At 51.6% G+C, this 70,154-nt stretch overlaps 3 protein-coding genes across 4 annotated transcripts in view; all 3 read right to left on the reverse strand.

The window, feature by feature from the left end:
- The window catches only part of FEV (FEV transcription factor, ETS family member), a 3,450-nt gene extending 2,144 nt beyond the window's left edge, over positions 1-1,306 (reverse strand). Inside the window, exons 1-2 of the mRNA XM_065880953.1 lie at positions 1,255-1,306; positions 439-513 (exon numbers count right to left, since the gene is read on the reverse strand). Of these exons, the coding sequence (XP_065737025.1) occupies positions 439-513; positions 1,255-1,306 (127 nt within the window). The remainder of the gene's footprint in view (positions 1-438; positions 514-1,254) is intronic.
- Positions 1,307-5,997: 4,691 nt separating this feature from the next.
- Positions 5,998-9,260, reverse strand: CRYBA2 (crystallin beta A2). Of its 2 annotated transcripts, none has more exons than XM_065881012.1 (5): positions 9,220-9,260; positions 8,881-9,045; positions 7,978-8,119; positions 6,688-6,830; positions 5,998-6,208 (listed from the first exon to the last, which is right to left on the reverse strand). In XM_065881012.1, exons 2-5 carry the CDS (start codon positions 9,039-9,041, stop codon positions 6,061-6,063), a joined length of 594 nt encoding a protein of 197 aa, XP_065737084.1. In that variant the 5' UTR covers positions 9,042-9,045; positions 9,220-9,260; the 3' UTR covers positions 5,998-6,060. The 2 variants fall into 2 exon arrangements, with proteins under 2 accessions (XP_065737084.1, XP_065737085.1); XM_065881013.1 differs by having other exon boundaries at positions 9,230-9,239.
- A 9,622-nt stretch (positions 9,261-18,882) lies between these two features.
- Positions 18,883-58,848, reverse strand: CFAP65 (cilia and flagella associated protein 65; the record flags this gene model as incomplete). Its single annotated transcript, XM_065880176.1, is given in 34 exon segments — positions 18,883-19,015; positions 19,130-19,267; positions 19,954-20,343; positions 20,883-21,011; positions 21,465-21,667; positions 21,905-21,949; positions 24,028-24,135; positions 24,328-24,441; positions 24,667-24,810; positions 25,974-26,132; positions 26,241-26,432; positions 28,792-28,902; positions 29,050-29,116; positions 29,407-29,583; positions 34,029-34,157; positions 34,468-34,681; positions 35,746-35,874; positions 36,331-36,481; positions 36,665-36,823; positions 37,709-37,933; positions 38,505-38,750; positions 40,184-40,321; positions 42,502-42,861; positions 43,091-43,291; positions 43,719-43,984; positions 44,336-44,558; positions 45,055-45,200; positions 45,480-45,679; positions 45,868-46,034; positions 46,515-46,617; positions 56,091-56,275; positions 58,166-58,282; positions 58,626-58,739; positions 58,741-58,848. Coding segments are annotated over 34 exon segments (5,691 nt in total), but the record flags the coding sequence as incomplete, so codon positions are not given.
- Between the last annotated feature and the right edge of the window lie 11,306 nt (positions 58,849-70,154).

Genomic DNA, 70,154 nt, shown 5'->3' on the forward strand with positions numbered 1-70,154 from the left:
GGTGCTGGCCCTGGTGCTAATGGTGAGTCGGCCTGGAGTGGCCAGGGAATAATTCTCCGGGTCACCTTGCTGGGCGGTGCCGATGCCTTGGGCTCCCGCTGCCAGTAGGGAAATGACACCAAGCACCTCAGCCCCAGCCCCACAGCAGGAAAAACATTCCCAGCTGAAAAGGGGGTGGGGGCAGGATCTTCGTCTGCCCTGGCCATCGAGTTCAACCCTGGGTCTCAGAAGGTGCAGGAGCCAAAGGCCAAATGAACGTTCCCCCCACCCCGAGCCTCCCCACAATCATGCCCCGACCCTCTGCTTCCCAAAACCCAGCATTGCATATCTCTCCCACCCTCTGTTCCGGTGGCAGTGGCGCCTGTCTGTATGCGGTGGGTACCCCGGACCCGATCCACTGTCTTCGCCTCCGCCCGTCCACCTCGCCGGCCAGCTCACCTTTTTGTACCGCGGGGCTCAGCGGCCCCCACCCCGGGCTCTTTCCTTCCTTGAAGAGACCGTCTCCGACGGGATCTGTGGCAGCAGGAGAAAACAATCAGGCGGATCGAGGCGGAGGTTGCCGACTTGCCCGAAAGGGCCCCAGGCCAAGGCTCAAGGGGGAACAGGGGGTGCCTTGGCTCCCCGGCGCGAGGCTGGGGTCCCGATCCGTCCGGCTCCTCCTCCCGGAGCCTGGCCCGGGCGCGCGCCGCGCGGAGCCCCTCCATAACGCCCAAGTCAGGAAACGCGTCCAGGAAAAAGGAAATCCGCTTTCTGAACGGGCCGGCGGGAGCCTTATAAAGCCGAGCGGGGTTTGCGCCAGCGAGCCGGAGCGCGCAGAGCCCACCGGAGAGGAGAGGGCGCCTGGAAAGCTGGGCTGGTGGGAACGCTCGGAGCACGGAGGTGAGGGGCCACGAGGGTGCACGGGAGACTCCCGGCTGACCACAACCTCCCAACACTGCACGCGCGCTGAGTCCCCTGCCACACTGTAGACCTCTGCTCCCCCTGCCAGGCTCTTTCAGCCGCTGAGCTGGCGCTCTTGGCTTCCCAGGCTCCCAATCTGCTCACTTCAGGTCCTTTAAATCTCACACTAAAACCCCAAAGCGCTCCATCTGCCTTTAAGGTCTCCCAGCGCCCTAGACTGCTCAGTTCTCCCAGAGATCCGATTCTCTGGACCGCGCCCCCTTCCCTTGGACCGCAGTATCCCCTTTCCAAGCCCCAACCCAGACTTCCCGCCCCGGGTCCTGGTGCCTCCAGCCCCCGGCTGGTCCCTGGTACCTGGCAGGTACATGTTGATCAGCAGGGGCTGGGAGGCGCCGCTCTGTCTCATCGCCGCCAGGGCCTGGGCGGTGGGAGGTGGGGGTGGGGGGTGGGAGAGGGGGGATCGCGTCAGGCTTTGCGCTCCGGGGCACCGATCCCCGCCCGAGGCGACAGCGGGTGACAGGGAGAAGGCGCTGGGTCCAGCAAGGCCTGGCGGGAGGGGGCTGCCCGGGTGTGGCGGGGGATGGAGGGGTCCTGGAGCGATGCTCCCTGCTACCAGGCTGCTCGGAACCCTCCGGGCCCCCGCGCGGGCAGGGGCCGCAATTTCCGTTTTAATTAAAGAGCTGCAGCCTCGGCCCCCCGGACCCCGCCCCCGCCCCTCTTATCGCCCCATCGCAATAAAGTCTCCGACTTGCCGCGCGGCAGCCAAGCGCACCCGGCAGCCCCCCGCACCTCGCAACCCGGGAGACGCGCGGGGGATGGGCCTGGGCCTCGCGCTCTGGCAGGGGTCAGGAGCCCATTTCTTTTCCGCCTCCCTGACTCTGAGCAAACAGGATTGGGGCGGGGTACCCGGCCCCACCTCGGACCCCCGGGGCCACAACGGGGTGGGGGGCTCCCTCCTTCTCACCCATTCCCCCCCCCACCTCACCGCTCCACTCTCCTCCCCTCTCCCCACCCCACCCCCACCCGGGTTCCCGTCTCCAGGCTGCGTTATCTGCATCTTCACTTTTAAATTTCCGCTTCCCTCCCTCTCTCCTGTCGCTGCGCTCCGGGTCGGCAGCCGTTGCTCCCTTTATCTACCCCGCTTCCTCCATCCCCGCTACTCCTCCCTCCTCTCCTCTCCCACTCTCTGCTCTTCCCTGGAGACCCGATCTCCTTCCCTGTCTCCCTCTTGTTTTCCCCGGTTTCCTGCCTTTCCGGGGCTCCCAGGCCTCTGGGCCAGCGCTGGGGCGTCTCCCCCACAACTTTTAGTGGCTTGTCCTTCCTCCCCCTTTCTAGGTCTCTCCTTCTTCCATCTAGTCCCTCCTCCTCCCATCTCCCTTCTGTCTCCTCTCTACCTCTCCATCCCATCTCTCTCTTTCCCTTCCTTTTCTCATTCGTTTGTTCTCATCAATTTATGGCAAATGGGTGACTCGTGATCCCCCTTCCATCCCCCTCAACCATTTCTCTTCTATCTTTCCCCATCCCTTGTCATCCCAGCTTACCATCTACCCTCACAACTATTCCCATCCTGATTATCCCAGAACTAGGCTCTAGTTGGCACCTTGCTCTAGCAGGAGTAGAGGAGTTAAAACAGGTGCGCCGTACAAGGTCCCCCAACCCAGGGGGAGTGGAAGTAAATACACTCCGAGAAAGGGGCAAAGGTGGGTATTAGCAAAGCTGATGTGGTTCCCAGGTGGCCTGGAGTCTCTGGGTACCCGTGGGGCTTCCCGGCTCTGGAGGGGCACACTAAGGAGGGATGCTGGCTGAAGATGAGTCTCTGAGACAGGAGCCCACCTGCAGCCATGCAACACCCGGTGACTCTGGTCAGAATTGATAATCTCAAGGCCTTTCTCTCCCACTGCTTGACTTCAGGAGGTGAGGAGGCCTGGGACTTCAGGGCACTTGGATGGAAGTGGGCAGGTTTTCTGCAGGATCCCTGGTCCTGGGTTGCCTGACTGAGGATGGCTGGGAAGTCCAGCTGCGGGGAGGGGTTTCTGTGGGGCCTCTTGCATTCTTCACCTTGCTGTTAACTCCTGGGGTGTTCCTCCTTGCTGGCGGAGGGTACAAAAATCAGAAGGAACCAAGGAGGAGTTGAGTGGGAGGTGAGTCTAGGGGAAAATGGTGGGGGGAATCCCAGGACCCTAGAGGATCCTAAAGGGACAGGGGTGGAGGCTTCAGGATGTGCAGGTGGAATCTGGTGGGGGAAAGATGAGAGGTTGGGATGCTCCCTAGGAACAAAACTCAGGGCTTTGAGGGAGCAGAGGGTCTTGAGGGTCCGGCCGAGGTCTCATGCTCTCTCCTTCATGCTTTCTTGTCACTTCCCCAGATAGAAAATGAGGAACAGGAGGCCAGAGTTGCAAGAATGGGGAGGCAGCAAGTTTCACCACTAATGCTCTGAGTGGAAGGCAGAGGCAGAAGGGAGAGGCGCTTAGAGTGGGCATCTATCCGGACATCCCAGCTCCGAGCTGTTGAAGGATCAACAGCTCAGGCTCTGCCCCCACCCCCACCTCACTGAGGACTCAGGGACTGAGGGGTAGGTGGGCTCTGCGAAGAGTTTGTGAGGGAGTGAGGGGCATACCCCTACTGTACCTGGGTCTTGGCTGCACCAATGGAAAGGATATGACCTCCTCTGTGCCCTTTGGCCTTTGGCTGAGTGCAGCCAGTGAGCAAATCCAGGCAGCTTCCCTGCCATCATCCTCCCACCTGGCTGGGTGTGAGCCCCACCGTGTTCTGCAGATCATCAGCCTGCCCAGAATAGAGGGACGGTAGGAAGGTGAAAACACTCAGGCCCAGCCTGGCCTCTGTGCACCCCCTCCTTATTTGCTAATGTTGGGAGCAGAGTTGGACCCGTGGGTCTAAGAAAACCTAGAAGGTCCATGCTGGCAAAGGCTGCAACAAATATTAGCTCCCCCAACTCCTTCATTGTACAGGTGGGGACACCTGTAGAGACAGGGCATACCCTGGCAGGGTCACACTGCCAGTTCCTGAAAGCATCTTGCTGGGTGGTTCTAGTAACCATGGACATTCCTGGAGGGAGGGCAGCTCAGCCGATGGTAGATACCAGATCTCCCTATGCCCACTGCCTGCCCCCAATACAGGCAGTGCAGAGATGGGCTGCTGGGCTCTGAGGCCAGTTTGTCTGGGTCTGGGCTCAACTCCAGATCCCCCATTTCCTAGTTGCGTGGCTTTTGGAGAAGTTACATAACCTCTGTACCTTAGTCTCTTCATCTGTAAACTGGGGATCATAGTACCAACCATACAGAATTATTAGGCTTATATAACACACGCTGAGTGCTCAGACAAAGCTGCATATATTTAGCTGTTGTTACTATTACCATGCCCCCAAGGGGACAGTTAGGAGCCTGTGACCACACAGGGACCCCAGGCTCCTCTGGAGCCCACAAAGGTTTGGGGCTCTGCTGAGGCCTGAGGCTTTTGGCCACAGCTCAGGTCAACCTCCGGTTAACAGCCTGGATTTGGGGTCTGGAGTTCCAGGTCCTGGCTTTGTCACCAATTACGTGGATGACCTCATCAAGGCTTCTCCCTCTCAGAGGAGCTGCAGTTTCTTCATTGGTGAAATGGATGAAGAATGGAAGCTATTAGGAGGATCAAATGTGACAGGGGCGATGGACTTCAGAACCCATCTAGGTATGAAGCAGAATTCATACCCCACCTAGAACTCTGTCCTTGGTCCCCTAACCCAACCCTGAGATCCATGGGGAGAGGCAGGGAAGGGAGGTCCTATGGTAAGTGCCCTAGTTCTTTTCTGAACCACAAGCATTTTCAGGCAGTTCTCCTTGAATCCTCACAACAACCCTGTGAGAGAGACAAGGCAGGACTCAATAGCCCCAGTGTATAGGTGAGGGAATTGAGGCTGGGGGATGCTATGTGACTGGGTCTCGGGTGTTCTGACCTCTGGCCCGGGACTCTTCCCAAGGGAGCAGATACCTGACTGTACACAGCTGGTCCCTGGGAAATGCCCAGGTCCAAATCTGACTTTTCTCCAACATCGCTTTGACTCCCCTGGGCTGGGGCAATGATCTGGCCCACTCCTCCCCATGGATTGGTCCACCAGGGGCTTGAAAACTCAAGCATCCCTGAGAGACAGGATGAAGGGCCTCCCAAGGACCTTGAAGGCCCTGCGTACATGGGTGAGATTATCATAAACTGAGCCAGAGAGGGAGCCGGAAAGAAGCCACGTTGGTGCCACGGACTCTGATGGCTGCTGCCACATTCAACCCCACCATGGCTGTGGGCTTCTACCACCTGCCCCAGGACCCAGGCTCACTGTGGTCAGTGGCTCAGGGGTGGCCTCTCCAGCTCACTGGTCCTCTGAAGAGTGGGGAGGAAGAGGAAGAATGAAGAGGGAGTTTTTGAGACAGCTGAGAGGCAAGGTACGCAAATGCTTTGTACAATAAATGCTGGGGCTCAATACCACGAGAGATTGTTATTCAAAGGGTCTAGGGCTTGGCTCAGAGAGAGCACATCTCCTCTAGGAGGCAGTGGGACCTCCCAGCAATTACCCCTCTCACACCCTTGCTCCTCTATAAGGCAGAGATTCTACAAAGCTGGGAAATGGGTGCAAGCTTCCCTTAGGCTGGATAGGGAGCCAGGGTGAAGAGTCTCGAAAAGGTAGGGGTGGGGGTCAGAAAGGAGCCCAGCAGGGCTGCTGCACAGAGCTAAGGAGGTCCTGCCCCGAATGCTGGTGCCTGGCCCAGGGGGTGTATGAAGGTTGGAATTCAGCTATGAGCCCTGCCGTGGAGCTATGTGCGCCCAAACCAGAGGATGGCAAAGGAACTATCTGGGCTAGCGGTACCCCTGGTCCAAGCTGAGAGGCCTTTGCCAAGGAGAGGTGTGGGGCTGGTTGCATTTAACAGGATCCCCAGGATTCTTACCAGCATTTTCATCTTAGACCCATCAGCCACATACATCCTAAGCCAGTGTATGCTCCATAGTCAAGGGTCCTGGAGCCAGACGGGAGGGGAGGGTTGGCAGAGAAGGACCCTCAGAAGGATAAGGATGGAGATTGCAAAGCAAGACACCAAAAAGGAGGCAAGAGGGGCAGGCAGGTTCAGGAGCCTTTATTGAGGGTCCTCATGGGAGGCGCCGGGGCTGTGGAGCCTAGTGCTGGACTCTCCGAATGGACTGCAGCTGCCCAGTGTGGGCCTGCGTGCCGAATTCACTGTAGTTACGGAACTCCCCGCTGTGGCGGTCCTGCTCCAATACATACTGGTAGCCCCGGTAGCCTGGGTACTGGTAGGCCACCCACCTAGGCCAGTGAAGGCACAGGGGTGGTAAGTAGGCTCTGCCCCCACCCCCACATGTCCTCCACGGCTGGTCCTCCTTTCTCAGCTCCGAATCCCCAGCTCCAAAACTATGGCTTCTGTTTTCCCTACATGGATCTCTCCCTGCCCTGTCCACTGCTCCAGGTCTTCCTAACACCTTCTTCATCTTGTCTCCTATTCCCACCCTCCATCGCCCCCTCACCCATGTTTTCAATCCCTTCCTCTACCCCACGTTGCCCCCCTGACTCATTCTCCTATTACCTGCCCCATCCCTCCCAGTCTGTCTCCATCATCTCACTTCCCCTTGCCTCTCAGTCTCCCATGACCTCACTCCCCCTGTCCCCTAGCCCCCAGTGTCTCTCTTTACTGTGTCTCTTAGCACCCCCATCACTTTTCCCCACCCTCCTCCCTGGTCCCCACCCTCCTCCCTGCTCTTCTTCCCTGTTCCAGTCCCAGGACTCACGCTCCAGAGCTGACTTTGAGGGAACCCACATCCTTGCTGGCCCAGCCCATGGAAGGCAGGGATGGGTAGTCATCATTGAGTTCAAACTTGCAGCCCTGGAAGTTTTCCCCCTCAAAAAGTGTCACACGGCTGTCACTGTGGTTCTGAGGCACAAGAAAGTAGGGGTGGACAGGTCAGGCCCTCCAAAGAGGATACATTCTCAGCCCAACTCCCCCAACACTCTGCCCAGCATAAGCTGTAATGACACAGGGTCAATAAACACACCCAGAGTTCACTCCATCAGCTCCATATCAGTCTGGGAAGCTGGGATGCTCAGAGGTCCCCAGCCTGGTCCCTTCTATGGCTTTGGATTGAGGTGGTGAGACTGAGGGGGGTGTTCCCAGAGACACTTCCACATCAGGGGTAGAGAGCATCTTTTGACATATACATGTTTTGCAGGAGGAAAATCAGAGGTCCTGAGGGAAATCTGGTCCACTAAGCAAGACAGTTTCCCTAAGGAAGCATTGACTATCAATCCCCTGCCCAGCACCCTGGGCATAGCCTCTCATAGGGTAGGACCCAGAGAAGGGTGGAGAGAAAAGTCGGAACGTACAGGCCGGGGCATCAGTGTTTGTTGAGTCTGGGCTCCCATTGTCCCAGGGCCTTCCCCCTGCAGGGCTCCTTGGCCTCCTGGGATGGAGAAACTGGGCTGAGTCAGCACCTGCTTTCTGTCCTCCACCACACAGCCCCAGGTCTCACCAGTAGGGTAGATAAATCGGCAGAAATGGGAAGTGAGATCCTCCCCTCCAATGTATTTGATTCATTACCAACCCCTTCCCCCCAAACACGCACACAGAGACTAACCCCTTCTCAGCCTTGATCCCTGATTGAGTTCTATTCTCATGTTAACCTTTGTGACCAGGGTCAAATCACTTTGCCCTCTGAGCCCCATTTCCACACCTATGTATGAGGTTAAGAGCAGTCACCCCACCTCACAGTGCCGTGTGACAACAGAAGCGCTCGCTGACATGTGCGGACCTGTGGACGACTGGGTGTGAGGAACGGGGCTCAAGACTGGCACGGTCTCGGGGCTGTCCGTGGTGCTGATTTCCGATGCTTGGCTTAGGCCCACGTTCCAAAATTTCTGAGACCTCTCTGGTTCTGGGAAGTAATGCCACTCCTACCCATCTAGGAGTTGTGTTTACACCCCCCCCGTACAGTGAGTGGACAGTCTTTCCAGGTACTGTGGTGGGGCCGGGGCCTGGAGCTAGGAGCTAGGATGCAGAGGAGGAGGGGGAGGGCTGTGCTCACCGCGCAGAGCACTGGCCGGAAGGACAGCAGCTGGTCGCTGTGGTGGCCGCCACTGCCGCTCCAGGCACTCCAGCGAGGATAGTCGCCTTTCTCCAGAATGAACTGCTGTCCCTGGAAGTCGGGGTACTCGAAGGCCACCCAACTGGGGAAAGATAATGTAAGCTGCAAGGCATCTGCCTCATGCCTCATGCATTCCTCCCCCTCCCCCTTGCTTTTACAGAACCGATCTTTGTCTCCACCCAAGGCCTTTCCCTTAACACACCCATCACAAGGCAACCCAGCCCCTCTAGAGGCTAAAGACCCTAAACCGGCTGCTATCTGGGGTTTGAGGGGTCCAGGCTTCCAGCTCAGGGCCCCCAGGCTGCAAGGAATTTTCCAGTCCTCGAAGATCACCCGACCAAGCACTCCTACCGCAAGGATTTTGGCCCCTGCAAAGGTAGGTGTAGGAACCCCCCTAACCTGCGGTAGCAAACTGCAATAGCTCAGGGGCCTCAGCTTTCTTGAGGGCCCCAGTCTCTAGGAGACCGGGGTGGGGCGAGCGGAAGGGATTTGGCTTCTTTTGCTAAACGAAGCTTAGGGCCATCTAACTTTGGAAGGGACAGAATTACACTGGGAACCCCTTCAGGGTTCAGGCTGGCCCCACGGAGTCCCGCAAAGGGTCGCTTCTCGCCTTTATCCCTTTAGCTCACACGAGGATACAATCTGTCTCATGATTTGTTTTGGGGCAGGTGGGGAGTTTTGAGGACGCCTAGATATGTTCCACGTTGCTGGGTCTCTCTCAGCCAGGGCTTACATACAGTCTGGGGAATGGAGGACTGGGAGCCGAGGACCCCGTCTCGCAGCTTGCGCCAGGGGAGCCTGGTGCCCCCCAACCCAGCCCAACCGCGCCGGGGCATCACTCACGCGCCATTTTCCACCTTGACCGAGCGCACCCGGCGCAGGCCTACGCGCTCGCCGATGTTGGTGCAGTCGCTCAGCAGCCGGCTGCGGCGGCCCTGGAAGTCCTCCTCATCCCAAAGCGTGAGGCTGGCGGGCGCTGGGCCCTGCGCAGGGGCGCTGCTCATGCCGCTGCAGACAGGGACGGGACCAAGCGCTCAGCGTCTCGAGAGCCCACTCCCCGCCCAGGCCCGCCCAGGCCCGCCCAACCCCGATGGGAGGTGAAGGACCGCGGGCTGGACCCTGGCCGCTAGCGGCTTTTCCCCATCTCTTCCTCCCCGGCCCGAAGAGACCGCGCCCCAGCACCAGTATTCACCGGGTGGGTGAGCGCGGTACTGACGGAAGCGGAGAGGCTGCGCGCGAGCTGGGCGGGCGTGCGGGGCTTTATACTAGGCCTCGCCCCGTCTCCGCACCCTCTCCCGCTGCGGTGGGGGGGAGCTGAGTCAGCGGGCAAGCTGCGGTCAGCTCTGGTGTCCCCGTGGCAGCCGCGGCCTCTCCCGCAACCGCTGACCTGGCCGCAGCCCTCGGGGATTACAATAGAAAGTGCTGAGACACATGTCCGGCGCTCGCCACAGCCGAGGCTGACTCCGCTTTTTCTTTTTGGGGGGCCTGAGCCAGGCCGAGACCTTCAGGGATAGAGGTACCAGGCCACCCGGTGGCCACCCCGCTAAAACCGCGCTTTCCTGGCTCGAGATGTGGAAGTTCTTCCCAGCGTCTAAACTCCTTTTCTTTAGAGGTCGAGGCCTCTCTTTGGGGCGACGCGAGGGAGGAAGTAGACAAGGCTCCCCATAAGAGACTTTCCTCACGACCCTCAGCCCTCTTTTCCCTGGAGGGTGGGCCATCGCGGCCCGTTTCTTCTCAAGATCGAGTCCCCGGACCCGGTGCTGAGCTCCCGAAGTTTTCTTGCGCGGAGGTGCTGAGAAGAGGCGATGACCAGGACTCGCCGCAAGGCGGCGCTAAGTGCAGGAAACGTAAAACGCCCAAGGGAAGGCACGGATTTGCAAAGCGTTCAGGGAGTGGCTCGCTACCGAACCTCTCAACCTCAGCGCAGCCGGAACCGTGGCGCTTCCAGCCACCCGACAGAGCTCCCAGTTTTGGGGCCTCCGGCCACGACGTCAGCCTGAGATCTAGCAGCTGATTATTGAGCGCCTAGTTCGGGCCAGACCCTCTACTCAGAGCTTTTACGTGCGTGATCTCAGCTAATTGTAGCACCGACCAGTTGAGGCAGGCGGTGTTATTGCCTTGCATTTCACAGATGATCCTGCGGCCCAGAAGGGTACCGGAAGGCAGTTGGGGAGGTGTCACAGCTGAGAAGCGGCCCAGTTGAGGTGTGAACCTGGGTTTCTGTTTTGACTATAAGGCTTACTTAGGCTCTTACCCCCAATCCCACTGCCTTGTAAGGTCGGGGGAGGGGGGAAGGTTGGGTGTGGGGAGGGAGAAATTTAGGGGGAAAGGCTTGGGGCCCCAGGGAAGTTCTAGGGAGAAATTTCCTCACAACTTGCAACAGAATTTCCTAACCTTCATGGCTGTCAAGGAGACACAAAGGCTCCTGGCAGAATTGTGAGTGTTCCTTAATGGAGGGCGTATTCCAGCAGAAGCGGAGGGGTGAGTAAGAAGGAAACTAATATTTTGTTGTTCCCATGAACCAAGTGCTTCTCTTTTAGACTCAACAGTCCAAAGTGGTAAGTTTCGGTGAACAGATGTGGAAATTGAGGCTTGGGAGGTACAGGGCCTTTTCCAAGTCCACATGGCTAGCTAGTGTCAGAGCAAGATTAAAATTTAGACCTTTTGACTCCAAAGCCAGTGCTCTTGCCACCCAACCTCCTGTGACTAAAAGGGCTCACAGGCCAGATGCAGCTGCCCCAAATCCGGAAGTCTAGTTAAGCTGGCTTCTATGCTTTCTCCCAACTGCCAAGCTCACTCCAGCCTCAGAGCCTTTGCATTTGTTGCTCCTGTTACCTGGAGCGTCTTAGTCTCAAGATCTTGGCATGCTGGCTCCTTTCTTTACCACCTGGATGATGCTGTTCCTTACTGTCCATCACATCACCCTATTTTCTTTATAGCATTTATTACTCTGTAAAGTTGTCTTTTTCATCTTTTGTGTATGGCTGTACTGAGTGTTTCCTTTTGTACTAGACTGTAAGCTCCATTTAAAGGGGCAGGGGCTGTGTCAGTCTCGTTTTCAGTTGTTATCCTCCAACCTAGCACAGTGCTGGACACATAGTAGGTGCTCAATAAAACTTCTCGAATGAGTGAGTGAACAGGGTGGTCAGGTTGGGCCAAATGTCCATGGGGGAAGGGGTGTAGAGGAAATTCTCCAGTGAGAGTGGGGGGTGACGGTTTGCCCATCCCACAGACCTCCCCACCCCTGAACAGGCACTGGGGGAAATTAGAGTCTCCATTGAGTCTCACTTTTCACTGGTGAGTAATTGCTGTCAAGGATCACAACATGTGTGAAAGTGAATGCCAAAAGTACAAGGCCCTATAACATATAGAGTAAAGCCCAGTTTGGAGGTTTTAAGTCAGAGCAGGGACAGCCACAACCAGGTTTGACTGCAGATGTGGTCAGAACCATGCGCAGTCCCCTGACTCCCTATGCTAGAGGGGGTTTGGACAAATAGGGTATAATTTTCCCCAAACCCCAAAAGGGGAAATACAAGCTATAGAGGGAGGCAAGAAACAGTCCTGGGCTGTTCGTGACCCGGCAGTTTGTCTCGGTTTCACAAGTTAGAGCTATCGCAGCGGTGAGAAGTGAGGGACCGAATCTCTTCCCTTCCTTCTCTCTTCCTCCCCCATCTCTATCCAGCAATTCTGAATTATGCCACCAGGGGGGGCGCGCGGGCCGCTCTGGGTGGAACGCCGGAGCTGTGGGGACGGGGGGCGGGGAAAGGAAGCGGGAGTTGATCTGAGGCTGAGGTCGGGAGGGGCGCCCGTGGCGAGTGTGTCAGGCTGTGCGTCTGCGCTGGTCAGTGACGCGGTCACCCCAGTCTAGTCCCGAGGGTGCGAGGGTGGCTGTCAGAGGGTGGACGCTGTGTTTTCGGGAGCTAGTGCTGGGAGGGCAGTTTCCGTGTTGGTGGGACCACCGTATTCCACAGGAGGAGTGTGTGTGTGTGTGTGTGTGTGTGTGTGTGTCATCGCTCCTCTCCTAGTCCTATATTCTGATCTTGGCTCTGCACTAAGTAGCTGTGTGGCACTAGCTAGCTTCTCCCCTCCTCTGACTCAGTTCCCTCATCGGGAAAATGGTGTGTAGGTCCCACTGCCAATACAGGAGAGTCCATGGCTTTCAGTTCTACCTGTCTTCACCAGCTCTCTCAGAAATGGGCACACCCACCGACACTGCCAATAGCCAGTTACCCAGATCTCTAGACTCTCTCAGGCTCCCCACATCCCTCCAGACCCCTCCCTGGCTCTGGGCCTCATAATCATCAAGAAAGGGAAGAATGAGCCACTGGGGGGAACGGGCTGTCAGGCAGCCCTTACAGGTGTGCTAGAATGGGGCTCCGGGATCCCTGTCCCTTTTCTCTACTATGGACCCCCTTCTGGCCTCCTTTCTCTACCAGGCTGGTCCACCTCCAGCCCCCCTTCCGTCCCCCAGCAGCTGGTCCTGTTTGTTTTCCCAGATCAGTTGTGCTCAGAGCTTCCTGAAGGATGGATGCACAGGTGGCTTTGTTTGCCGGCTCAGCACCCTCACCCCTTCCTTCTCCACATCCACAGCCTCAGCCTCCGGGCATGGGGAAGGGGGAGGAGTTAGACAAAAAAACAAGTGTCCCCAGGTCTACACATCCAAGAGACCTCACTCAAGATCTCGTAGGGAATCTCATTACCCGAAGAGAACTCCCCACCCCCACCCTGTCCAGTGCTTCATCTCATATAGGGACCTTTGGTCGCACTTAAGAATCCTCAGGACCCACCCCCCCATGATTCTGCCAAAGCACCCATCCCATAAGGTACACTAAGATCCCACAGAGAAGCCCTCAGACTCAGTCCTGTGTTCTCAGTGAGGCCCTGTATCCCACTCAGATCTCCATCCCATATGGGGAAATGTAGATCTGACAAAGAAACCCTTAAACCCAATCCTGGACTCTCATCCAGGTCTCCATCGCAGGTAGAATCCCCAGAGAAGTGACGTCTCGCTTGTATAGGACCCCATCCCTCGAGCAGCCCAACTTCACAGTACTGATGGGCAGCTTAAAGGGTCCTGGTGGCCAAAGTCTTCTCAAGTCGGCCTGCTCCCACCCCTTTCCCTCATTTCACTGGGAAATCAGCCAGGGCTTTGGTGACTGAAGGTGCAAATCCTGTGAATGTGGTGCCTTCCCCCACCCTGTACCATCACCAGCCCCTCCTTTGCAGCCCTGCTCCTCCACTCCCCACCCCCACCCCAGCTCCTGGGAGCCAGGAACAGCAGTGAGTACCTTCCCTGGGGCTGTGAGGTCTGGTCTCCTGGGAGACAGAGATAACGCGGGTGAGAGACTAGCTCAGCTCAGGCTGGGTCCGACAGCTGGGCCTGAAAGAGGTGGGTCCTGACGGGGTGAGAGCCCCACCCACACAGACTCATTGTCGTGTCCCTCTATCAACAGAGCCCCTCTTCTCTGCCCCTCAGTGGGGATGGAGAACTGGCCCCCATCCAGGGAGATGGGAGGCAGCTATCACCACCACCCACTCACCCAGGCACAAAGCCACAGGGCTTGCACAGGGCGGCAGGGAGAGGGCACACACGTGCGCAGGTTCACATGGGCGGAAGCTACATGCATCACATGTGAACAGTCTCCTTCTAGGATTCAGTAGACACCTCAGTGGTCAAACTCATTTATGGGCAGACATTTGTTCACTCACTTATTCCTTAAATATTTAATAAAATGTACTATGTGCCAGGCACCGTGGTGGGTGCCTTGTGTACTTTCATGTGCACACAACCCACTCCACAGTTGCCTAGAGGAGATCATCTCAGTCACCCACTCAAGATCACACAGACACTGAAGGGTTAAGAGTGAGGGCTCTGGAGTCACACTGCTGCCTGGGTTCAAATCCAAGTTCCACTGCTTATAAATTGGATGAACTTGTCCTCCACTACTCAGATTTTCCCCCTGAAAAATGGGAATGATAGTTTTTAAAACTGTTGTAAAGATTTAAATGCCTGTAAAACCCAGAACTAGCCTGCAGTAGGCATCAAATAAATGTTCGCTGTTACAACTGTGGTTATAACTGGCTTTGCTGCCTAGTTCTCCGTATCCCCCTGGGGCTGGGCTGGGTTGTAGGGAGGAGTCGGGTAGCAGGCATAGCGGCATCTCCTGTCCCGAGAAGCCAGCCTAGCACTCAGGATGGGGAGCCTTCCTGCTTCACTCCATTAGAGCCGCTCTACTGATGAGCTCAGTTGGAGAGGGTCGGGGGGTATCCCAATTTCCTTTGTTTTTGTTCAAATCTCTGCTGTCTGGGTGGAACCGGTGACCTGACTTCCGGTCCTGGTGCTTTTCCTGGCTCCATATGTGGCCTTGGGCAGGTCATTCCCCATCTTGGGGCCACAGTTTTGTACCTGAAAACTAAGCTAATTGCTGATCCTGGAAGGGCCTCCCAGCCCTGACTCCTGTGATCCTGTGATGCTTCGGGAAGGGAAGGCTCCCTTCCCTCCCCACCGAGCCTCTGCCTGCACCCCGACTCCCCACTCCCCACTTTTCTCACACACACCTGGCCTAGCCCGAATGAGGGGGTGAGTTGCCACTGTCGTCATGGGGACTAATCTCCGAGAAGGTCAGTGAGGCTCTGCTTCTGCCTCGGCTGGGTTGGGGATTAGCGCCTGTGTGCAAGCCCTCCCGTCCCCCCAGTGCCTCCACTCCCAGGTCTCCACACTGTTACATAGACCCTGGGCAGCCTCCACACCCAGAAGTTTCACTGCTGGGCCAGAATCAGCAGGTGGGTAGTGGGGCCAGGGCAGCTGCCACAGCTGTCTGTCCAGCTGTGGCCAAGAGAGAAAGCGGGAGAGATCGAGTCAGATCCATGCCCCTCACTACTCACATGGCCTGAGCTGTGTCCCTCTTCACCTTCTGCCCTTTAATGGGGGGAGATTGGTCTCCCAAGATAGGGGTATCACCTCTACTTCCAGCCCTGGCTCACGTTTGCCGGTCACATAGAAGCCACCTCTTTCTCCTTTGTTGTGGGTAATTTCCCCATCCCGACGTGGGGTGGGATGGAGGCTGTTTGCACATAGCCTCCTCCTTCCCCCTCACATGCTGTCTCTTCCATCCCTGGTTACCCTGACCTCTGACCCAGCAACTTCAAATCCCATCTCTCTGGAGTGTACATCCCTTGTTATCTCACACTGCCTCTGTATCTCTGGTCTCTCTCTAGCTCTCACTTTCACAATCTGGGGTCGGGGGGGAAGCGGTGTCTGCAGCCTCTCTGGACCCTGAAATCTTCCACACCCTCTGGGCTGCATCGTCTGTCTGTCCCTCTGTGCTTCTGCTTGGATTCTCCACTCTCTTGCTCATCCTTCTCCACTCTCCATTTCTCGTGGGCAGGTCCCTGGTCCCCCTATGGCCAGCCACACTCCAACTGCTCTTTCCCTTTTTCCGCTTCCTCCATTACCTGTCCCCTCCCCCGCTCAGGGTGCTGACAGGGATGACAGGAAGCAGGCTCCGGCTTCGAGCAGGAAGGGGGAGGGGTGGGGGCCCGCCTCGAACACCAGCTGCTCAGCACCCCCTTCCCCAAGCCTTGCACCTGCAGGGCTGCCTGGCGCCTGGAGACTCCGCCCCTGGCCAGGCAGGGGAGGATGGACCTGGAGGAGAGGCCAGATCCTCGGCCACGTCCAGGAAATGCGGGTCTACGGGATGGGGGGGGTGGAGGTCTGGGGAAATTGCCGCCCCCCGCAGCGGGGGAAGAGGCAGTGGCTCTCTGTCACAAGGGCAGACCCCAGCCCACTGGTGGCCTCATTCTTCTCACCCCCCCCCAGGACTGCTGTGTGTGTGTGTGTGTGTTGGGGGACGGTCATTCCAAGGGGAGACCTTTTGTTGTGCAGCCCCAGAATCTGGAGTCCTAGCCAGAGGGGGAGTGCTCTAGCCACCTTCCATGTTTGGGGGAGGGGAGAGGAAGCCCTCAGAGACACAGGGAAGATGTGCCAGCACCAGGGCCAGGCGAATCAATCAGTGCCAGGCTGGGAGGCCAGGAGAGGGGCTGCACACACCCAGCCTGGGACCCATGGACTTCCCCTCGCCCTCACGGCCCAGGCTGTTGCACGGAGATTCAGCCTGCAGTCCACCCTCTCCCCGGACCTGCCTGGGATCTGTCAGAGCCATCTCACCCCTCCCCCTCCCTTTCTCTGTGCCAAGGACTCAGCAGATCCTGTGGAGTCTGCGGGTAGTTGGGTGAGGGGTGAGAGTGGAGTGGGGGGAAAGTGGAGGGGGAAAGCCAGCACCCCCAGGAACATTCAAATTGGAGTCAGAAGGGACCAGTGACTCCTGACCCTCATTCCCATCTCCCTGGGGACTGCCTTGGCCTGGGTGTGTGGGGTACAGTCCCTCCCCATAAAGCTTCCTCACCCTTAGGGGAAACTGGGCTCCTTACTGCTGTCCAAGGAGCCTTCCTTCCACCCCTGACCTACAACCGGCCCTTCCCTCCGGGGCTGGCTCAGCATCACCGTCAGTTTTGGGAGGTGGAATGGAGTACACCTGGAATCACAGGGCAGAGGCTCGACTGGGAGCTCAGACTGACCCCAGGCCTCGGTTCTAGGCTCTCCAAGCAGGAGGCCAGGGGTCTACGGCAATCTTCATCCTCCTCCCCCGTGTCAGATCTTAACACTTTGAGTCACTGAAAAGGCGGGTGGTCTGTCCTAGGTTTGGGTTGTGGCTAATGACCCATGGACTCCCACCTAATCTGAGGGCCACTCAGACCTACCCCACCCCCAGCTGACTGAAACAAGAGGCCTCGGGATTATGAAGTTTGGGAAAGGCAGTGAGCTGCAGTGCCTGGGAACCCCATCAGGCAAGGGCTACCGGACCCCGTGTTTGTCCTTTTCGATCAGTCTGTCTGTCTTGAACATGGGAAGACTGAAGGATGGGTCAAGGAGATGGCAGGGAGTGAACCCTCAGGATGTCAGCACCAAAGATATGTGGAGGAGCTGGACTTGATCCACTGTGATTCTAGCTCCCCCCACCCAGATTTTCCACACCTCATAGCTGTTGTTCCAACCCCTTGAGAGCCTCAAACTTTCCAGGTCAGGGGCCTCAAAAGTATTGCTAAAAGCCCAGAAACTAGGGTATGGGGACTGGTGGGACCCACGCGGGAGGCCAGACCAACCCCCCTCATTGCGCAAATGGGGGATGGGGGTTGGAGGAAAGCCCGAGGAGAGGCCATGAAATGACTTGCCCAAGGCCACAGAAGTCGCTGGGACAGAGCCGGACTAGAAGGCGGGTTTTCACCTCCGGAAGGGCTCCTGACCAGGCCCACAGCCCCCCATGCCACCTCCGCCGGCCCGTATTATCCGGAATCGAGCCGGGCAGCCCAGGAATTGCGGACAGGACCAGGCAGTGCGGGCGGGGCCGGATGGGAGCCGGATCTCCCCGGGGAGCGGCGCACAGCCTCTCCGACCCTTATGGCGGCGGCGGCGGCGACAGGTGCTTGCGTGGCGATCGGGCCGGGCCCCCGGGCGGGTGCTGAGAGGCCGCCCCTGCCTCACGCGAGCCGAACGAACAAAACGCTCAGGTCCGGTTTGTGCGAGGGGCTCGTCGCGGGGCGGGAGCGGAGGGCCCGGGGCCAGGCTGTGGCCCTCGGTGGTCTCCTGGTCCTGGTCTTCGGCGAGCGCAGTGCGGCACAGCACTCCGCTAGCTGCCGCCCTCCCCTGCGCGCGTCTGCGGCTGACACGTCGGCGGCCGCAGTGGCCACTACAGGTGCGCACCTGGCCCGCCCCTCCCTTCCTGGCCACCCTCCACCCGGCCGGGCCCTGCCTGGCTTGGTCCCCAGCGCACGCCCCGGAGCTTGTGCCGGAGCCCCGGCTCAGCGCGCTTTATACGGCCTACTCAGTCCCCGCCCCTAGACACACACACACACACACACACACACACACACACACGCACACACACACGCACACACACACTCACACCTGTCCGGGCGCCCGTTTGCTCGAGGCAAATATTGACTCAGAGGAGGCGGAGCGCCCCTCTCCCCGCCCTCGCCTAGGCTTTGGGGCCGGAGCTCCTCCGAGGCCTTGGCGGTGGCGGTGGAGGGGGGGGTGTCGGGGACCTGGGCGCCTCTGGAACAACACCAGATGTCACTTTTCCACCCACCTGCCTCGGGGAGGGGGGGGTGGAGCCGAGGACAGAAGCTGCCAGGCGGAGGTTAGGGGGAACCGGAGGTGGGTATCCTAGGGAAAGTGGGACATCCCCTGGTCTGGGGATTCAGATTCACGATGAGAGTCGTTTAGTAGGGTCTGTGGCCCGCTGTCTAGCGATGATCTCCATCCGCACCCCAGCTTCTAGTTCTTGGCCCTCCGCGAAGTGCCTCGATTTCCCAACCTCAGCAGAGTCCCAGGAGTCCGGCAGATGCCGAGAAAAAGCTAGAGGTGGAAGGGCCGAGCCTCAGAGCAAGCGCGGCGGGGAAAGGGTAGGGGTGGCAATCTTGCTCCGCGGCCACCTGCTGCGCAGACCAGGCCTGGCGCTCGGCTCCTGTCCACCCGGCTCTGCTGGGTCAAAGGCCAGCCAGGCCCCGCCCGAAGCGCCCCCCACTGGCCAGACCAGGTCCAGCGCCTGGCAGCGAGCAGCGAGAACTCTTGCCCAGCTGCCGAGCGGAGTGGAGAGGCGCAACCTCCCAGCCCCTAAGTCTCCAATGAGTCGAGGCGGTCCCCCTTGGCCGCTTCCACCATCTGTCCCTCTGAGACCGCGCGCGCGAGTTCTTGTCGCGTCGGGGAAATAAAGTTAAGGCAGATATAGAAATAAAGCTATAGATGCTTTACTGGGGGGTGATGGAGAGGGGGGCGGGAGGAACCTAGAGCTGCAAGTCGGAGGGGGTGGGCGCTGGCGTCTGCAAACAGTTGGTGGGGGGCGGCTCAGTCGAGCCGGGCATCTCCGCTTGCTGCGGCCCCGGGGACGCCGCCGGCAGCGAGTCGGGAGTCAGAATCCTGCATGACAGAAAGCTCCAGGTAGGGGGGGTCGGGGAGAGCCTTCCCGCCGAGCCTGCCCGTCCCTGCAGCCCCTCACGCCCCTCCAGCGGCCGCTGGCCCGGGCCCCCCCACCTGGGAACGCTGAGCGGCGGCAGGGCGATGACGCGTGGCCGCGAAGTGAGCACCACCTCCCCGCGGCTCGCCTCCACCAGGATGTTCTGGATCATGTTCTCCAGCAGCGCCTCCTGCAGGCTAACGAAAGCCGGGAGCCTACGGGGCGGGAGGCGGGGGCGCCGGGGTCAGCGCCGCCACCGACCGCGCTCTGGTCCTCCGCTGGCCTCCTCTGGGCTGTATCGTTTGCCGCGTGCTCTACGTGGATTCTCATTTTAACTCCCCGCCCTCCCAACACTATGAGGCATCCTTGTTCCAGTTTTACAGACGTTCAAACTACGGCTTAAACAGACCAAGTTGCCAAACGTCACGCTGCTGGTACACGTGGTGGTATTCGAACCCAGGGAATCGGAGTCCCCATCCCAGGGCCAGGGTTGGGGAAAGGCATCGAGCGGTGAGACGGTGCAGAAGGGACTCCTGGGGAATCCCACCACGGACAGAAAACCCCAGAGCAGCCCCAGGGAAAGGCGGTGCAAGAAGAGGTGGTACTTTTCTCCTGGCTCTAAAAACTCATTTAAGAGACTTTGACGGCTATAATCACCCTCCTGGAAGTGGAGTGATGGTAAACGTTAATAGTCTGCTCTTGGAGAAGAAAATTAAAGCTTGGATCGCCATTTCGTAAATACGCCCACTGAGGCCTTAAGCGTCCAACAGTGATGTCAATGAACACTGAGTTGGAAAGAGAAGCTCACACAGGTAGAGCCCCAGCACACCATTGCCTCCTAGGATCCTTCTGCACTTGACCCCGCCCCCCCCCCAACCCTCACCGTGGTCTGGCTGCTTACCGGCTGATGGCCTCCTTCTCATCCTGCTCTTGCTTCTCCTTCAGTGAGACCTTCAGCTGTTGCTGCCACTGCCATTTCAGGGACTCCTGGGACGTGGGCTGCAGCGTGGGCTTCGGCTCTGTCCAGGGCAACTTCTCTTCCTCCTCCTCCAGGTCCTCCTCTCCCGCCTCTTCCTTCTTCCTCAGCCTCCGTTTGTCTTCCGCCTCCTCTTTGTCTTCGCTGACCTCAGAGCTGCTGGAGGACTGAGACGTGGCTGGAGCTAAGTGCAGGCTGCCGTTCTGGGCTGTGAACCTTGCCGACTGCTCATTCCAGAACTGGCAGAAGTAAGGCATTTGCTCCACCAGGTTTCGGTCCACAGCCTCATGGAAGATCTTGTCCTCCAGCAGACCCCTGGGTGGCAGGGAGGAGGAGAAGGTCCTCACTGAGAGGCCTTGCGGCCCCCTGTGGGGGGCTCTGGCTTCAGGGGTTCCCCAAGGGGTGGTTCTTGGCTACTGTGTCCACAAACAGGTGCTAGGTGTGGGGAGGGGAGCCCCTGATCAGTTGCTCCCTCCCATTCCTTCTTTAGATAAAGGCATCTCTGGGCCCCGTGGATTCTTAAAGGTGAACATTTTATGGTAGAGGAAGAGCCAGGATGTCAGAGTTACACAGATGAGGCCCGGAGCCCTGGAGAGACAGTGAACTGGCTCCAGACCACATCTACCAGCCATGACAAGGCAGAACTCGGGACCCAGCCCTGAGGATCCCTCCAGCCAGCTCCATTAGAGCGGTACCGTCCTCAAGGGCCTGGGACCACCAGTGGAAAGATCTTGTGAGGAAGTTCTATCTTTCAGGAAAGGAAGGGCTGGGATTTCAGGGGCTTTGGGTGGACCCAGAATTGACGAATGAACTAGGGAGATGGAGGTGTGAGCGTTTAGGGGGTGGGTGGTCACCTGATTATGGTGGTGAGACAGTCAGTCAGGAGCTGCTTCTCCTGCTTGGAGACAGGGGCCCACTTGTCCGTGGATACTTCCTCACCAGCCTCCAGCTCCTCCCTGGGGTACTTCCTCTTTGGCAGCTCCCTGGGGCAGGCCGTGGCATTCTGAGTGGCCTGGGCAAGCCACCACGCTGGGGTCGGGGGCATGAGCAGTGATGGCGGCTGCCCAGTGATGAGGGCACAGGTGAGTTTGGGGCTCCCCCAGCCTTAATCCAACATAGTGCTACTGCATTTGGGGAACCAAGCCCGACTCTCAGAGTTGGCACAGGACCTGGAGGGGCTCCAAGTTGGAAAGGGAAGGAAGGAGGGGAGGCAGGGAGGCCTAAGTGGGTTCCCCAGGGGCTCTGGCTCTTTGCCCCCTCCTCATAAGGACCTAACAGTAACGGGGGCATTCTGGGCCCAGCAGTGCCCCAGAAGTCCCAGGGATACTGCACGTGCTTCAAGCCCTCAGCAAGGGTTAGGTCTGGGCAGTCCTGTTCTAGAGCGGGAGGGTGGCAGAGAGCAGAGCAAGCAGACCCCTCCCTCCCTGAGAGTTCACCGGTGCAAGAAGTGGCGGGGAAAGTCAGAGAAGAAGTTGGCCAGGAAGTAGTCGGTGGCATGGGCACGGGCAGTGAGGCCTAAGCTGAGCATCCCTGGCGAGGGCGGCTGGGGGCATGGCCAGCGCGTCTCCTCCTTTGCGATCTTAAGGCTCCAGCTGGTTGGGCAGTTGAGACACCACTGGTTCTTGATGGGGGGCAGCGTCTTTGGGAAAGGGGAGGCATGGATGACAGGGGCTTAGGGACTGCACTCCCATCACTGATGGGTCCCTAGCCCCCCAACCAGGTCTTTTGTGACACCCCTGGCATTTCATCCGCACCCATTGGCACTTTCATCCCTCCCTTCCAGGAGACTAGACCAGAGGTTGGACGTCTCTCTGGAGAGGAAGCAAGGATCCTCTCAAGTTATCCCAAGGAGACAGGCCTGGGCTTATGTCCTCACCCTGTACTTGCTCACAGGTTCACAAGCTGTACAACACGCCCTTCTCTGTGGAAGCAAAGAGACCCCGTGCTTAGGACGCAAGAGGCCTAGAGGGACTCCCCTCTTCCTCCCCTTCCTGCTGACCCACGGAGGGCCTGAAATCAATGTCAGCACCTGCTGCCCCCTTGGTTCTGCCCAACTCCCAGCCACACCCTCTTCCAGAACCTTCCCTAGGGAAGTGCTGCCTGCAGACTTGGAAAATCTGGTTACCTAACTAAAGGAAAGAAATGGAGATGCCACCAAACAATGCAGGCTGCCCCAAGGGTACTTGTCTGGTGCCCTGGAGCTTTGTGGTTTGGCTTGATAAGGAAACAGCCTTCCTTATTAAGCCTTAATTCAGAAATCCCTTCTCCCATAGCCCTCAAGACATGATTTGCCTTCACAGTTGGGCCAGAGGTTCAGAGGGGAGTAGTGTCTCCCTGGGGGTTCAGTGTGGAGTACACAGGGGTGATCGAGGTACAAGAATGCAACCGTGGGGACTTCCCTGCTGGCGCAGTGGTTAAGAATACGCCTGCCAATGCAAGGGTCATGGGTTTGAGCTCTGGTCGGGGAAGATGCCACGTGCTGGAGAGCAACTAAGCCCGTGCGCCACATCTACTGAGCCTGCGCGCCACAGCTACTGAGGCCCGCGTGCCTAGAGCCCGTGCTCCGCAACAAGAGAAGCCACTGCAATAAGAAGCAACACAACGAAGAGTAGACCCTGCTCACTGCAACTAGAGAAAGCCCGCATGTAGCAATGAAGACCCAACGCAGACAAAAAAAAAGAATGCAACCGTGGGGAGGAGGATCCAAGGTGGATACTTTGTATCAATTATTATCAGTCTCCCCTGCATAAATAGTAATAGCCCATGTTTAGCGAGTGCTTACTGGGCGCCAGGCACTGTTGTAGGCACTTTACATGCATTAACTCATTTAATCCTCGCAGCAGTGCCACAAAGCAGATAACAATTTATTCACATTTTAAAATATTTTGGGGCTTCCTTGGTGGTACAGTGGTTAAGAATCCGTCTGCCAATGAAGGGGACACGGGTTTGAGCCCTGGTCTGGGAAGATCCCACATGCCACATAGCAACTAAGCCCGTGTGCCACAGCTACTGAGCTTGCGCTCTAGAGCCTGTGAACCACAACTACTGAGCCCGCGTGCCACAACTACTGAAGTCCTCGCGCCTACAGCCGGTGCTCCGCAACAAGAGAAGCCACCGCAATGAGAAGCCCATGCACCGCAATGAAGAGTAGCCCCCGCTCGCCGCAACTAGAGAAAGCCCGCATGCAGCAATGAAAACCCAATGCAGCCAAAAATAAATAAATAAAATAAATTTTAAAAAGAATAAAATAAAATATTTTAACAACTTTTCTTTGAACATTTTTTTTTTTGGCCATGCTGCACAGCTTGTGGGATCTCCGTTCCCTGACCAGGGATTGAACCCGGGCCATGGCAGTGGAAGCCCGGAATCCTAACCACTAGGCCACCAGGGAACTCCCTTTTTAACCTTCTTAATATGGAAAATTTCAAAAGTATACAAAAGTGGAGAGAGTGCTACAAAGAATCTTCCATTACCCCCCACCCAGCTTCAGCAATTAGCAGTTCATGGCCAATTTTGTCTCATCTATAACTCATCTCTGGATTATCTTGAAGCCAGTCTCAGATGTCGTATTACCCCCCATTATACAGTTGAGGGAACTAAGAGGTTAAATAACTTGACTAAGATCACAGAGCTAGAAATCATCAAAGTCAGGAAACAAACCCGGGCAATTTGTTTCCAGAGCCTGTACCTGAAACCACTACACCACACTCTCTTCCATCAGAAGGTGAGCTCTGCCTGGTTTCCCCTGGGTCCCCAGTGTCCAGCACTGGGTGGGTATTCATTAAATACAGGCTACATGAAGCAGGGAATGGTCAGCCAGCTTTCAGTATCCAGAGAGTCTCTTGGGGATGTGCTATGCTTAGCCTAATGAAAGAAATCTAATCTCTTAAGTCAGGCTGACCAGTTTTTTAGGACCACCTCGGATCACCACCTGTGTCCCCTCTGGCAAGGCCAATCGGAAAGCTCTGTGGTGTTCAAAGCCCACCCTGCCCTCATCACCTTTGCTTTCCTATCTGTGATGGTGAACTCCACTTCCTGCCGCACCTTCTCGTCCTCCCAGTCCTGCAGTTCCTTTCGGTACTGAGTCAGGAGTTTCTGCCGGTACACCTGTGGCTCAGGACAAGGAGAGAGAAGACCAAGGTCTGGAGGGCCTTGGCCTGGGTCTGTGCTGTGGGCCCACCACTCTTCCAGAGGTTGGCATTTGCTTCTCTCTGGGGGTCTAGGGATCTCACAGACCACCCCACACCTCAAGACTGGGAGCTGCGCACCATCCCAGCTTCTCGCTAAGGCTGATCCTACCTTGCATACCAGGTCCATGCTATAGAAGCTGGCATGCACTGAGGCCTTCAGGGTCACCACAAACGGGATCGTCTCTTCGGGAGCCACCTTTCCACTCATAGGACTCACAGACACCTATTTATTTGGGGAAGGAGTCTCTGGAGCTTCACAGGGATTGTATGGGACAAGATGGGATAGGGGGTGGGATGGGGTGGGATGGGATGGGATGGGGTGGGATGGGGTGGGATGGAGTGGGATGGGATGGGATGGGATGGGATGGGGTGGAATGGGTGGGATGGGACGGGGTGAGTCTAGAGCCCCTCTGGAGGTTCTCATTCTGCAAACACAGGGAACTCTCACCTCCCCAAAGTCTAGAGCCTTCCACTGCCAGACAAAGACAATTGTCTCATTCTTGGAGATGTTGTTGAGGAACAGCAGACGGCTGCACTTGCTCTGCACAGGAATGTTCCCCAGGGAGATATGAGACTGGGACAGGAAGACGTTCTGCTGGTGGGGACAACACGGCAGCAACTTCGGGAGGTGAAGAAATACTAAGCATAGCAACCACTACCAGTCACTGAGTGCTTTCAACAGGCCAGGTACCACTATAGGCAACTGACATGCATTTGATCCTCACAGTGGCCCAATATATAGGCTACTACTATATATAGGCACTACTAACCATCTTCACTTTATAGATGTGCTGCTAAGGTTCAGAGAGCATAAATACTTTTCCAAAGGTCTCTCACAGGCACAGCTGGGATAAACCCTGACAGTCTCACTCTAAAGCCTATGATTTTGACCATTAAAATAGGCTTGGAAGGGCTGAGAAATCAGAATTTGCTTAGAGAAGGCAGAAGTAAAGCCGACAAAGTTTGTCTCTGAAGGATGGTTGTAAATTAGTAGGTGATCAGCTGTTGGCACCTTCACTGGGCACACAGCAGGAGCTGTGTTCTAGGGGTATCTGGAAAGATTGAGGCCGTGGAAGGGGCACTTTCTCTCTGTCTAGACCCTGAGTGCCTCCAGAGCTGAGACTTTGTCGGGCTCTTCTCTGTGACCCCACAGTACTCATCCTTCAGTAAGAGTCCAAAGAGGGTAGGAGTGGAAGAGTGGACAGGCAGATGTATTGGTGGATAGTAACTGGATGAGTGCATGGATGGATGGATGGAGAGATACATGGATGAATAAACAGGCATGTGGATCAGTGAGGAAATGGATGGATGTGTCAGACCTCCCAACAGGGAGGAGTGTGTGAACTAAAGGTAGTGTTACTGACCCTAGATATTTCAGCAAAATCCACCTACGTCCAGGGGAGAGACTGTTCTATATGAAGATAATATCTCAGTGCCCTAGAATGGCAGAGCTTCTTTTTACTCTTTTCAATACCTCCATCCCAATGCCCAGAGGCAAGGGCGGGTGGAGGGCCCTGCAGCAGGTGGAGTGGCTGGAGCAGGAACACCTGTGGGCACTAGGTGGCAGGGTAAGCCTCTCATGGAGCTGGTGCTGTCTCCTAAATCTGGAAGAGGGCTGGTTCCAGGTTCACCTCTGTATCCCTCCCTTCTCAACTCCATCTCTTCTTTCGCAGCCTCCCCACCCCTCCGCAGTGGACACCCTGGACCCTCAGTCTCCTCCTAGGCCTCAGGCCTTCCCAGATCCCTTCCCCCTACCTGTCCAGGAACCATCAGCCTCGAGTGGATGGAGCTATTGTCCCATGAGGAGATGTTGTGGAATGGGGCTGTGTCGCCCATGATGTGAGGGTCATAGCCCACTCCCTGGAAGCGGATGATGGCTGAGTTCCATCCCAGGATGTGTATGGGCACATCCACCTGGGAAGTTAGGAAGGTGGGGGAAGGCACTGGTCAGAGCAAGGCCTGCTGGGGAGGCCACCTCCAACCCCCCGCCCCAAGCCCGTGTTAGCCCAGGCTGCTGCTCACCATGTAGGTCTTGGCCTCAATAGGTGAGAAGATCCAGAAGACGCGAGCAGTTGTGCCTGGCTGGATCTCCCCTTTGGGGTTGAGGCAGCAGAAGACGGGGTGATCAAAATTTTTTTCCTGAACCTGCGACAGGATGCTGGTCTGGATCTCATACGTCACGGGCACCGAGCCACCGTTATACAGCTCATAAATCTGCAGGGGGAAGGAACAGGGAAATCTCCACACCAGCTCTGGGCTGCAATGCAGAGAGCCTGGGATTCTTTGTCCACTGTAGGAGGGCAGGTTGATCCCCATGATGTCACCCTTACAGTCCCAGAGCTCCCTTAAATACCTCTGATTTCCCGTATGGCTTGATCACCCAAGAAGTATATAACTATATTTTCAACCTGTGACATTTAAGTATAATCTGTAATTCTTATTTTATTTGTTCTCAACTTACCTTAGTCAAGGTATAAGGGGACACTAATGCTTGTGTCCCTAGTGTTGGAATTCAGGGGGGATGTCCATGCATACACCATCCAGACCCTTCATCGTTTTCTAAGCTCTCATTCTAATTACCTGTGAGGCTGCCACTCCATGTCTGCCATTAGAGGTCGTTGTGCTTACGGGCAGATAAGGGAGCAGAAGGAAGATATGAGGTCCCCCAAGACTAACTCCACAGTTGGGGAATCACAGAACGGCCTGCCTGAAACCAGAGATCTGGTCCAAGCCTCCATGTTAGAGATGAGAAAACGGAAGACAGTGAGAATAAAGAGTTTGTTTGGATTTAGGTCCAGCCCCTCATCTTTCTCAGCACCCACCCCTGAATGCGCTGATGCTCTTTCTCTAGCTTGGACCACCCTCTGAGCTTCAGACCTGGTATCCAACTACTACTAAACAACTCCTCCTGGTTGTCTCATAGGCCTCTTAAATTCAGCCAAAACCCAACTCTTCACTCTAAAACCTATTTCTCCCCCTAGTGTATCTTGTTTCAGCAAATGGCACTACATATTTCCAGTGGCTCAAACTAGGAATCCAATACATTTTTCGTCCATCCCTTTCTCTTACTTCCCAGATCCAATCCCCAGCAAGTCCCAGGGATTCTGTCTTCAAAATGTAAATTAAATCTGTTCACTTCTCTGTTTCCTCTGCTCTCTTGCAGGTCCAGGCCACCATCTTTCATCATCTTACGAACGAAAAAGGAAGTTTGGCTGTAGTTGTGGAGTTTGGCTGGAGGTACAACTGGGTCTTCTCCAGATCTGGGGGCCTTTTCCATTGTCTATGTTCAGGGCCATGGGGGAGTGGTCTGATCTCTCTGGAAAGCTTTCCAGGAGGCATGTGAGTCTCTGCCTTCTCTTTTGAGGGTCTGGGTTTCTGGGTGGGGCTTCTGGGAAGCCAGTGGCGTAAAGGGTGGTGTAAGGCAGTGGGCAGAGCTCGGGACTATGAGATCCCCTCTCAGGTCTAGGAAGCCCATTCCTGTGCCTCTCGGCTGAGTGGCTAGAGGCCCCTGCCCAGAAACACAAGGGCTTCTCGATTGTTAGAAATTTCAGAGTGATGAAGTGTTTGTGAAAATACTATATCCTCTCTTGGAGATTTCCAATGTACATTTTCAGAACAAAGGAAACTGATTCCTTCCAATTAATAAATAAAATTCTATAGCTTTGAGGATTTACATTATAGCTTTTCATGCTCCAGACAGATGCCCTTTTTGGGGCAGTGATTTTCAAACTGTGACTGAGACCCATTAGTAAGCAGGTCATGAAACCAATTTATCAGGTCATGTCCAGCATTTAAAAAATGGAACAGGGCTTCCCTGGTGGTGCAGTGGTTAAGAACACGCCTGCCAATGCAGGGGACACGGGTTCGAGCCCTGGTCCTGGAAGATCCCACGTGCCACGGAGCAACTAAGCCCGTGCGCCACAACTACTGAGCCTGCGCTCTAGAGCCCGTGAGCCACAACTAATGAGCCCGCACGCCACAACTACTGAAGCCCGTGCGCCTAGAGCCTGTGCTCCGCAACAAGAGAAGCCACCGCAATGAGAGGCCTGCGCACCGCAACGAACAGCAGCCCCCGCTCGCCGCAACTAGAAGGAAGCCCGCACGCAGCAATGAAGACCCAACACAGCCAAAAATAAAAATAAGTAAAATAAAATAAATAAAACATTTTAAAAAATGGAACAGAATAAAATAAAAAAGAAAACATCAGAGTACTTAGCATGGAGTGGTGCACGTACTGATTTGTTTTGTTTCAGTTGTATGTGTATGTATGTATTGGGTTTTCCAAAATATATTAGTATGGCTCATGGTCAAAGAAGTTTGAAAAACCCTGTGTTAGAGGAAGGAACTCCCTGCTTTTGCATGGGAATGAGGCCTGGCAAAAGGTTTAGAACCAGTGCCAAGAAGCTGAAGCCTCTTGCCTTGGGTCTCTCCCAGTTGCCCAGTCTTGGGGTTCAACCTGTCACCCCACCTCTTAGAGTGAGGGCAGGGTCCTTGTCATCCTGTCAAGGGCTGATACAGATACACAGAGATCAATACTGAAGCCTCCTGGTGACCAGGACAATGTACCACTGACCTGCCTTGGGGGCAGTGTGTCGCCGATGGGGACGGGGATGAACTGATGGCTGGTGGAAGTGAAGTGCACGTACTTCTGCTCCAGCTTCACTGTCACACCTATGAAATTTAGCTGGAAATAGAAAGCCTGTGAGTAGCATCCTTCCCTGGGAGGAACTGAAGTACCCAGCAGAGAGATCTGGACCCCATCTCTCTGGGGAGCACCGCTCCCTGTGCCTCTCTCTTGGTTTTCCAGGACAGGACCAGGGCTGGGCCTCACCAGGATCTCCCGGCCATGGGACACCTTGAAGAGGACCGGGAGGCGATCAGTGCCAATGAACAGGTGGCTGGAAGGGAGGAGAGAGTCTGGGATGAGTTACTGAGCCCTGGTACGAGTGGAAGAACAAGCGGTCATGGCACACCTATGGCTTTGGGGCAGCTATGTGGAAACCCTTGAGCTGGGATGGGGCAAGAGGAAAATTAAACTTCCCCTGCAGGTGGGAAGGCGGGGCCTTCTCAGGGTGGTGGCCACTCAGGATACCCTGGAGTCACACAGTGCAAGGCCAGCGTCCTCCAGGAGTCGGGGGGAAGGGGGTCTCCAGGACTGGAAGTGCAGGGCGGGCGGTGGGGGCAGCACCTGTATTTGAACTCCACCATCTGCTCTTGCCCAGGACTCAGGCTCCCAGCCTTGGGGCTGATGGAGAATATGCAGTTGTCCTGCACGCACATTTGGCGTAGTTCAGTGCAGTCAAAGTCCACCTGCTCTGCCCACAGCTCCAGGTCGATCTGCTGGTCACTTGGGAAGAGGAAGGCCCTGGGAAAGGGGTGCAAAGCAGAAGGGGTGGAGTCGCTCAGTCAGAGCAGAGGCAGGAGCTCTGAGCCCCAGGCAGGATGGATGGAGGCCTTTTCTTCATCCCCCAGTAGGCAAGCTGTCCCATGCATGGCCAGGCAAATGCGGCAGTTGTGGATCCTCATTTCATAATGGCCCCCAAACCCAGGAAGAGAAGCAGGGTCCTGGTGACTAAATGGAAAGCGGAGATTGGGGCTCGCATTGTGGGTGCCAGGGGTCAGGGTGCTGCTTGTATATGTGGGCCACTTTGAGCTGGGCACTGACCCTGGAGGGGTTTGTGTGACAAGCTGTTAGGAAGGGCCATTTGAGCCACCTAGAAATGCCAGCAGCACCAACCAGGGGTCCCCAAGAGGGCTGGTAGTCTTGAACCCAAAGCAAGGCTGGGCATAGAATGAGTGCCCCTGTAATGCCTGGTGCTGTATAAAGCAGATACTGCCCTCTAAATGGTGACCAAATAAGTGACCAAGGGGTCCCAAGGTCACAATCTGAAAAGAAGGATCCCTGCGCTCTCAGAGGGATGACACAGAACTGTCCTCAAAACGGGCAGAGGTTAGGAAGAGGGAACGGCCAGAAGGGGGAAAGAAAACAGCCAACACATCTGAAAAGGCTCAAGGGGAGTTGGGAAATGCAAATCAAAACTCCCTTGGGGCTTCCCTGGTGGCGCAGTGGTTGAGAGTTCGGGAAGATCCCACATGCCACGGAGCGGCTGGGCCCGTGAGCCACAACTACTGAGCCTGCGCATCCGGAGCCTGTGCTCCGCAACAAGAGAGGCCACGACAGTGAGAGGCCCGCGCACCACGATGAAGAGTGGCCCCCGCTTGCCGCAACTGGAGAAAGCCCTCGCACAGAAACGAAGACCCAACGCAGCCAAATACATAAATAAATAATAATTTAAAATGAACATCTGGTTAAAAAAAAACAAAAACTCCCTTGAATCAATCTTAAATATTTTCACATCTGAATCGTGACAAATAGTTACATCCACTGCTGGTAAGTTTAGAAAGAACGACATCTTCGAACACGGGAGAGAAGAAATTGCTACCACCTTTTGTTGTAGGAATTATGACAGCATCTTTTAGAATAAAAAGTGCATAGAATAAAAAATGCCCTTTGACTCAGAAATTCTATTTGGGGGAGCTAAGCTGCAGAAATAAACGTTAAGTGTGCAGGCAGGCAGGCATGCACACACGCGCACACACAGACACACATACTCACGCAAGGATGTTTATTACAACTTGGTTAGTGATGGCAAAAAATATTAAAAAGCACTGGGGAAGAAAAAAGCACTGGGAACAACTAATGTCATCTAATAAAGGAGTGGTTTTAAAACGTAAGGGCCATTCCTATTACGGAATACTATGCAACTATTAAAAAGAATGAGTTAGATCTATATGTCTTTTTTTTTAATTTATTTATTTATTTTTGCGGTACGCGGGCCTCTCACTGCTGTGTCCTCTCCCGTTGCGGAGCACAGGCTCCGGACGCGCAGGCTCAGCGGCCATGGCTCACGGGCCCAGCCGCTCCGCGGCATGTGGGGTCTTCCCAGACCGGGGCACGAACCCGCGTCCCCTGCATCGGCAGGCGGACTCTCAACCACTGCGCCACCAGGGAAGCCCTATATGTCTTGATCTTTATTGATCTATAGGAAATGTTACTGACATAATGCTGAGGGAAAAGGTTATTGCGATAACGCTGAGCAGAGAGTAATACGTGTAACATCATGCCATTATGGTAAAAGAAATGAAAGGGTAGCTGCGTCCCTGTGTCTGTGCCTTGTACCAGTGCTGAGAGCGGAAGCTCATGCCAAACCCTCCAGGGCAGACTAGAGAGGGAGCTGGGGTGTTCCTTACTTTTCTTGCATCACCCTCGTATTGTTTGACTTGCTACAGGCGAATAAGCTGTTTGGTCATTTTATTTGCGGGATATTGATCAGCCGCAGAACTGGTGATCTTGATACTTCGGGGGTGTCTGGATGGTTTCCCTCTTGGCCCTCACCCAGTCTCCCTCCAAATGATCGCAGCCCCCTTTTCCCTGCCAGTCCTCTGGTGTGGGCCCCCATGTTGGGACTGTGGAAGCCTGCCAACCTGTCCCCCTGCCTCAATCCACGAATCCTTCTCAGAAGGAGAAGGACTCCAAGGCCCTGCCCGTCCCCCTATCAACGTTGCAGCCACTCTGTGGCCTCTTCTCTTACCCATGTCCGTGCTACACCCTCCGTCTGGGAGGCTCATCGCAGCCTCTCTTGCCTCCGCTCCCTGGGTTGCAGGTCTAGCTTGGCTGTAGCTTTCTCCAGGAAGACTTTCTCATGTGCCCACCCCCACCTACCACTTCCAAAACTGAGGCAAGTGACTGCACAAGCCTCTTTCACAGCACTTGTCACCCTGCACCCAAAGGCCGGCCCGCCCCACCTGGAGGGCAGGGCCTGGGCTCATCTGCGTCGCTATTCTGAGCTCTGGGCCTGGAGCCTACACCTGGGAAGCCCCAGTCAACATTTAGCCAATGACTTAATGAATGAGTGAGGGAACAGATGATGTTAACCCGTATATCTGATGCCTGTGAGGGATCACCCCTTAAATGCACGGCAGCTTTTCTGTCCTGCCTGCTGCTGCCTGCAGGCCAAGTCCACACTCCCCATTTCTTACTGGTCTTGGCAGGAATAAAACCTTCGGTCTGTTCCTTATGAGTTTAGCAGAGACCCGGCTAGAATTTTCAAAAATAGCCTTCTAAGAAATTGAAAGGAAACACAACAACACAGAAAGCCTAGGAGAGTCAAGCCTTCCAAGGAAGGTTCCCCGCGTTTGGAATCCGGGAACAAGCACGGACTGCCTTCCTGAACCTCCAATGATGTCCCAATGGACGGCCCAGCTCGGTGGGCACTCTGCCCGGCTTTCCTCCCGCCCCAGTTTCCAACAACCTGGACCCTCTCCATAGAGAGTGTGAGCTGGCTTGCTCCTACACAAATACACACGCATGCACAATCCACCAAGGTACCCTGCTCCACACCAGGACACAGGCCAGCGCCGCTTTTCCTGCCCCCACTCCTGAACCCTGCAGGGCCTGGCTCCCAGCCACTCAAACAACCCAGGGAATGGCAGATCCAGAGCTCCAGGCGGGCCCTGGGCCTTCCCCACCAGCCTGCCAAGCTTCCCAGTCACTCAGGGCCAGGAGCCCTGAGTTACTCACAGTCCCGGCCCTTCTCAGACAGAAGCCGCCTAATAAGTCAGCTCCCCCGGCATCCTCCACCACTGGGAGGGGCAGGACAACCCGGAGAGTACAGGGTGGCCACCGCACCCCGGATGATGCAGCCCCCTACCAGCCTCACCCACGCGCACCCCATGGCTCGGCTCAGGCAGGAAGGTTCCTGAGATCACAGATGCCCACCCCCTGCATATGTTCACCCTTATCCACTCACTGCCATGCCCAGGCTGGGCCCCTGGCTCTCTCCCCCAAGCCTGACCCAGATGGGGACACTTCTTTCTCACCTCCATCTAGCCAAGCAAAGTTGGAAGTCATCAAAAGGAAGTTTACTAGGAAATCAAGGCGCGTGGCAGAGGAAGGGAGGGAAAAAAAGAAATGGCACTGGCATGGAAACAGGATGCTTACTGGGCACCAGTTTGGGGCCCCAGTGGGAGGAAAGCCAAGCACAGGAAGGGCCCAGCTTGGCGGGCTCAGGTCTCCAGGCCTGGGCCCCCTGTGATTGGGAAAGTGCAGCCTGCCCCGTGGCTAGCCTCGACCCTTACTGCAGCTCACCTGGCTTTGCTTAGCCCTGTCATCTCCCTGACAACGGCGCTGTGGCCGCAGAGCACTGTCCTTCCCTGCCAGAGACCCTCAACTCGCCCCTGTGCAGGCCCGGCCCCCATTGACCTGGGGCTCTGTCGGGGCTGCCCCAGCGCCTAGCACAATGCCTGGGACGCAGGAGCAGCTCGCAGCTTCCTGCTGACTAACCAGTGCAGGCAGGGATTCTGGAGTTGGGACAAATCTGGGCTTGAACTTGGCTCTGCCTCTAATGGCTGAATGCTCTTGGTTGAGTCCTTAGCCTCCCATCTGTGAAAGAGTCAGCAGAGGGGGATTTTTTTGACAGGGTCGGTGTGAGGCTCGGAGGAGAAGAGGCTCATAAAGGCCAGTGGCTAGCATGCAGCAGATGCGTGACGGTTACTTCCCATTTCTTAAGCTCTGAAGATGACCCTGTCAGTCTCCATAGGGTGATTCGACCATTTCTGAGCCTGTGGACCCGACTCAGCCAGTGACAGGTCTGGTGTCCTGCTGGGCGACCCTAGTCCCACCCTGGCCTCTACATCCTTCAGTGGGGGCGGGGGGCACACTTCACAGACACCAGGCATCCAGGGCTACCACCAGCAAGAGAAGGCCTCCAAGCCCCTGTCCCCCAGGCCCCCCGGGCCCCCCCTCTGTACCAGTCCAGGGGCACCACTCCACTGTTCTTCAGGGCCAGGAGCACCACAGAGGGTGGGGCATCTATTGGTGCTGCCCCAAAATTGAAGTTGAGCTTCAGAGGGGTGAAGAAAGAGGGGATCTGGCTGGTGCTGTGTGGAGCAGAGAAATGGTCTCAGAAACAGGGCTGGGGACAGGATGGGGCCCTTCCAGGGGTGGCTGGCTTGGCACCCATCTCCCCACAGGTGGGAAATGGAGAATCTGGGACTCGGGGGCAGGAGTGGGTCAGCACTTTAGACCTCAAGCCCATCCCTGCCTTCTCCATGCTCCTCCGGGGATGGGCAGGAATTGGGGAGGAGATAGGGAGCCCCTTCTTTGACAGGGCCTGGGGCTGAGGGCATGGACGGAAAGCTCCAAGAACATCCCCAGACAGGCCCTGCCTCTCCCCCAGGCCCACCTCACCTGTGCCGGGTGGGCACTTTGTAGGTGAGTTCCCAGGGGGTGGGGTCGCGCTCCAAGTAACTGTTGAGCAGGTCTAGGGAGAAGAGGCGCCACAGGTGCTTCCGGGTGATGCCCTCGGCGCTGCCCGTGGAGCAGATATCCAGGATGGAGAGTAGGGGGTACACGGCCATCAGGGACACGCGACACAGCTCCTGCTTCTCCCCAACCTTGTTATCTGGGGGAAAGCGGTGTGGGAGAGAGGGGTGGGCTCACCTCCCAACTCCTCTGGGGCGGGGCGTACAGGCTGAGGATGCAGGGGTCCTGGGAAACCTGTCCCAGGACCCTTGTCAGGAGCAGACTCTGGGATGCTTCCAACAATAGCCAAACTTTATCTGATACTTTCTATGGACCAGGCACTGTCCTAAGAGCTTGGCAAACACCACTGTGCACTGTTTTCAAACTATTGATAATACTTACTAATGGCTTTATTGAGATATAATCTATATGCCATAAAATTAACCCTTTTAACACATACAATTCAGTGATGTTTTTTGTATATTCAGAGTTGTGCAACCATCACCACAAATTTTAGAACGTTTTCAGGCTTTCCCAAAGAAACCCAGTACCAAGTAGCTGTCACTCTCCGTTCACCCCTGGCAACCACTAATCTACTTTCTGTCTCTGTAGATTTGCCTACTCTGGGTGTTTCACATAAATGGAATCATAAAATGTGTAGCTTTTTGTGACTGGCTCCTTTCACTTGGCGTAATGTTTTCAAGGTTTGCCCATGTGGTAACATGTACTTTATTTTTTTGCCTGTGCACCATTATTATCCCCATTTTACAGATGTGGAAACTGAGGCATAGGGAGGTTAAACAAGTCACTAAGATTACATGGCTAATAAGTGCTGAGGCCAGGATCCAATTCCAGGGGGTCCAACACTCCTGTGCTGGACTCCTGTCAGGCAGCCCCGGGGCAGGATGGTAACAACCTCGTTTTATGAAGGAGGAAACTGAGGCCCAGGGCAGCTGAGGATTTGCTTACGATCCCACAGTAAATCAGCACAGCGCCCAGCCCTTCGCGTTGAGTCCTCCACAGCTCAGGCACACACAAACGGACACCCACACATACAGATGTGGTTGGTATACACCAGACACCCAAAGGCACACCCTGGCACACTCACACCCACTCTGCCAGCTCTGTCTGAACCCTCGGCATCCTCCCACCCCAAGTCCTGCTCACACAGTCCTCCCCCTTTCCTCCCTGGTCCTGACTCTCCGTGCCAGATGGCCCAGGTACCTCTGTGGGAGAGGAGAGAGTAGTTGATGGTCCAGGAGTACTGGGAACGGTGTTTGGGACAGGCAGTCAGGCAGATGGTGTCCTGGGACCGGGGCGGCATGCTCCCCTCTGTGCGGTCCAGCTGCAGAGCTGCTCAGGAATGACCAGGTGGGGTCAAGGGCAGAGAAGGCCCTCAGTGCAGCCCCGGGAGGTCCAGCCTTTCCTCTTGCTCCACCCCAGATACTCTCCCCTGGACCAGCATTGCTCTGGTTAGAGAGCAGGCCCTGAGCCAGGAAATGGGGAGCAGAGTGCTTCCTCCAGATCAAGACAGTGTGAGGACGTGTCTTGGTGTCACTGGCATCTACTGAGCACTTTGCGCCACCTAGCTGCCCGGTGAGGCAGGCTCCACCAGCAGCCCCATTTTACAGATGAGGGAGTTGAGGCTCAGAGAGGACGATCACCCGGCAACGCCACACATCTAGGAAGTGGAAGCACCACGTTTTAAGCCCTGCTCTGCCTGCCCCTGAACCATGGTCTGGTTAACCAGTCTTAACCAGCGCCCCTCATTGCCTGCCTCCCAGCCCAGTCCCGCCCAGGCCTGAGTACCGAGGGGGCTATTGCCGACAGCCTCAGGGCTGCACTGCTCCAGGAACAGGCGGTAATAGAGGGTGCAGTTGCCGTCATTCAGAAGCACCAGCATCCTGGTCTGCTCGCTGTTCACCAGCACGTTCCCAAAGTCCAGCTCCTTTTCCTTTGCCTGAGGGCCAGAGTCAGCCAGGCTGGGGCGGGGGGCTCCCCCAGATCCACGGCCCCGTCTTTCCCAGCGCTGGCCTCAGAGAATCCCCAAGGAAGGGCAGGTTCATGCACTCTGGGGCCTTCCCTCCCACAGGTGCCCTGGTCCCCTGCCCCCTCCCCTCCCCGCCGGGGTCCTCCCACTCACGGAGAGGCTGCTGCTGGTGCCCATGCCCACCAGCCGGAGCATGTAGTGGGTGGTGGCGGAGGGCTTGGTGTTTGGGGGCAGGCCAGCTTCCCAGACCCACATCCCCACTCGGAACAGGTACTTGATCTCCTCCAGAGGGCTGAAGGTCCACGTCAGCGTCTGGGGTCACAAAGATTAGCCCTGCATGGGGGTCTCTGGGAACCCCTGCCCAGGCTCTTGGACCTCTAAGGTCCCGCTGCAGGATATCAGGCTATGGTAACCCATCCTGAGTGTCTCCCCGTACCAGGCACTTACACACATCATGTTATCTCCCTTAGCCCCTCGATCCCTTAGCCCCACGAGGTAAGTGGTATTCTTTTAGTGCCTCATTGTCTGATGAGAAACCGGAGACTCAGAGAACTGGGGTAACTTGCCCAAGGTCACACAGCTGATGAGGGCGCTTGGCAGGAGCTGGGGTGTGAACTCTTGAGGTTGACTCCCAAGTCTGTGTGGTCTCTCGCCTTGTAGGTTACTACCCCCGGCTTCTAACAGACACCGTGTGTTGATGGTTCTTGGCTCAAGTTTGGCCTCCCCAACTAAGAGGCCCTAGACCAGGGATGGGAGGCTGCTAGTTTGGGCCCCCCCATGCCCCCCGCCAGGGACCCGCCACTTTGACGTCGGCGAGCCCTCTTCCTCACTCCTTAATGGTAGCCACCCATTTGTCTCCACACCGTCTTCCAGTGATCTCTCCACGGTGGGGACCAGGGATGGAGAGTGGACTCCTTTCTGGGCACTGACATCAGAAACCCTGCTTCAGGTCCCAGCTTTGCACCTCCTAACTCACAGTCTCAGTAAATGGCTATTTTTCCCCTCTAAGTCTCAATTCTTCTTTGTAAAATGGGGGTGTGGTAACAATCATACCGACGCATAAGGCTGGAAGAAATGACTGTGGATTGAATGGGAGGGTAAGCCTGCCCCCTGGTAGGCATGAGTAAGAGATGCTGGTGAAGGTGAGGTTGACGGGCCCCTTCCCTCTGGCCCTCGGCAGTGTGGCAGGGCACTCACAAGGCTCTCATTGGACTGGATAATCCCCCTGGTGGGCTGCACAGCCAGCATCTTCCGGTGCTGCTGGGAGACCCTCCACTCAAACTCCAGAGGTAGACGCGACGGGTTTTGGAAGGTGAAGAGGCTGGTGGAGGAGCAACCCACACAGGTGGGCTTGAAGAAGACGCTTTTACAGGTGTCCAGCTTCAGCTGCAGCGGCTCCTCCCGGCTCTGCATGCATACCTCCTGGGGCCAGTGAAGGGAGGACAGTGCCCTGGCATCACCCTGAAGCCCTGGCTCCCCCAAAAGTCACGGGTGGGCAGCTTTTCCCCCCTCGGAGAGAGCAGCAAAAGGCCCTCTACCAGCCTGCGCACGGGCAGCTACTGTCAAAGGCAGAGTATGTAGTGACTGACCCAGGAGATAAGGAAAAGAACTCAGGGACTGAAAGAGGATGTACAGACCATTTCATGGGCCAGACATGGGTCCAACACCCTGGACCCTTTCCCTGCCCTGGCCCCAAACACCCTTCTACCACCTGCAGATATGAGTCTTGGGTTGCCTCCAGTCCTTCCTTGGGGACCTCTGTACCCCTTTTCTTGTCCCGACCCCATAAGGTGGACAGAAAGGGTCCTGAGGATAGCTGTTCCCAGATGTGGCCGAGGGGTCCTCTCCCTGCTGTGCCACTTCCTGGAGGAGGAATAGCCCCTGAGCTACTTTAGGGGAGCTTTAGAGGCCAGTCCCAGAATATGGCTTTGAAAAAGGAAGCCCCAGACTATGGCCCCCTCCCAAGGACCCAGTCCTTACCCCTGCCTCCTACCTTGAGATACTGGGGGCAGAAATTGAACTGCAAGTAGAAAACATGCTGCTTCCAGGAGGTGCCCTTGGGGTAGGTAGAGATGAGGAAGATCTGGTGGGCCCCAGGGAGCACGAAGCCCGAGCTGGGCCGTAGGGAGACGTCCGAGCTGCTTCTGGGGTCCAGGTGGAAGGTCAGCAGCGTGGAGCCTGTGTTGGTCAGAAGCAGACTGCGGTAGGAGGGCTCACTGGGGGACACTGCAGGAAAGAGCTGGGGTGCGAGAGAAGAGGGACCCACGCTCAGATCTACACACCCTGCCCATCCCCGCCTCACACACATACACTCAGGGAAGTCTGTGTGGGCTTGGGTGGAGCCACCTCTCGGGAGATCCAAGATGCCTCTACACAACCCAGTCAGTGCCGTGGGGGCGGGGAATGGAGGAACACAGCTTGGCACCAAAAAATGCTTCTGTCCTCCAGAGACCTCCAGGCAGAGAGATGGGATGGCCACAGGAACAGGCTCCGGGAAACTCAGGCCCCTGAGACCCCCCCACCCCAAGTTTCTTCCATCTTAGGGCGCCCTCAAATCATGCTTTGGAGAACCCAGTTTCCAAGATCTTGGTCCAGAATCTCTGGGGGCAAGCAGCCCCTTCTAGAGGATTCTCATGCTGGTAGCTGAGGGGAACCCCACTCTGGGAAAGGGAAAGCCCCAGCAATCCCAGCTTCCAAACATTCCTTAAGCATTTAGGGTGTGGCCAGCACCAGGCAAAGAGCTGGGCCGGGTACCAAACACAAGGCTGGAATCGCTGCCCTGGGTGCCGCATCCAGCTGGGGCGATGAGCACCGTGCGTGAGGCAGTGGGGGTAGGGGGCAACACGGGCCCAGAATCTGCTGGATTTTAGTAAAGGCCACACACTGCTACGAGGAACTGGCCAAGGGAAAGGGGTGGGAGTCAGGGTCAGCGAGGAGGCCCCTGTGCCGTCAGGAGGGCTTTGGGAAGGGGTGCCCTCGAGCAGAAGTATAACTAGTGGGGGGGGGCAAGACCACCCCAAGCACATTGTCCAAAAGTGGCATCTTTCTAGCAACATGAGGCATGCGGGAAGTGCAGACGGATGAAAAGACTGACGATGGAAATGGAAGCTGGGAAGAGGCATCGAAGGAGAAACCAGGATTAGAACTTGGCCGCCTGGCTCTAGAATCTATGTTTCTCAGCCTTGTGGCGTCCTGGGGCTCAGGTCAGATGGGGCCTCCAAGGGCCCTTCTGAGAGACCTGGGAACGATGACTCCCTGAGGATGGGGCTAAACCGGGGGCGGGCTCTGCGACCCCTCCAGAGCTGGATGATCCCCACCGGCAGGGGCTCATGACGTGGGTGGTCATATCCCTAGCAGGCACTCAGTAAACACAGCGAATGGAGGAGCTGGAGACTTTTAAACCTGAGTGAGAGGACCGGGGAGTATTTCAGACGGGGCAGGCCGGAGCCATAGGTCTAAGCCCCAGCCTCTTCCCGGTCCCCATGCTGTGGTCCAGGAGAGAGTCCTTGATGGGCGCAGAGCCCCAGGGGCTGGCAGTGGGGAGGTTGGGACGGCCAGGGAGGGTGCTTGACATGTTTCTGAGGCCATCAGAGACAGGAGAGGGATCTGCAGGCCACGGCAGAAGCCAGGCTCCCCTGTTCCACCTCCCACCGCTGCTGGGGCCACGCTCACCTTGGGGGCATCCAGGGTATACTGAGGGATGTGGTGCTCCAAGTCAGCACAATAACTGTGGCCTCGTGCCCGGAGCCTCAGGCACCAGGACGGGCACACAGTACAGTCCTCTTCGATATTGTTGTAGCTCCGCAGGACCTGCAGGAGGGCCGGACCCATGGATAGGCTGAGTCCTGTGTCTGACCCTGTGGGGCACCCCAGCTTGCCTGCCCTGTACTGCAGGAGCCCTACATGGGGCCCAGAGGGAGGGGCCCTCTGAGAAGACAGTGCGGAGAACAGCAGTCATAGCAGCCCCTCCAGCTGTGCGCCAGGCCCTGCCCTGAGCACTCAGCAAACGTGCTCTTTGATCCTCCCAGCCAGACGAGGGTGGGGCTGAGATGTGAAAGCAGTATTCACCCTGCAGGAATGTGCCCAGAGAGCACTGGCCAACAGAAATATAATGCAAGCCACAAGTGTGAGCCGCAAACGGCATTTTAAATGTTCTAGTCCCAGCAATCCCACTACTGGGCATATACCCTGAGAAAACCAGAATTCAAAAAGAGTCATGTACCACAATGTTCATTGCAGCTCTATTTACAATAGCCAGGGCACGGAAGCAACCTAAGTGTCCATCAACAGATGAATGGATAAAGAAGATGTGGCACATATATACAATGGAATATTACTCAGCCATAAAAGGAAACGAAATTGAGTTATTTGCAGTGAGGTGGATGGACCTAGAGTCTGTCATACAGAGTGAAGTAAGTCAGAAAGAGAAAAACAAATACCACATGCTAACACATATATATGGAATATTAAAAAAAAATGGTTCTGAAGAACCTAGGGGCAGGACAGGAATAAAGACGCAGATGTAGAGAATGGACTTGAGGACACGGGGAGGGGGAAGGGTAAGCTGGGACGAAGTGAGAGAGTGGCATGGACATATATACACTACCAAACGTAAAATAGATAGCTAGTGGGAAGCAGCCGCACAGGGAGATCTGCTCGTTGCTTTGTGACCACCTAGAGGGATGGGATAGGGAGGGTGGGAGGGAGAGGCAAGAGGGAGGAGATATGGGGATATATGTATACGCATAGCTGATTCACTTTGTTATACAGCAGAAACACACCATTGTAAAGCAATTATACTCCAATAAAGATGTTAAAAGATAAATAAATAAAAAGTAAATGTTCTAGTAGCCACATCAACAAGGTGAAACGCATAAAATTTATTCAACAATACATTTTATTTAACCCAGCTGATCCAAAATCTTTTCATTTCAACGTATAATCGATATATAAGTGATGCAGGAGGCATTTTGCATTCTTTTGTGCTAAGTCTTAGAAATCAGTGTGTCTCCCCCCTTTACAGCACATCTGTTTGGACTAGACACAGTACAAGTACTCAGCAGCCACATGTGGCTGGCGATTGGCATATCGGACAGCGCAGCGTTATAGCCTGTAGCCTAAAAGTCTGACAGGCTCAGCCAAGCCAGGTGTCCACAGCCTTATTCCTATGAACTTCCGAGTCCCGCCACTGCCAAGATATTAGAACAGAGACAACTAAAGACTCAGCTTTGGAAAAGCTTCTCAGAAGTTTGGATATGCTCCCAAGTTCATAGATGAAAAGACCAGGGCTCAGAGGCATTAAGGGACGTGCCCAAGGTCACAGAGCTGGTAAGGGACTCTGACCTTGACTGCACAGCTCTCCTCTTCCCTGAGCCCCAGCACCCAGCCACTGGGAGAGAACAGCAGGGTGGGTAGAGCAGAGAAAGGAGGGAAAGGGCAGGATGGACTGGAGATGAGGAGGGAGCGACACATCTGGGGCTAAGAGACGTGGCTGGGACAGCCTGGTCAAGGGAAGTTGGACTAGAAGCCGCTCCCTACACGCACCTAATCACCAGGTGCCCCTGACTCCGCCCCCCAGGCCCTAGTTCCTGCCCACAGCTCTTTTAGAGGGACCACTTCCTACTTCAAGGACTAGAGGGAGGCCAGGAGCCACCCCGCCACACCAGCCAGGAGCCCCAGGAAACTATGTGCACCAAAATTTCCCAAAGGGCTTGAGCCCCACTGAGTTCTCCCTCTGGAGGGGTGGGAGGCACATGTGAGTGAGACATAATCAGCTGGGTCAAGAAGCCCCTCGGCCAAGGCGGGCCATGAGCCTGGGAAAACACAGACCGCTAAGGCTGCAGTCCAGCCAAGGAGACAAGAAGAGGGAGCAGAGCCTGGCACAGAGAGGATGGATCCTACATCACCCCGTCACCCCCTCCGACCCCATAGCCTGCCATTCAGCCTCCAGGGCAGAGAACCCACCTTCCCCCTCTCATCTGCCCACACACCTTATAGACAGCAAAGGCTTCAAGCTCCACGGCGTACAGGCAGTTGGGGTGAGGCGGCTGGAAGTGCAAGCGCATGGCTGTGGACTTGAGAGGGGGCACATCGCAGGGGTTTGGAGTCACCCAGAAGGGGCAATCAGCCCTGCGTGTCCAGGCCACAGTGATTTTGCCTTTGGTGTAGTTCATCAGGCACAGGGGGACAGAGTTGGGGTCCTTGGGCCTGGGGCAGGCACCAAAATCCACCTCGACAGGCTCAATGCTGACGGGCGGGGGAAAGATGGCCATGTCGTTGGTGCCGTCGAAGAAGTACTCGGTCATGGGGGGGATGAGGGGATACTGCGGGGCTGGTATGTCCTCCAGGTCCTGTGTGGGGAGAGCCGGTTGCCGGGGGCCCAGCTGCCATTCCTCCTGCCGCTGCCCCTCATCTGCACGCTCCTTTCTGGAAAAGGCTACAAGAGCTCCACACACGTCACCCCCGACTACTAAGGGTACCCACAGGGCTATGGAGCACAGGACTGCCCAAGAATTGAGAAGGGGGCGTGAACCTGGGGAGGGTAGATGGCCCCCGGGGCCCCAGAGGGGTCCATCGAACCTCAGTGGGAACCATCAGGGCACCGTTCTTATCCTGCTCCAGCTTCTTCTCCCTCAGCATGATATCCAGGATGTCAGGCGGGTAGAGCGTCAGGCCCCGCACCAGGTGTGTGCGGTACCAAGCGAGGTGCTGAGGCCTGAGGATGGCTGGCTTTGTGCTGTCCGAGTGACACGTCCCAATCAGGTCGAGGAACAGTGGGTCCTGCGACATTTGTCTGTATGAGGCTAGATTTGAGCCTCTTTGGCCAGAGACCAGCTGGTCAGGGCACAGTTTGTACCACCTTGTCCAGGGGCCCGGGTTGGGGTCGTCACTTCAAGGCCCTCTGCTCTGCACATGCTGCATGGGGCGAGGTCCAGTCCCCCCTACACCAGCCCATTAGCAGCATCAGCAGCAAAGTCCTTGGCCTGGCAGCAGTCACAGCAAGACTGGCCTACCCACCCGGCTCGGAGCGAGCGTTCACATGCCCCTGGCCAAACTCTGGCTCTGGAGGTGATGATCCAGGCAGACAGCCCTGGAAGTTCCAGAATACAGGGGACTGAGCACCAAGCACTGTCTTCATTACTAGGACTCGGATCAGCCCCTCCAGCTTCCCGGGGAGCCCCTCCTCACCCCCTCCCCCATAGCTCACCTGGTGGTGGATGAAACAGGCCACCCTCCGAAAGTAGATGATGGGGTGAGTGGGCTGGAAGGCACAGTGCAGGGTCACGCGGGCCTTGCCCACCAGGGTCCCAAAGGCAGGTCTGATGTTGAAGACGCTCTCCTGACAGTCGATGTCAAACTGGAAGTGGGCCGTGCAGTCCGACTTGTTCTCAATCCACAGGGACTGCTCCGAGCGCTTCCCGAGGTTGACCCAGCTGAAGTCGACACAATAGTACTGCAGGGACACGTCAGGACCTGGGCGGAGGAGATGGGGGCTCTGTGAGTGGGCCCAGCCACCTGAGTGGGGCTGGGGTATCAGCCTCCCTGAGGCTATGTCAAAGGGTACCACTGATGGGAGGTGGTGCTGCCTGGAGACAGAAGGTTGGGTTGGAAAGGCCTGAGCGGACCACCAGGTCACCAGGGGTGAGCATGGGAACAATATCTCCAGGTGTCTTCAACTGGTTCCTCACTGATTCCACCAGGGGGCAGCAGACACCCAGGCTGAGGGCAAGGAGGCCCTGGCGACTAGGAGCGGGCACTTGCCAATCCTACGCATGGGTTGCTCCTGTCTCCAGAGGGAGTGCAGTGACCTGGGACTGTCAGTACCTCTACAGAAACCAACGACTTTGAGCAGGGTTTGGGAGGCACAGCCAGAGGGCATGACGGACAAGTAGTCCATAGTCCTGACGTCCAAGGTCTTGGGGTGGAAGAACACTGACACGCATTTCTTCTCTCCTGGGGGCACGATGCCATGGGCCGTGGGGCACGAGAAGGCCTCGTCTTTGGCCAGCATGTCTGGGGCCACTTCAATCCTGAAGGGGGCGCTCACCTACGGGGCCAGGTGGGGACAGGAGGTGGTCAGGTCACAGGGTGGCTCGTCTGTTATTACCAAGGTGCCCCGCCGAGGGGGTGAGGGCAGCTGAAGCCCCACCTGTGCCTCAATCATCAGCTTTGATGGTGGAGCAAGGCTGCCTCTGCCGGGAGGAAGGAATGGGCCGAGCCGTGGGGCCGAGCCGAGCCCCCTACACTGGGACCACCCAGAGGGGGCACCTTTTCCTTTTCTCAAAGGTACCACAAAGGCTGCCTGTGGTCCTGGCATCAGGACACCTTAGGACTTCTCTTGGAGTTGCTCTGGGGCAGGTCAAGGGATACCCCAGCCCAGCCCCAAGCTGACAGGAGAGTGGGACCCCTTTTGACATGAGTGTATCAGCAGACATGGGTACGTGAGGTTGCAACATTCTGTACAGGGGCTGAGTATTAGGAGCACCTGGCCCTGTGGTCCCTGAGTCCTGCCCCCACTCCCCCTATGTGCACAGGACGCATACCACCGATGGGTTATACAGCTTGATCTGCCTCTCAGCGGTGCAGCCCACGGCAACAGAGCCAAAGTGCAACACTTTCTGGATGCCCTCGGCATCCTGGTCCTCCGGGCGCTTCTGCCTTATGCTCACCAGCAGCTGGGCGCATTTGGCTGGGCAGAGAGGGGGGAGTCTTGGGGAGAAATCCACCAGGGCCTCTGTGGCCCCAGCTGAACAGCCCTTCAGAGAAGACGGGGGTCACCAGGGAAACACTGGTCTGCGACACCAAGGAAGACAGAGAAAAGGCAAAGCCTGCAGGGCTCAGGGGAGGGCAGGAGGCTGGAGGAGGTCCCGTGGAGGCCAGAGCAGGGCGGGGGGTGGGGGGGGGAAGGGGGGAGGGGCACACTGCGGCTTCGATCCCTGCAGAGGACGGGTGAGAGGTCGGGCCTCACCCACAGCCTGCAGCTGGATGCTGCTCTTCTGCTTGCTCCCCTCCCCGTACCAGCACGTGGCCTGAACGTCATAGATGACAGCCATAAGGGGCTGAAAGGTCACCGTGATCCGGCAGGCCTGGCCTGGCTCCAGCAGCCCTGTGGTCGGCAATATCTGGAATGGGCTGGGGGACTCCCAGGTGAAGAAGGTGGGCAGGTCCCTGGAGGGGGTGGGCAGGTTAGAGCCACTGGGCTCACTGACCACTGCCCCTGCTTTAGAAAGGCTGGGATGCCCCCTTTACTCCCCCTATCCTCTTCCACCATCACACAGGCCAGTCTCTCCTGCTCCCAGGAACCCTCCTCACAGTTCTCACTCTTCCCACCTCTGAGCCTCAGCCATGGCCCTCACCCTGTGTTGTCCAGACAGAACCAGGCCTCGGCCATGTCCCCCATGGCACACATGGGCAACTGCAGGGACGGTGGGCAGATCAGATTGTGACAGGGCAGGGTGGCTCTCAGGTCCACACAGAACATCCCCTCTGCTTTCTCAAACCACAGCTGGTCCACGTACTCCTTCTGCAGTGTGGGGGCAGGGAGGCAGAGGCCCTGGTTGATCAGTGGTACCCGGGTGGTACTCAAGGACCACTCACCTGACCCCAGCCCTTGGCCATCCCCTCAACACAACTGCTGAGGGCTGGGCTGGGCTATGGCCCTCCATCTCAGTCTCTGAAGAGAGGGTCAGTTACTTGTGTTCCAGTACCATCTTGGTCTCAGAGATGTAGGGCTTCTTTTGTGAGGAACAAAGTATTTGGGGAAACATTTTGAGAGTAGGAAGAGCCCAAGGAATATAGTGCTTTCTGATGGCCAACACAGTAGCACAGCCTTTTCCCCCAACAACATCCAACTGGGAAGCCCCCTCTATCTAATGAGTTTTGGCTCCAGCTGGTGGGACGTGGGTGTGGTGGGAGAGCTCCTCGCTGCTCTGCCCTACATCCTGCTCTGAGGTCACTGTGCCTGTGTCCCTCCCTGCCCTCCGCTCACCATGGCAGACCTTACCTCCTCCAGGGGCCGGAAGATGATTGGGAGTGAGAGGGTTATGCCTGGGCTCAGGAAGATGGGCTGGGGGATGACCGTGAAGAAGAATTTGGTCTTGGGGGGCCTGTGGGAAGAAGCCAGAGGATAAGCACTTCAGGATCAGAAAACTAGGAGAGGCAGAAAGATTAGGGAAGATTCTGGAAAGCCAAACAGACTTGAATCCGTGGGACCATGGAAGGAGAAACACAGGTGTTCTGTCATAGGAGGAACTGTCTCCCTCATCCTACCACTTCTCTTGCAGACCTTCACTCTCGGATGTCAGAGCACTGAATGAAAAGATACAGGGCCAAGGGAGCAGCACTTGTACCTCAGATGCACATGGTGGTCAGTGGGGTCTGGGATGGGGAAGGCTGCCCTGATTTAACCAAATCCCTGAGCACTTAGCTGGGGGAAACCAAAGCTGAGAACAGAGGTGCCAGGGATGCATTTCCAAGCAGAGATCTTGGCACAGCTGTAGAGTTCCAGAGTGGGTCAAAACTATAGATTCTGCAGACTTCAAAAATACTAATAGGGGACTTCCCTGGTGGTGTAGTGGTTAAGAACCTGCCTGCCAATGCAGGGGACACGGGTTCGAGGCTGGTCTGGGAAGATCCCACATGCTGTGGAGCAACTAAGCCCGTGTGCCACAACTACACGCCTGCGCTCTAGAGCCCGTAAGCCACAACTACTGAGCCCGTGTGCCACAACTACTGAGCCCGTGTGCCACAACTACTGAAGCCTGTGCACCTACAGCCTGCGCTCTGCAACAAGAGAAGCCATGAGAAGCACGCGCACCGCAATCAAGAGTAGCCCCCGCTTATCCCAACTAGAGAAAGCCCACGCGCAGCAACAAAGACCCAATGCAGCCAAAAATAAATAAATAAATTTATTTATTTTAAAAAATATATTAATAAGAGGCCAATATTATCAAAAAATCTATAGCAATAAGTTCAGATAAAATAAACATATTCCTAGGAATGTATAATTGACCAAAACTGTCTCAAGAATTATACATTTTATGGCCACCCTTTCTAAAAGTATCCAAAAAATTGAATAAATAGTCAAAAATCTTCCCACAAAGAAAACACCAGGCCAGATGGCTTCCCAGCAAGTAGTACCAAGCATCTGATAATCCTTGTCTTCTCTTCCCAACAGCAGAAAACAAGGAAACCCTCCCCACCATATTCTATGAATCCATCATAACGTTGTTATCAAACCCTGACAGTTATGAGAAGAAAGGAAAATTACAGGCTAATATCACCCATAAACAAAATATTGGCAGAAAGAATTTAGCAATCTGTATAAAAAGAATACTCAATCATGACCAAGTTGGGCTTATTCTAGGAATACACAGTTGGTGTAACATTAAAAAAATCAGTTAATGTAATTCACCATATTAACAAATTAAGAGAGAAAAAAATCAAATGATCGTCTCAATAAAGAAAAATATTCAACTTCAACGTATGTTTATGACAAAAAGTCTCAGCAACCTAGAAATAGAAGGAAACTTCCTTAACCTGATAAAGTCTAAAAAAAAAAAGAAAGAAAAAACTACAGGAACCATCCAAATTAATGGTGAAACACTGGAATCTTTCATGCTGAGATCATGAACAAAACAATGATGCCTTCTATAACAGCTCCTGTTCAATACTTTCCTTTTCAACAGTGCAGTAAGGAAAGACAAAGAAAGAAAGGAGATAGGGTTAGAAAGGAAGGAAAAATGCCATTTTCGTATGAGATATGAATGTGTATGTGGAAAAAAAGAATTAACAAATACATTATTAGAGTTAACGAGAGAACTTACCAAGGTTTCTGGGCACAAGATTATGGACAAAACATCCATATTTTTTTAAAATGACTTTCTATAAAGCCAGGAACAAGCAGAAAATGAAACAACTTTAAAAGAGATCATACTCAGCATCATCAAAAATATAAAACACTTAGGGATAAATCTAACTAAAGATGTGTAAGACATCTACAGAGAAATATCTATATTTTATTGAGAGACATGAATGAAGACCTAAAGAAATATAAAGATAAACCATGAGTCATGAAAGATAAAAACTGTCATGAAAGACTCAGTTTGGAATGACATCAAGTCTCCCCAAATTAACCTATAGTTTCAAATAAATCCCAATCAAAATCTCAAAAAGTAGTTTATGTGTGTGTGATAAGCTGATTTGAAGACATATATGAAAGTTCAACAGCCCAAGGATAGCCAAGACAATCCTGAATAAGAATGAAGTTGGAAGACTTACACTACAAGATATTCAACATTTATTATAAGCTCTAATAATTAATTCAGGATGATATTTATTGGCCCAGGGAAAGACAAATAGAGCAAGGGAACAAAACAGAGTTCAGAAATGGATCCATACATATATGGACACTTGATATACATCAGTGGTGAGGGAGATCATCAGGGAAGGTATGAACTTTTCAGTGAATGGTGTTGGGACAACTGGACATTTGGTTGAGGAAAAAAAATGTCATTGGATCGCTGCTTGAAACCATTCACAAAAATCAATTCCATATAGATAAAAGACAAATATTAAAGGCAAAATTATAGTCTTTAGAAGATACTATAAGAGAATATCTTCATGACCTAGGTAAGGGTAGAGAAAAACTTCTTAAACAAGATACAAAAAAGCGTCAACCATAAAAGAAAAATATTGGTACATTTGATTCCTTTGAAATTAAGAAATTCTTTTCTTCAAAAGACATGATAGAGTAAAAGACAAGTCACAAAGTGGGAGAAAATATTCACAACACAGAACTGACAAAGGATTAGTATCCTCAACAAGAATTTCTATTTTAAAAAGACATTATAAGGGCAGACAGCAGAAGCAAGAAGAACTACAATCCTGCAGCCTGTGGAACAAAAACCATATTCACAGAAAGATAGACAAGATGAAAAGGCAGAGAGCTATGAACCAGATGAAGGAACAAAATAAAACCCCAGAAAAACAACTAAATGAAGTGGAGATAGGCAACCTTCCAGAAAAAGAATTCAGAATAATGATAGTGAAGATGATCCAGGACCTCGGAAAAAGAATGGAGACAAAGATCGAGAAGATGCAAGAAATGTTTATCAAAGACCTAGAAGAATTACAGAACAAACAAACAGAGATGAACAATACAATAACTGAAATGAAAACTACACTAGAAGGAAACAATAGCAGAATAACTGAGGCAGAAGAATGGATAAGTGACCTGGACGACAGAATGGTGGAATTCACTGCTGCAGAACGGAATAAAGAAACAAGAATGAAAAGAAATGAAGACAGCCTGAGACCTCTGGGACAACATCAAACGCAACAACATTTGCATTATAGGAGTCCCAGAAGGAGAAGAGAGAGAGAAAGGACCCAAGAAAATATTTGAAGAGATTATAGTCGAAAACTTTCCTAACATGGGAAAAGAAATAGCCACCCAAGTCCAGGAAGCGCAGAGAGTCCCATACGGGTTAAACCCAAGGAGAAACACTCTGAGACACATAGTAATCAAACTGGCAAAAATTAAAGACAAATAAAAAGTATTGAAAGCAGCAAGGGAAAACGACAAATAACATACAAGGGAACTCCCATAAGGTTAACAGCTGATTTCTCAGCAGAAACTCTGCAAGCCAGAAGGGAGTGGCATGATATACTTAAAGTGATGAAAGGGAAGAACCTACAACCAAGATTACTCTAGCCAGCAAGGATCTCATCCAGATTTGATGGAGAAATCAAAAGCTTTACAGACAAGCAAAAGCTAAGAGAATTCAGCACCACCAAACCAGCTCTACAACAAATGCTAAAGGAACTTCTCTAACTGGGAAACACAAGAGAAGAAAAGAACCTAAAAAAAAAAAAACCAACCCAAAACAATTAAGAAAATGGTCATAGGAACATACATATTGATAATTACCGTAAACGTGAATGGATTAAATGCTCCAACCAAAAGACACAGGCTTGCTGAATGGACACAAAAACAAGACCCGTATATATGCTGTCTACAAGAGACCCACTTCAGACCTAGGGACACATACAGACTGAAAGTGAGGGGATGGAAAAAGATATTCCATGAAAATGGAAATCAAAAGAAAGCTGGAGTAGCAATTGTCATGTCAGACAAAACAGACTTTAAAATAAAGACTATTACAAGAGACAAGGACACTATATAATGATCAAGGGATCAATCCAAGAAGAAGATATAACAAGTATAAATATATATGCACCCAACATAGGAGCATCTCAATACATAAGGCAACTGCTAACAGCTATAAAAGAGGAAATCGACAGTAATACAATAATAGTGGGGGACTTTAACACCTCACTTACACCAATGGACAGATCAACCAAAATGAAAATAAATAAGGAAACAGAAGCTTTAAATGACACAATAGACCAGATAGATTTAACTGATATTTATAGGACATTCCATCGAAAAACAGCAGATTACACTTTCTTCTCAAGTGCGCATGGAATATTCTCTAAGATAAATCACATCTTGGGTCACAAAACAAGCCTCAGTAAATTTAAGAAAACTGAAATCGTATCAAGTATCTTTTCTGACCACAACGCTATGAGATTAGAAATCAATTACAGGGAAAAAAATGTAAAAAACACAAACATATGGAGGCTAAACAATACATTATTAAATAACCAAGAGATCACTGAAGAAATCAAAGAGGAAATCAAAAAATACCTAGAGACAAATGACAATGAAAACACAATGATCCAAAACCTATGGGATGCAGCAAAAGCAGTTCTAAGAGGGAAGTTTACAGCTATACAAGCTTACCTCAAGAAACAACAAAAATCTCAAATAAACAATCTAATCTTACACCTAAAGGAACTAGAGAAAGAAGAATAAACAAAACCCAAAGTTAGTGGAAGGAAAGAAATCATAAAGATCAGAGCAGAAATAAATGAAATAGAAACAAAGAAAACAATAGCCAAGATCAATAAAACTAAAAGCTGGTTCTTTGAGAAGATAAACAAAGTTGATAAAACATTAGCCAGATTCATCAAGAAAAAGAGGGAGAGGACTCAAATCAATAAAATTAGGAATGAAAACGGAGAAGTTACAACAGACACTGCAGAAATATAGAGCATCCTAAGAGACCACAACAAGCAACTCTATGCCAATAAAATGGACAACATGGAAGAAATGGACAAATTCTTAGAAAGGTATAACTTCCAAGACTGAACCAGGAAGAAATAGAAAATATGAACAGACCAATCACAAGTAATGAAATTGAAACTGTGATTAAAAATCTTGCAACAAACAAAAGTCCAGGACTAGATGCCTTCACAGGTGAATTCTATCAAACATTTAGAGAAGAGATAACACCCATCCTTCTCAAACTCTTCCAAAAAATTGCAGAGGAAGGAACACTCCCAAACACATTCTATGAGGCCACCATCACCCTGATACCAAAATCAGACAAAGATACTACCAAGAAAGAAAATTACAGAGCAATATCACTGATGAATATAGATGAAAAAATCCTCAACAAAATACTAGCAAACAGAATCCAACAACACATTAAAAGGATCGTACACCATGATCAAGTGGGATTTATCCCAGGGATGCAAGGATTCTTCAATATATGCAAATCAATCAATGTGATACACCATATTAACAAATTGAAGAAGAAAAACCATATGATCATCTCAATAGATGCAGAAAAAGCTTTTGACAAAATTCAATACCCATTTATGATAAAAACTCTCCAGAAAGTGGGCATAGAGGGAACCTACCTCAACATAATAAAGGTCATAAATGACAAACCCACAGCAAACATCATTCTCAATGGTGAAAAACTGAAAGCATTTCCTCTAAGATCAGGAACAAGACAAGGATGTCCACTCTCACCACTATTACTCAACATAGTCTTGGAAGTCCTAGCCACAGCAATCAGAGAAGAAAAAGAAATAAAATGAATACAAATTGGAAAAGAAGTAGAACTGTCACTGTTTGCAGATGACATGATATTGTACATAGAGAATCCTAAAGATGCCACCAGAAAACTACTAGAGCTAATCAATGAATTTGGTAAAGTTGCAGGATACAAAATTAATGCACAGAAATATCTTGCATTTCTATATACTAATGATGAAAAATCTGAAAGAGAAATTAAGGAAACACTCCTATTTATCACTGCAACAAAAAGAATAAAATACCTAGGAATAAACCTACCTAGGGAGACAAAAGACCTGTATGCAGAAAAGTATAAGACACTGATGAAAGAAATTAAAGACGATACCAACAGATGGAGAGATATACCATGTTCTTGGATTAAAAGAATCAATATTGTGAAAATGACTATACTACCCAAAGCAATCTACAGATTCAATGCAATCCCTATCAAATTACCAATGGCATCTTTTATGGAACTAGAACAAAAAAAAATCTTAAAATGTGTATGGAGACACAAAAGACCCCAAATAGCAAAAGCAGTCTTGAGGGAAAAAAACAGAGCTGGAGGAATTAGACTCCCTGACTTCAGACTATACTACAAAGCTACAGTAATCAAGACAGTATGGTACTGGCACAAAAACAGAAACATAGATCAAAGGAACAAGATAGAAAGCCCAGAGATAAACCCACGCACCTATGGTCAACTAATCTATGACAAAGGAGGCAAGGATATACAATGGAGAAAAGACAGTCTCTTTAATAAGTGGTGCTGGGAAAACTGGAGAGTTACATGTAAAAGAATGAAATTAGAACACTCTGTAACACCATACACAAAAATAAACTCAAAATGGATTAGAGACCTAAATGTAAGACTGGACACTATAAAACTCTTAGAGGAAAACATAGGAAGAACACTCTTTGACATAAATCACAGCAACATCTTTTTTGATCCACCTCCTAGAGTAATGGAAATAAAAACAAAAATAAACAAATGGGACCTAATGAAACTTAAAAGCTTTTGCACAGCAAAGGAAACCATAAACAAGACGAAAAGACAACCCTCAGAATGGGAGAAAATATTTGCAAACGAATCAACAGACAAATGATTAATCTCCAAAATATATAAACAGCTCATGCAGCTCAATATTAAAAAAACAAACAACCCAATCCAAAGAAGACATACAGATGGCCAAGATGCACATGAAAAGCTGCTCAACATCACTAATTATTAGAGAAATGCAAATCAAAACTACAATGAGGTATCACCTCATGCCAGTTAGAATGGGCATCATCAGAAAATCAACAAATGCTGAAGAGGGTGTGGAGAAAAGGGAACCCTCTTGCACTGTTGGTGGGAATGTAAATTGATACAGCCACTATGGAGAACAGTATGGAGGTTCCTTAAAAAACTACAAATAGAACTACCATACGACCCAGCAATCCCACTACTGGGCATATACCCTGAGAAAACCATAAATCAAAAAGAGTCATGTACCACAATGTTCATTGCAGCTCTGTTTACAATAGCCAGGACATGGAAGCAACCTAAGTGTCCATCAACAGATGAATGGATAAAGAAGATGTGGCACATATATACAATGGAATATTACTCAGCCATAAAAAGGAACGAAATTGGGTCATTTGTTGAGACGTGGATGGATCTAGAGACTGTCATACAGAGTGAAGTAAGTCAGAAAGAGAAAAACAAATATCGTATATTAACGCATGTATGTGGAACCTAGAAAAATGGTACAGATGAACCAGTTTGCAGGGCAGAAGTTGAGACACAGATGTAGAGAACAAACGTATGGACACCAAGGGTTGGGAAAGCCGTGGCGGGGGGGATTGTGGTGTGCTGAATTGGGCGATTGGGATTGACATGTATACACTGATGTGTATAAAATTGATGACTAATAAGAACCTGCTGTATAAAAAAATAAATAAAATTAAATTTAAAAAAAAGGAAAAGACAATCTAGCACAGCAAAGGAAACCATAAACAAAATGAAAAAACAACCCACAGAATGGGAGAAAATATTTGCAAATGAACTGACCGACAAGGGATTAATCTCCCAAATATACAAAAGGCTCATGCAGCTCTATATTGAAAAAGCAAACATCCAATCAAAAAATGGGCAGAAGATCTAAAAAGACATTTCTCCAAGGAAGACATACAGATGGCCAAGAGGCACATGAAAAGATGCTCAACATCACTAATTATTAGAGAAATGCAAATCAAAACTACAGTGAGGTATCACCTCATACCAGTCAGAATGGCCATCATCAAAAAGTCTGCAAACAATACATGCTGGGGAGGGTGTGGAGAAAAGGGAACCTTCCTATACTGTTGGTGGGAATGTAAATTGATACAACCATTATGGAGAACAGTATGGAGTTTCCTTAAAAAACTAAAAATAGAGCTGCTGTACGGTCAAGCAATCCCACTCTTGGGCATATATCCGGAGGAAACCATAATGTGAAAAGATACATACACCCCAATGTTCATTGCAGCACTATTTACAATAGCCAGGACATAGAAGCAACCTAAATGTCCATTGACAGAGAAATGGATAAAGAAGATGTGGTACACGTATATACAATGGAATATTACTCAGCCATAAAAAAGAATGAAATAACGCCATTTGCAGCAACATGGATGGACCTAGAGAATATAATGCTTAGTGAAATAAGTCAGACAGAGAAAGACAAATTCTGTATGATATCACTTATATGTGCAATCTAAAAAATAAAACAAATGAATGTATATAGCAAAACAGAAACAAACTCACAGATATAGAAAACAAACCAGTGGTTACCAGTGGGGAGAGGGAAGTGGGGAGGGGCAAGATAGGGACATGGGAGACATATACAGTCCCAAACTGGAAACAACCCAAACGTCCCTTAACAGAAGAATGCGTGAATATGGAGAAGCATACATTGGACTATTATACTGTGACGAAAAAGGATGAACTATATCTGCATGTGGATGAGTCTTACGAACATTACTGAGCAAAATAAGAGTGTATCGGGGCCTTCCCTGGTGGCACAGTGGTTGAGAGTCCGCCTGCCGAGGCAGGGGATACGGGTTCGTGCCCCGGTCCGGGAAGATCCCACATGCTGCGGAGCAGCTGGGCCCATGAGCCATGGCCGCTGAGCCTGTGCGTCCGGAGCCTGTGCTCCGCAACGGGAGAGGCCACAACAGTGAGAGGCCCGTGTACCGCAAAAAAAAAAAAAAATTGTGTAACAAAGTATACCATGTTATCCCGCTTATATAAAGTTCATAAGGAGGAAAAATTAAACTATAACATTTAGGGATACAAACATAAGTGGTAAAACCTTTTGAGAAAAACAAGAAAATCATTATCATGAAAGACAAGGTATTGGTTGCCTTTATGGGTAGGGAAGGTGTTCCAATGCAGGGGACACATAGTGGGAGAAGGTGAGCTTCAGACACTGTTAGTATTCCATTATTTAATCTGGTCACAATTATTCAACAATTATTCAAATTGTACTCTCAACAATTATTCAAGCTGTACATGTTTTATATACTCTTCTGGTTTTATATGACATTTTAAAAGTGTGTTTTTTAAGAGTGGCTGCTTTGGGGGCTTGAAGGCTCAGGGGCTTAGTCTCTGATCGCTCATACTGGTACCTGTACTTTATCTTCTGGATTTTCAAGGATAGATTTTTCAGAACTAGGTTCTTGGTGATCTCCTTCCCCAACTCCCAGCCTTTCCACTGAAGCTCCTCAGCCACCTCAATGCCCCAGATGACCCTCTTCTTCACTTTGTCCTGCTTCTTTGGGAAGCACTTCTGAGTATCCATGGAACTGGCAGGCTGTCTGGTCGGCAGGGAGAAAGGGGAGAGGCAAGTGGGATAGGATTCAAAGACCCAGAGAATGGGCAAAGATCTCCCCACCTCCAGAAAGTAATGAATCACACCACTCTTCACCCCTGGGGGATGGTCTGGAGAGAGAAGGTGAGGGGCGGGTAGGCGAGTCAGATATTACCTCTTCTGAGGTCACTGGAATGGGTTTCCAACTAGATTCCCAGAGACCCTGCCCATGAAGCCTTCCCTGGCCACCGCACGGGCCATTCCACCTGGCACACTCAGCAGCCTTAGCCTCCCTGTTGTGCTCCTCAGTGTGCCCTCAGATCCCGGCCTGTTCAGATGCTGCCTCCTCCTCCTCTGCCTGCCATCCTACCCCTTCGCCACAGAAGCCTCTCCTAGTTGGAGTGGTCTATCCCCGGCACTTTTCCAGAGCACAGGGATACACCACCATTCCCTCTTCCAACCCTCACCTAGCTGGTAGAGCAGAAGAAAGAGCCAATTTGCCTGCGACCAACCCGCACCCCGTGCCTTGACTTCGAGACCACCCCAAGCACTTCTCCTAATGATGCTAGAGGTTCGCTATGCCAACGCTTCTTGTCTGCAATGGAAAATCCTTTCATAGGTGAATCCCTAGCCCCTATCTATCCGAGGAGGGAGGGAGATGGAAAAATCCCTGGGGTGGCAAGATGGCAGAAGGATGAAACAGGTGCCTCTTCCTACCAGTCATCGCTCTGAAAGTAAATTCACTGCCATTTAACTTTATCTTTGACCAAGTATTGTTTTTATGTCATTACATAACATAAGGATATATTTATCTCTTCGACAGATATTTGTTGACTACCTATGATGCAATGGACATTGTATTAGGTGCCAGGACTATAAAAGTGAACAGGACTGGCAAATCCCTTCTTTCTTGGAACTATATCTCAGTTTATAGAGAGTGTCGGATGGCCTGATCTGCCCGTGGAGGAAAGGTGGCTTGGGTGAGCAAGGATCATTTATTATAAATATCAATTGGTGCATCAGTTAGGGTCCAACCAGGAAAACAGAAGCCACTCCGGGTGTTTAAAATAAGGAATTTAATGCACAGCCAGGGGATAGTGCAGTAACCCCAAAGTTAACAACATCAAGAAGCTGCCACCACATGTAGGTTAGGGGAAGTGGTGGGGTTCTCAGAGCCCAGAGGCCTGTCTGGTGGGGACTGGAGTCACAGGGAGATGCAGCTGCTGATGGAGACACTGTCAAAAGCAGAGAGGGAAGAAGATAAATAGCCTGGCTTCTCCCTTCCTCCCAACTTCCAATCTCCTGCCAGCTCAGAGCAGAGCGGGGAAGGGCAGTGAGTGAATCTGTGAGCAAACTGGGCCAGAATGGTACAGATGGAGGGGTGAGATGACCCTGGTCCACACAGAGGCAAATGCAACCACCATCACATCTAAGGAGACATGAGAATTCACAAATGATACAGACACATGCTGCACAAATGCAGTGAGACCCCATAGTTACATCCCTAGACAAGCACCCCCCTGCCCTGGTCCTGCGCTATCACAGAGAGAGACCCCCGAGAGCTGCGAGAAGTAAACAACATCCATGCACTGGACAAACACAAAGCCCTAGGGCTCAAGACCAGAAGAGCTTTTTGAAGGAAGAGAGAACTACTGGCTACTCTATCAGCCCCCAACTGGCATCTCCCCAGCGTTCTCCCCGCTCCACCATCACGCTTACAGCTGCCACCACTCCAGTTAGCATAGGGCTCAATGTATGTAGGGTCTAGTACTGGAGTTTAGACAGGAGAGTGGGGTCGTCTCAGATTCCTACCCCCGCTGCCCTGCTGCCCATCTACCCTGCTTGGCCCTGCTCCACCCACTCCACCCGCCCCACACATGTCCTCACACAGGCACTAGCATTGCTGCTGCTGTAGGCACTCATGGCCACGCTGCTGCCAGTGATGGTGGGAAAGGCCACTGTGCTGGCACTCAGGCATGATCCGGAGTTCATGGTGTAGTCCCCGCTGTCCTCATGAGGAGGCTTAGGGCTGCCCCGATGAGCATCCGGTGCCTGGAACACAAGTCCAAGGGAAGTTCTCTGGCTAAGACAGGAGTTCCTGCCAGTTGGGAGCTGGGAAGAGACCAGAGGGGAGGCAGGAGGGGCATGAAAAAGAGGAGTCAATGAAGAAGACTCACCACAGCCATCATTTTCATAGAGGGGTGTCTGCTTCCTAGCTCTGGCAACAGGTGTGAAGTAGCACCGTGAGGAACAAGACTGAATGCAAGATCCAGGGCTTTGTCTGGGAGCCTAGGGACTCACCATTCAGGAAAGGCCATTTGGAAAAGGGAACTGGGGATGAGGCCCAGGCAGCCCTGCTCTCCAAGGCTGCACTTGGCATTTCTCAGCAAGCCCCCAGTGAGTGCTACTGAAGCATTTGCATTACCTTTACTTGGCTTTTACTCTCTACTTCTTTCCTCTGAACGTGGCTTTCCTCCTGTGGGAAAAGGAATGAGAGTCAAAGAAGAAGCAAATGAGACTGGAGAATTCTTGGGCTTCTGGGTCTCCTCTATTAGTACACGACACGTAGTCCAGGTTTAAAGGAAGCATTCACTAAACTAATGACTCAGTCCAAATATAAATGAATCAACCTCTAAAACAGAGGGATCCACTGATAGACTGTGGCTGGAAGTTATATGCAAATACATGCAAATGTTATAGACAAATTATATGCAAAATGTCATGGGTTTGGGCATGTGCTCTTTTCCAGGGAGAGTGTCCACAGCTTTCACCAAATGCTCAAAAGGGTGCTTGGCCCTGCTCTAGGGGACACAGAAGTGTCCCAAACTGGCTCTGGCTCCCTCTCAAATCCCCCTTCCTTTAGCAAGCTTCCTTCAGCACATATACCCAGGTATGGCTACTATATTGGACAGCATCAATGTAATCCTTTTTTGAGCATGTATACCTTTTCTAAGACTACTCAGTATCCTAGCCCATCTCCTTGAATAGCAATCTCAAAAATAATAACAACTTCTAAGAACATTTACTAAGAACTTAGCATGTGCCAAGCAGTGTTGTAAGTCCTTCACATATATTTTAATTCTTACAACAATTTATGATTAAATGGAATTGTCTTTTATTTGGCCTAAAATTATCTCTCTTCAAGTCTGGGGTTCAGCTCCCTTTTACAACATATTATGCTTTAGTAAACAATTTCATGGTCGCCCTTTAGAAAGTTCCACGTTTCCATCAGACACCCTCCCATCCCCTCCCCACTACCCATTCAGAACAAAAGATTCTGTTGATGCACTTTTTCCTAATTGGCAACATGTCCAAACCCTCTGGAGGGGATTATCTTACATTCACTCATTCATTCATTCACAAGGCATTTACTGAGTGCCTGCTATGTACCAGTGCTAGGCACAGGACAGGACAGGCAAGGCTCCTACGTTTGGTTGTGAAGTGAACGTTCAGATGGAATCAAAGAAATGCAAGCTGGGGAGATAGGGAGGAAGGTCCCATTACTTCTCTGCTATTGGATGGCTTTGTAGTACTTCCCCGGCTCATTAATGCCTGTTACCTTAGGGGATTCTACAGACAGCCCCTGCCTCAAGGCTCTGAAAAAATTTCCAATCAACACTTGTAGGAAAAATGAGAGACAGTGGGATAGAAAGCTGGTCCAGACCAGGTCTTAGGGCTTAGAAGTGAGCACTGGTCCTGGAGCAAGAAAAGCTGGGTTGAAGCATCTGCTCAGATTCGTTTAAGATGGGCAAGTTTCTCCATCTCCTCAAGCCTCAGCCTCCTTACCTGTAAAATGAGGGTTATCATATTTCACAAAATTGATGTGAAGCTTGAAAGAAATAGAGATGTGAAAAAGCCCTAGACAAACCTATGTTACTATAATGAACAATTACAACTTCCACACTACCACGTGCTACTCTTCCAAAAGATTCACACATCTGCAATCATTGTGAGGACACTGGGCAAGGGAGGTGTTGTTTTAAATCTTTTTCTAATCTTGAGGATCTTAAAAAAATATCATCGGCTTCCTTTATTTGCCTAATTTCCAACCTAAAAATTCCTAAGATGACCAGTGTAAAAAGTGGCGGGTCGCCGAGTAGACGGAGGAAGAAAGAGGTAAAAAGAAGGAATAAAATATACTTAGAGCTGTTCCACCATCGTCTAAGAGATCCCCAGGCTGATCTCGCCCAAGTCTCAGTCCCTCCGGGCTCTCTGAAGGACACCGAGGGGACCCCTGGTTACGACTTCCCAAAGGAGACCGTCTCCCAAGACAGATACCTTCCCTGGCCACTCGCGCGGCTCCCCTCGGTCGCTTGGACCAACGCTCAGAACTCACACCGCCGCCATGTTGTCGTCTCTATAGATACAGGACGCGCAGGACACGGCGTCTCCTGGTATCCCAGGGCAACGACGGCTACCCGAAGGAGTCAAGGATCAGAGAAGGCGAAAGCTCCGCCCAACTTTAACGCTCACCACCATTTTTTATTCTCCGACTTTCCCTGTTAGCAGTAACTGTCTTCTGCCAGTCGCAACACAGTTGTGACGTCCTCGCAATCCTGGCTTTAGTTGAAGACCAAATTCAGAGGAGGCTAGTACAAGGACTTGTCACACCAGTGGGAGTTGGTTTCTGTTCTTTTCTGATACCCCTCGGTGACATAGTGTCAGAATTTCAACTGGAACTTTATTCTGTGATTGCAATTGTTAAGTTAAAAGCAGCCGGTAGTTATTTCTTATTTGCATATTGCTTTTCAAATTAATTCCTCTTGCAGGTGGAAGAGAATGTGTTCTAGGCATTTTCTCCTAGCATTTCCTTCTGCCCAGCACAAAGCTAACTCTTGAAGGGATCTGAAGGTGAATGTATGAAGAAGGCATTATTACACATAATATGGATTTTTGGAAGCCCATTAGTTCATTTGTTTGTATGTCCTTTGGGAGGAAGAGTCTCATTTGGTGAAGACTTTTTAGGTGGGTGAAGCTGAAAATCTCAGAGTTCATTCATGGGCAATTAAAGATGTTTCACTACCCAGGACAGTGATGGAGGTGGGTGTTGGGGGAGAGAACTTAGAGACTCTAGGGGTAAACCCAGAAAACAAACTCTCATTTTGGGAAAGTTGGAGTATATCTGTGAAAGGTGAAAGATAGACTCAGATGACAGTGTTGCCTGAGTTGGCCTGGGAGATCACATGGCCAGAGGCTGGCTGGATTAGAGGGAAGGGTCAGACCAGGGGGCCCATTAAGTTATGCCAGCACAGTTAGGTCTGGAGTTTTCTTGGGATCGAGGAATGTGGAACTCAGTAAGCTTTTCACTGGTTTTAATGTTATTCTCAGAATAGGAAACCTGTACTTTGGACGTTACCACTTTTATTTTGTTTGTGGTTTCTATAATGATTTCTTTTTTGTTTTTCTCTAAGCTCTTTTTGAAATAGTCATCCTGACTCAGCTGGATCTTAGGAACAGGGAAAGGGACCTGTTTGTCCATTCTTAGGCCAAATAGGGAGCAGTGACTCTGGGGACAAGGCTTGGTGGTGGCCTCAGGAATCCCAGCAAGAAAACCCTAAGGGGGTTAGGGTTAGAAAAGCTTATTCTACGGATTTCCCTGGTGGTCCAGTAGTTAAGACTCCATGCTCCCAATGCAGGGGGCCCAGGTTTGATCCCCGGTCAAGGAACTAGATCCCACATGTGGTAACTAAGAGCCTGCATGCTGCAACTAAAGATTCTGCACGCCACAACGAAGATCCTGAGTGGCACAAATAGGACCTGGTGCAGCCAAATAAATAAATAAAGATTTTAAAGAAAAAAAGCTTATTCTAGGAGCCACACATCCTTGTGCCTCTTCACTGAAGGCGTGTCCCTCCAGAGCTGGCCTGCTCAAACCTTGGTGGATTCTGGGCTTGAGACGGTGAGAAGGGATTCGTAGTTGGTCCTCTGTGGGCTCTACTTCTGCAAGTTTCTAGCTGCCTCCTGGGAGTTCTGCTGGTGAGTGACTTTGACTGGCATGGTGGACTCCCAGGGAGAGGCCCAAGCTGGACTTTGCCCCAGGAAGCAAACAGCATGGAAAGGGGTGTGGCAAGGCGTTGAACCCGAGGAAGGGAGAGAAAGTTGGGTTTGCCACTCATATCAGGATCCCGGAATGTGTGGGAAATAATGGGTGCTGGGTCCTGGTGACCGTCTCCTCCATGGACCCAAGAAAGACAACAGGGTGGTGCTATTTTGTTCAAGGCTATGAACAAGTATGGGTGATGATTCAGTATACTGATGAAGACCAGGATGTGGAAGAAAGGGAGGAAAGAGGATGAGTAGGAGGACTCTGATGCTCCTGGCTGGAAGCAGAGGAGTGGGGGTAATAAAGATAAAGCACACTCCATGATCTGGGCTTCAGCACACACAAAAATGTCTTTTCTAAGCCTTTTTCCCATAGCCATCCCCCCGCCAGCCATGAAATACAGAAGACTCTGGGCTGGGAAATCAGGCAGACCTGAGATTGATCCTGATTGCCACTTACTGGCTGTATGACCTTGGGCAAGTCTCATGACCTCTCTGAGCCTCATCTTTTACCTGGGGATAATTATCAAAAGGCCTATGTAGGGACTGAGTGATCAGTTATGTAAAGTATTTGACACATGATAGACAATCAACAAAGTTACACACAGACACACACACACATACACACAGAGGAGGGTCACTCACTATGTGGGAGGCCCACATAGAGAATTTTGCCTCTCAGCTCTCTGTCCACCCTCGCCTCCTACCACGTCCCAGCCTCTCTGTTGCACACTGGAGAAATGGAAAGTTTTTCTCCTCTCCACAACCTCCTCTTTTGTTTCTCCAAGAAGGAGGCTGCCTTGCTGCTCCAGCGTGGAGAAAGACAAAAAGAGATGCCAGGGTGATCTGCTGTCCAGTTGGCAAGTCACCCAGCTGCAGGACTTGCAAAGCCCTCTCCCACTTTCCTTCCCCTGCAACTCTGACTCAGTTTGCAGTGTTGCTTCTGAAATCAGGTCAGCATCGAAGACGTACTTAAGTTAGGGGAGGGAAATGAGGAGGTGGGTACTCCCACAGAAGCTCCTGACCTCCGAAATTAGTAGGGTAAATCTTCTAAGCCCAGCCTGATAGATGAAGAGGAGACTGTAGCTAAGAGGGCCAGTGGGGTTGTTCAAGGCTGGATCTAGGAGCAGGCATAGAGGACTCTCTGCATTAGACTGCTGTGGTCCCCTGGGTTGCTTGGTGTGGAGAGGGCGTGTCAGGAGATTGATGGCACCTCCAGCCTGAAAGGGCTGCCAGGGCACAAATTTGGCAGGGGCTGGGGGAAGACTGCCATATGGCAAGGTAATTCAAAAGAAAGAGTTCCATTCTGCCTGAGACCCCTATAGGTTTTTCTAACTCTCTTGTGTCAATCCAAAGCCCCTCTTCAAATTGCTTCCTATACTCGTTGTCCCCATCAAATGGTGAATAGGCACACAGGCCAACAGTAGGGGGGTGGATGGAAAATGACATGAGACGCAATCCCAGAAGACCGAGTTCAAGTCCTGATTCTACCATTTAAGAGCTGAGCTGGGACTTCCCTGGTGGTCCAGTGGTTAAGACTCTGTGCTTCCACTGCAGGGGCATGGGTTTGATCCCTGGTCAGGGATCCTGCATGCTGTGTAGTGCGACCAGAAAGAAAAAAGAAAGGTTAAAAAGAAAAAGAGGGGCTTCCCTGGTGGCGCAGTGGTTGAGAGTCCGCCTGCCGATGCAGGGGACAGGGGTTCGCGCCCCGGTCCGGGAAGATCCCACATGCCGCGGAGCGGCTGGGCCCGTGAGCAATGGCCACTGGGCCTGCGCGTCCGGAGCCTGTGCTCCGCAACGGGAGAGGCCACAACAGTGAGAGGCCCGCGTACTGCAAAAAAAAAAAAAAAAGAAAAAGAGCTGAGCAATTTGAGGCAAATCATTAAACATTCCAGAGCCTCACTTTCCCCACCTGTAAAATGGGGGCAAACAGGGGCAGCATTCAAAATACTTAAAAATTGGTAAGTTATGAGTACTGACCTATGAGAATGGACACCAGGGGGTCTTAGAGCCAGAGCTGGGTCCTGGGAGGCCACATTGTGCCAGGCCTTAACCTTTTAGTTGCTGGGTTGTGGGGAAGCCTGCAGGTTTGGAGAGAGGACTGGGAGAGCAGCCGCAGCAGTGGAGAACTCAGCCAGTGACTACTCACCAACTAGTACCAAAGTATTTCCAGATTTTAACAACCAGTACAGCTACACTGGATAGTGATGGCATAGTGGTTGCAAGTGAGACCTGAGGAAAAATCCTATCTCACCAGCTACTGTATACATGGTTATTTATTTTAAGCCAAAACTTGAAGTTCTAATTCCTTCTAATTCCTCCTAATCGGGAGAGGACCTGCGACCGCGTCTAACTGCTCTGTCCCTCTAGTCTGTGCAGGCTTCTCTGTGTTAGCTCTCCCAGCTGTCTTCCCCTACACCATCTCCTACAGGCTTTCCAGCTCCATGCCCCTCTGACCAGCACCATGGACAGTTCCAGCTGACCAGCCCATCCTAGGCCATCCCCTTCCTCCTGCCTTATCTCTCCTCTTACCCCACCCATGCCAGCACAGAAACCCTGAGGTACGAACTGAATGTAGGTCACCCCTGAGAAAAGAGTACAGTGGAGTGGTTCAGAACAAGCTCTGGAGTAAAGCCGACTGGATTTGAATCCCAACCCACCAGCTCTCAGCTGTTTGATCGTATTCCTCCATTTCTATAACACCCAGATTGCTCTCTTGTCAACAGTGAAAACTTTAACAGCTACCTCAAAGGTCGTAAGGTTTAAGTGGGATAAAAGGTTTAAAGAACTTAGCACAGTGCCTGGCTCATTATATGTTCTGAATAAATAAAGAGCACCATTATTCTGTGACTTTCTATCCTATTTAATTCCTCAAACCCTTTTCCAATCCATCTCTGATGAGGGCCCTCTCTCAGGTATAGGTATTATAACATGACCACCAGCTTAGTGTAGCTGGCCTCCTTTGGTGTGAAAGTTGGCTTGGACTTCAAAGATGGTAAGGAAGCCAACCTTTGGTCCATGAGATTCTCTCTTTATTAGTTTTGTTTTTTTTTTGCATTTAAAAAATTTTGAGTTAATCTTAGACATACACCAAAATAGTACAAGTGGTTCTCATAAACCTTTCATCCAGTTTCCCCTTAGGTTAACATCTTACATGACCATAGGACGCTTATCAAAAAGAAGAAATTAATGCTGGTACAATGATACTATTAACAAAATTATAGAATTTATTTAGATTTCACAAGTTTGTCCACAAATCTCCTTTCCCTGTTTCAGTATCCAATCCAGGATCCCCCCTGGGGCATTTCCTGAGACTTTCCTTGTTTTTCATGTCCTTGATTCTTTTGAAGAGTACTGTCAATTGTTTTGTAGAATATTCCTCAATCTGGGTTTGTTTCTCGTGATTAGAGTAAAATGTGCATTATTGGGAAGCATAACACAGAGTTATAGGCCCTTCTCAGTGCATGATATCAGAGGGTACATCGTGTCAATATGTATTTTTGGTGATGTTAACTTTGATCACTTGGCTAGAGTGGTGTCCGCCAGGATTCTCCACTGCAAACTTGCTCTCTCCCCCTCTTTATTAGATTTTGAACATGCCCATCTTTTACTTCTCTAGAATTAAGTGTTCAGAACCAAGAAACCTGTCCTCGCTGTAACCCATCCATCTGTACACTCCCAACCACTCCTGAGCCATACCCATTCCCTATGACCTGCCTGGTCACTTTCCTGTGAGTTTTTTTTTTCTTTTATATATACACACACACACACATTCCTTTCCTATCTTTCTTTTTTTTAACATCTTTATCGGAGTATAATTGCTTTACAATGGTGTGTTAGTTTCTGCTGTATAACAAAGTGAGTCAGCTATACGTATACATATATCCCCATATCTCCTCCCTCTTGCATCTCGCTCCCACCCTCCCTATCCCACCCCCTAGGTGGTCACAAAGCACTGAGTTGATCTCCCTGTGTTATACGGCTACTTCCCACTAGCTATCTATTTTACATTTGGTAGTATATATAAGTCAGTGCTAGTCTCTCACTTCATCCCAGCTAACCCTTCCCCCTCCCCGTGTCCTCAAGTCCATTCTCTACATCTGCGTCTTTATTCCTGTCCTGCCCCTAGGTTCTTCATAACCTTTTTTTTTTTTTTAGATTCCATATATATGTGTTAGCATACGGTATTTGTTTTTCTCTCTCTGACTTACTTCACTCTGTATGACAGACTTTAGGTTCATCCACCTCACTGCAAATAACTCAATTTTGTTTCTTTTTATGGCTGAGTAATATTCCATTGTATATATGTGCCACGTCTTCTTTATCCATTCATCTGTCAATGGACACTTAGGTTGCTTCCAAGTCCTGGCTACTGTAAATAGAGCTACAATGAACATTATGGTACATGACTTTTTGAATTATGGTTTTCTCAGGGTATATGCCCAGTAGTGGGATTGCTGGGTCGTATGGTTGTTCTATTTGTAGTTTTTTAAGGAACCTCCATACTGTTCTCCATAGTGGCTGTATCAATTTACATTCCCACCAACAGTGCAAGAGGGTTCCCTTTTCTCCACACCCTCTCCAGCATTTATTGTTTTAGTTTTTTTGATGATGGCCATTCTGACTGGTGTGAGGTGATACCTCATTGTAGTTTTGATTTGCATTTCTCTAATGATTAGTGATGTTGAGCATTCTTTCATGTGTTTGTTGGCAATCTGTATATCTTCTTTGGAGAAACTTCTATTTAGGTCTTCTGCCCATTTTTGGATTGGGTTGTTTGTTTTTTGATGTTGAGCTCTATGAGCTGCTTGTAAATTTTGGACATTAATCCTTTGTCAGTTGCTTCACTGACGAATATTTTCTCCCATTCTGAGGGTTGTCCTTTGGTCTTGTTTATGGTTTCCTTTGCTGTGCAAAAGCTTTTAAGTTTCATTAGCTCCCATTTGTTTACTTTTGTTTCTATTTCTTTTTCTCTAGGAGGTGGGTCAAAAAGGATCTTGCTGTGATTTATGTCATAGAGTGTTCTGCCTATGTTTTCCTCTAAGAGTTTTTTTTTTTTTTTTTTTTTTTTTGCGGTACGTGGGCCTCTCACTGTTGCGGCCTCCCCCGCTGCGGAGCACAGGCTCCGGACGCGCAGGCCCAGCGGCCATGGCTCACGGGCCCAGCCGCTCCGCGGCACGCAGGATCCTCCCGGACCGGGGCACAAACCCGCGTCCCCTGCATCGGCAGGCGGACTCTCAACCACTGCGCCACCAGGGAAGCCCTCTAAGAGTTTTATAGTGTCTGGCCTTACATTTAGGTCTCTAATCCATTTTGAGTTTATTTTTGTGTATGGTGTTAGGGAGTGTTCTAATTTCATTCTTTTACATGTAGCTCTCCTGTTTTCCCAGTACCACTTATTGAAGAGGCTGTCTTTTTCCATTGTAAATTCTTGCCTCCTTTATCAAAAATAAGGTGACCATAAGTGCATGGGTTTATCTCTGGGCTTTCTATCCTGTTCTATTGATCTATATTTCTGTTTTTGTGCCAGTACCACACTGTCTTGATTACTATAGCTTTGTAATATAGTCTGAAGTCAGGGAGCCTGATTCATCCAGCTCCGCTTTTCTTTCTCAAGATTGCTTTGGCTATTCGGGGTCTTTTGTGTTTCCATACAAACTGTGAAATTTTTTGGTCTAGTTCTTTGAAAAATGCTATTAGTAGTTTGATAGGGATTGCATTGACTCTGTAGATTGCTCTGGGTAGTATAGTCATTTTCACAATGTTGATTCTTCCAAACCAAGAACATGGTATATCTCTCCATCTATTTGTATCATCTTTAATTTCTTTCTTCAGTGTCTTATAGTTTTTTGCATACAGCACTTTTGTCTTCTTAGGTAGGTTTTCCCCTAGGTATTGTATTCTTTTTATTGCAATGGTAAATGGGAGTGTTTCTTTAATTTCTCTTTCAGATTTTTCATCATTAGTATATAGGAATGCAAGATATTTCTGTGCATTAATTTTGTATCCTGATACTTTACCAAATTCATTGTTTAGCTCTAGTAGTTTTCTGGTAGAGTCTTTAGGATTCTCTATGTATAGTATCATGTCATCTGCAAACAGTGACAGCTTTACTTCTTCTTTTCTGATTTGGATTCCTTTTATTTCTTTTTCTTCTCTGATTGCCATGGCTGAAACTTCCAAAACTATGTTGAATAATAGTGGTGAGAGTGGGCAACCTTGTCTTGTTCTTGATCTTAGTGGAAATGGTTTCAGCTTTTCACCACTGAGAATGATGTTGGCTGTGGGTTTGTCATATATGGCCTTTATTATGTTGAGGTAAGTTCCCTCTATGCCTACTTTCTGGAGGGTTTTTATCATAAATGGGTGTTGAATTTTGTCAAAAGCTTTTTCTGCATCTATTGAGACGATCATATAGTTTTTATCCTCCAATTGGTTAATATGGTGTATCACATTGATTGATTTGTGCATATTGAAGAATTCTTGCATTCCTGGGATATACCCCACTTGATCATGGTGTATGATCCTTTTAATGTGCTGTTGGATTCTGTTTGCTAGTATTTTGTTGAAGATTTTTGCATCTATGTTCATCAGTGATATTAGCCTGTTGTTTTCTTTCTTTGTGACATCTTTGTCTGGTTTTGGTATCAGGGTGATGGTGGCCTCAAAGAATGAGTTTGGGAGTGTTCTTCCCTCTGCTATATTTTGGAAGAGTTTGAGAAGCATAGGTGTTAGCTCTTCTCTAAATGTTTGATAGAATTCGCCTGTGAAGCCATCTGGTCCTGGGCTTTTGTTTGTTGGAAGATTTTTAATCATGGTCTCAAATTCAGTGCATGTGATTGGTCTGTTTATATTTTCTATTTCTTCCTGGTTCAGTCTTGGAAGGTGGTGCTTTTCTAAGAATTTGTCCATTTCTTCCATGTTGTCCATTTTATTGCCATATAGTTGCTTGTAGTAATCTCTCATGATCCTTTGTATTTCTGCAATGTCAGTTGTTACTTCTTCTTTTTCATTTCTAATTCTATTGATTTGAGTCTTCTCCCATTTTTTCTTGATGAGCCTGGCTAATGGTTTATCAATTTTTTTAATCTTCTTAAAGAACCAGCTTTTAGTTTTATTGATCTTTGCTACTGTTTCCTTGATTTTTTTTTCATTTATTTGTGATCTGATCTTTATGATTTCTTTCCTTCTGCTAACTTTGGGGATTTTTTTGTTCTTCTTTCTCTAATTGCTTTAGGTGTAAGTTTAGGTTGTTTATTTGAGATGTTTCTTGTTTCTTGAGGTAGGATTGTATAGCTATAAACTTCCCTCTTAGAACTGCTTTTGCTGCATCCCATAGGTTTTGGGTTGTTGTGTTTTCATTGTCAATTTTTTCTAGGTATTTTTGATTTCCTCTTTGATTTCTTTGGTGATCTCTTGGTTATTGAGTAGTGTATCATTTAGCGTCCATGTGTTTGTATTTTTTACAGATTTTTTCCTGTAATTGATATCTAGTCTCGTAGCGCTGTGGTCAGAAAAGATATTTAATACGATTTCAATTTTCTTAAATTAACCATGGCTTGATTTGTGACCAAAGATATGATGAATCCTGGAGAATGTTCCATGAGCACTTGAGAAGAAAGTGTATTCTGTTGTTTTTGGATGGAATGTCTTATAAATGTCAATTAAGTCCATCTTGTTTAATGTATCATTTAAAGCTTGTGTTTCCTTATTTATTTTCATTTTGGATGGTCTGTTCATTGTTGGAAATGGGGTGTTAAAGTCCCCTACTATGATTGTGTTACTGTCGTTTTCCCCTTTTATGGCTGTTAGCATTTGCCTTATGTATTGAGGTGCTCCT

This window comes from Phocoena phocoena, chromosome 7 (genome assembly GCF_963924675.1).
Source record: "Phocoena phocoena chromosome 7, mPhoPho1.1, whole genome shotgun sequence".
NCBI lineage: Eukaryota > Metazoa > Chordata > Mammalia > Artiodactyla > Phocoenidae > Phocoena > Phocoena phocoena.

What these genes read in the sequence shown, in the direction of transcription:
- CRYBA2 (XM_065881012.1), bottom strand. Translation starts at nt 9,041, where the DNA reads ATGAGCAGCGCCCCTGCGCAGGGCCCAGCGCCCGCCAGCCTCACGCTT. An exon ending in GTCAAGGTGGAAAATGGCGC is followed by an intron (nt 8,120 to 8,880) that starts GTGAGTGATGCC and finishes ATCTTTCCCCAG; the next exon opens with TTGGGTGGCCTTCGAGTACC. An exon ending in TCCGGCCAGTGCTCTGCGCG is followed by an intron (nt 6,831 to 7,977) that starts GTGAGCACAGCC and finishes CTTGTGCCTCAG; the next exon opens with AACCACAGTGACAGCCGTGT.